At 39.0% G+C, this 58,329-nt stretch overlaps 2 protein-coding genes across 2 annotated transcripts in view; one reads left to right on the forward strand and one right to left on the reverse strand.

Moving 5' to 3' along the window:
• The window catches only part of LOC121388204 (cyclic nucleotide-gated cation channel beta-1-like), a 198,998-nt gene extending 182,799 nt beyond the window's left edge, over positions 1-16,199 (reverse strand). Inside the window, exon 1 of the mRNA XM_041519472.1 lies at positions 16,051-16,199. The gene's annotated coding sequence lies outside the window, so the exon portion shown is untranslated. The remainder of the gene's footprint in view (positions 1-16,050) is intronic.
• Positions 16,200-25,760: 9,561 nt separating this feature from the next.
• Positions 25,761-57,975, forward strand: LOC121389242 (cyclic nucleotide-binding domain-containing protein 1-like). Its single transcript, XM_041520841.1, has 14 exons — positions 25,761-25,906; positions 29,679-29,757; positions 30,574-30,687; positions 32,256-32,299; positions 32,514-32,688; positions 37,107-37,255; positions 37,702-37,859; positions 40,785-40,846; positions 41,946-42,024; positions 46,028-46,160; positions 50,135-50,244; positions 52,933-53,083; positions 53,606-53,673; positions 57,107-57,975. The coding sequence occupies exons 1-14, from the start codon at positions 25,837-25,839 to the stop codon at positions 57,233-57,235; spliced, it is 1,521 nt and encodes a 506-aa protein (XP_041376775.1). The 5' UTR covers positions 25,761-25,836; the 3' UTR covers positions 57,236-57,975.
• Positions 57,976-58,329: the final 354 nt, after the last annotated feature.

Consider the following 58,329-nt stretch of genomic DNA (forward strand, 5'->3'; position numbering starts at 1 on the left):
ACGAGTTCACCACGACTGGGGTCTCACTACACAGATGTCACCTGCCAAACTAAAACCCTCCCCATCTCGACGAGTTCACCATGACTGGGGTCTCACTACACAGATGTCATCTGCCATTGAAACCCTCCCCATCTCAACGAGTTCACCACGACTGGGGTCTCACTACACAGATGTCACCTGCCATTGAAACCCTCCCCATCTCAACGAGTTCACCACGACTGGGGTCTCACTACACAGATGTCATCTGCCATTGAAACCCTCCCCATGTCAACGAGTTCACCACGACTGGGGTCTCACTACACAGATGTCATCTGCCATTGAAACCCTCCCCATGTCAACGAGTTCACCACGACTAGGGTCTCACTACACAGATGTCATCTGCCATTGAAACCCTCCCCATCTCAACGAGTTCACCACGACTGGGGTCTCACTACACAGATGTCATCTGCCATTGAAACCCTCCCCATCTCAATGAGTTCACCACGACTAGGGTCTCACTACACAGATGTCACCTGCCATTAAAACCCTCCCCATCTCAACGAGTTCACCACGACTGGGATCTCACTACACAGATGTCATCTGCCATTGAAACCCTACCCATCACAACGAGTTCATCACGACTGGGGTCTCACTACATATATGTCACCTGCCAAACTAAAACCCTCCCCATCTCGACGAGTTCACCACGACTGGGGTCTCACTACACAGATGTCATCTGCCATTGAAACCCTCCCCATCTCAACGAGTTCACCACGACTGGGGTCTCACTACACAGATGTCACCTGCCATTGAAACCCTCCCCATGTCAACGAGTTCACCACGACTAGGGTCTCACTACACAGATGTCATCTGCCATTGAAACCCTCCCCATCTCAACGAGTTCACCACGACTGGGGTCTCACTACACAGATGTCACCTGCCATTAAAACCCTCCCCATCTCAACGAGTTCACCACGACTGGGGTCTCACTACACAGATGTCATCTGCCATTGAAACCCTCCCCATGTCAACAAGTTCACCACGACTGGGGTCTCACTACACAGATGTCATCTGCCATTGAAACCCTCCCCATCTCAACGAGTTCACCACGACTAGGGTCTCACTACACAGATGTCATCTGCCATTGAAACCCTCCCCATCTCAACGAGTTCACCACGACTGGGGTCTCACTACACAGATGTCATCTGCCATTGAAACCCTCCCCATCTCAACGAGTTCACCACGACTAGGGTCTCACTACACAGATGTCACCTGCCATTAAAACCCTCCCCATCTCAACGAGTTCACCACGACTGGGGTCTCACTACACAGATGTCACCTGCCAAACTAAAACCCTCCCCATCTCGACGAGTTCACCATGACTGGGGTCTCACTACACAGATGTCACCTGCCAAATTGAAACCCTCCCCATCTCAATGAGTACACCACGACTGGGGTCTCACTACACAGATGTCACCTGCCATTGAAACCCTCCCCATCTCAACGAGTTCACCACGACTGGGGTCTCACTACACAGATGTCACCTGCCAAACTAAAACCCTCCCCATCTCGACGAGTTCACCATGACTGGGGTCTCACTACACAGATGTCACCTGCCAAATTGAAACCCTCCCCATCTCAATGAGTACACCACGACTGGGGTCTCACTACACAGATGTCACCTGCCATTGAAACCCTCCCCATCTCAACGAGTTCACCACGACTGGGGTCTCACTACACAGATGTTACCTGCCATTGAAACCCTCCCCATCTCAACGAGTTCACCACGACTGGGGTCTCACTACACAGATGTCACCTGCCATTGAAACCCTCCCCAACTCAACGAGTTCACCACGACTGGGGTCTCACTACACAGATGTCACCTGCCATTGAAACCTTCCCCATCTCAATGAGTTCACCACGACTGGGGTCTCACTATGCAGATGTCACCTGCCATTGAAACCCATGTTAAATTGCCCAACTTCAAATGAAGATTGCCAATAGAACGGGTTCTCGTTGGCACTAACAACATACACCATTGAGAACATAAGCATTTATTTTCACTCCAAAATAGAGAACATTTCTCTCTCAGTTTTTGGCTATATGACCGCATCTGGCTGTATTACCAGTCTGAACAGGTGGTTCATTAACCAATTCACTCTGGCTGTCTCTTCCACTATACACCCATGTCCCAAAAAGCCAATGCACAGTATTACATGGGCAAAATACAGCCATAAGGCTTACCATTAAACATACAAATTGTTTTAAATCTTTCCCAATTCCTAGAAGTGAACATGTGAAGCACAACATGTGTCACAATTAGGAACTATAGTGGACCGTGATGAAAGAACTCTCACCCGGAAGTGAACTGTGTAGTGAGACCTGGTATATCAAAGGCTGTAGAATGTGCTGTCCTCATTGTGGGATGGTGCATATAAAAGATTCCTAGCTGCTATAGTGGACCGTGATGAATGAACTCTCACCCGGAAGTGAACTGTGTAGTGAGACCTGGTATATCAAAGGCTGTAGAATGTGCTGTCCTCATTGTGGGATAGTGCATATAAAAGATCCCTAGCTGCTAAAGAAAAAATGTAGCAGGTTTTCTCCAAGACTACTGGTCAAAAGTTTGAAAACCAGTAGCTGATGATTAAAACAGCAGTGTGCTCTAGTGGTGTTGTAAAACAAAGTTTAACTTTAGATAAGAGTCGTAGGAAGAAAGATAATGTGCTAAATACTCCCAATATTAAATGATATATACTCCCAGAAAAAGTTTGTTTTGTTTAACGACACCACTAGAGCACATTGATTTATTAATCATCGGCTATTGTATGTCAAACATTTGGTAATTGTGACATATAGTCTTAGAGAGGAAACCCACTACATATCTTCATTAATAGCAAGGGATATTTTATATGCACCATCACACAGATACTCACAGAACAAAATGTGTGCACTAAATAAAATGGTCTCAAACAAACTGCAGTTTGTAAATGGTTGAAATTTGAAAAAGATGATGAAATCAACATAAAATTATTTCAAATATTTTTGTTTACAAATGACCAAAATAAATGTTTGAAAACAGTTTGATTTCCATTTATTACAACAGGGGCAGGACGTAGTCCAGTGGTAAAGTGCTTGCTTGATGCGTGGTCAGTCTGGGATCGATCCCTGTTGGTGGGCCCATTGGGCTATATTATTACTCCATCCAGTGCACCACGACTGTTATATCAAAGGCCGTGGTATGTGCTATCATGTCTGTAGGATGGTGCATATAAAAGATCCCTTGCTACTAATGAAAAAATGTAGCGGGTTTCTTCTCTAAGAGTATATGTCAAAATTACTGAATTTTTGACATCCAATAACAAATCAATGTGCTCTAGTGGTGTTGTTAAACAAAACAAACATTCATTATCGATAAACATTGTGCAATACATGCCCAGTACACTGGCAGTAGTTATTTTTCCATGGCCATACACATGTAACAGAAGGATAGGCGATGAGCGACAGGATAAAAGCTCTTTAAATGGTGACAGATGGATACAGGTCGGTGATAACAAAATAAATTAATCATGGATGTACCGACATGTGGGTGTGAAGTGGGCAGCAGACACAATGCACATAAATGATACGGAAACAGACATGTGACATATGAGTTACAATTAAAAAAGAAAGGAAGGAAATATTTGTTCAATGACAGTGCAGTGCATTTTAAACTAGATCTATTTACAAAGGTTGACACCATATAATCGTAACCGAATGCGTCGTTAAATAAAACATTTCCTTCCTTCTGTTTACAAAGGTGGATTAAAGTGGTGACAAGGGGACCCACCCCACCTTAAATATATTCAAATGCCTCTATGTTTCTATCTTCTTTTTTGTTAAATTTTCATTAGATTGTCCTTTTCACAAGTTGGTCCATGTGCCATTTCACTTTAGTCGCTCCCCTCCTAATATTTCCCGGATCCTGCCCTGATTTCCATTTTATCTTTTTTTTCTGCCTTCTACATGTATATCCAATTAAGGTCCTACATACTATTTGTAGTGGGACTGGTTAGGTAGGAAATACCATAAAATCGTGCACTTTATAGTAGAGACATGTCATTTTGTAGGTGGGTACTTGGACCCTATCTGAATAATATGAGCAACAGAAACACCTTTAGCATGACCTCTGGTGGGAGTGGCCACACATTTAATTAGGTCAGTGAGGTCATTATTTTATTTATGCATAACACTACAACATTAAAAATTAAAAAGTACATGGTACTGAAAAATAATCTCAAGCAACCTTCCTTGCTGTGTCTATAGTCACCCACATTCTGAATCACACTGGTGCGTTCATACATGAGAACAACAAATCTTGCTATTGTTTCCATTGTTTACGAGAAGTATATCTCTATCTGTGGTTCGGGTCGGAATCTTCTTCAAGCCTTCATGTGCACAGGTGAAGCAAGATCCTAGTGTCGGCCTCCTCGTGTGAGCAGACTTCCAGGCTGCTTGTAGTTTTGCTATGAGGGATGCTAAGCACCTTGTCGCCACATGTCATAACCAGTGTCTTCTCCTACACATCAACTTTTTCAAATGCTGCCTGTGCAATGTACTGAAATAATTCAGTTTTGTGGTCATCCACTCTGAAGAAGATATGTCAGTTACCAAGTAACATCACAGACTGCAACACCCTTCTCTGCACTCCACACACTCGACTCTCTCTGGCATGTGCCTTCAGACTGTCAGGGTGGTATACATCAAAAACAATGTTTACTCCAGAAGCACATTCAACATTTTTCAAGATGTATGGCAGAACTATACTGTCCACATATTCTTTAAATGCATTTCTAAGTTTTGGTGACAACATCTGCACAATTGCTGCCCCATCAAGAATGGTTGGTCCATGATAAACACATGTGCCTGTCCAGGATTGAGATGTATGATTGCTTGTCTTACCAAACTCATAGTATGTTTCATTAATGCTATACTGTGTGCATTTTCCATGAGGAGAGGCAACAGTCCAATAATGGATGTTGGAACATCAGTGCATTGATGAAGAGATACATGGTTTTGAACGTCTGGTCCTGGTGATGTAGGCACTCACTGATCTGTTTTTTCGCTCAGGTACAGGACGAACATTTGTGTAATCAGATGGCAAGAAAAGAATATAGCGACTTTCAATATTTGATTTGCCCCCAATGAGGGGCCTCTGTTGCTCTTCTCCCTTATCTTCAATTACTCTGTGTTGAATAAGAGAAATGCTGCTTCCATGGAAACAATCAGATGTGGTAGTCGACGAAGGATTATAGTCTATATTATTAACTATTCCAGCTTTGAACAGATATTTCCTCATTTTTGTAGGCACATCTACTTTCTCTTCTTCAAATATTTTGCAGACAAGGTGTGCTACATGAGATTATATTGGCATTACCCTATCATATGAAATAATAGTCCAAGGGTGGAAAGTGCATCTATAAGCCTTTTCTTTTTTCTGCGTGCACTTTTAAGCCGAGATAAATGGAAAGAGGGGTATCCCTCTCTTTCTTGTGTCTTTAAAAATAGTATCTTTTGCAATCTTCCAGCAGTTGAAAACAATCATCTGTGAAAGAGTAAGTACAGCTGTCTTTGTGGCTTGACTTCCGAGTCAAACTGTTCTATACTTGTTGGACCATCCTGGATAAAACTCATGGCACTGATTCTTCTTGACAGTTGTCATTGAATGTGACTTTGAATCACCCCCCCCCCCCCCCCCCCCCCCCCCCCACCCACACACACACACTTTTCCTTATGAACTGGGCTGCTTAAGTAGCTCAAAGGCAGGTAGAGTACATGCTTGTTTTAAAGTATTTCCAATGCCTTTATCAAACAGAAGTATGACATCTCTTTCCTGTTTTGCATGTACCAAGTCTGGTATGGTTGCCTCAATCTTTTGTCGCAAGTGAGTAGTATGCACATTATCCTTCAAAGCAAGATGACTGAGACAGGAGGAACAGATTCGAGACAGATAACCTATTGTAAAAACAGGGGCAGTGTGAGGCTCATCACGTAAGTTTTCAATGTATGCCACAACTTCTGCAACAACAATCGTGATTCACTGGTACATGCCTGTTCAAAACAGATAAACATTTGTTCTGACAGTAAGAAAGCTTCCTGAGTAGCTCTCGGTCTTTCAGTCACTGATCATGAGTGCGAATTTTATAGTCCAGTGACAGAGTAGGTGCTCGATAAAATCCTACAATGTCAGGTGAACCATTGCAGATAAAAACAGACAATGTTTGTTTTTACTTTGTCACTAAATGAGTCATCTGTAAACTTTCTTGTTTTCAGACGGCTAGGATGATCATCTGTTACCTTTCGTGTCCTGTTCAAAACAGTCTTGTTTACTTTTGTGCCACATGAATTGCTAGGATGCCTCATGAGTTCTGAAAGTTTCTTGAAAACCAAACCCTTCATTCATTTTCGATAAGAGGAACAGCTATTGGTGACTCGTCTAGTTCTTGAAACAATATCAAATTATGATAAACGTAGATGTATCCTGCTCCCCCTAGCTGGACATATTAGGGGTGCTTTATTTGACGGATCCTGGCACAATGCACACAGATCCCAGTCGATAGTTAATTCATAATCATTTCTACATTGAAATGGTACATCTGGGTTGTCGTATCGCCTGTATTTCCAAGACATGGCCAACTACAATTCACAGAAACTATGAAAGAGATAAAATTCAAATAAATGTTTTTGGCCCAGACGAGTTTCCATACATTTTGCAAAGCAGTCTATTCCATTACTAGTAATTACAATTTAAAAGGAAAGAACCGTTCATAGCCTAAATAAATGTATTACAATCAACTAGTTTTCAATGATTCAACTGAATTAAAACAATATTTAAAACAATAAGAACAGTAAACCAATTAAAACCTGCAAAATTCACTGAGTAATGTGTGTTTTGCTACAGTGTCTGATGATGTCATATCAGGTGTGATCTCATGAAATTGATCTCTGCCATGTATAAACTACGGTATTCCGATTTTGTCATAAAAACATTGATTGGATATTTATAATTATCACTGAATCTATTAGAGGTTATTATCATCATGTTTCTGTTGCCTAATTGCCACAGTCGGTAGTATCTCCGTGGAAGAGGAAACCTTTCTACTAAGAAACGCAACATTACTCGGCTTACCAGTCTCACTACCGGTAGGGCCACCACAAGTCCAAAATATTCCACTCAAGTACACTTACACTAGATGATAATGAGACTAAGGAATAAAGTAAAATAGCATTATGCATCTTAATTCCAGTGCTGAACATGGATGACAAATCATGCCACTGTATTGCATTTAGAAACCGGTTGATACATTAAGTATTGTGACGTACAGACGGCAGATTAAAAAGATCATCTAGCACCTGATCATATAGTGAGAGCCAGTTTAAAGACCCGCAGGCCATGTAGCACAAATAACCGTGGTCCCCCTTCCCAGGATATATATTTTGCAACCCCCTCGGGGAGAGGGGAAAATGACCTGGGGAAAATAAATGTACACATCACTGCGGGGCCTCCTGAAGCCCGGGGCCCATGAAATGTGCTATATATCCTACTAAGATAAACCGGCTCTGCATTTAATTATTGTGTAACTTGTATTGCTGATTAGTCACTGCTCAAAGTAATGCTCTACATTGTCTCACTTTTACTGGTACTCGCCTCCTGTGAACGGATTCCAGTCTTGCTAGACTCGGCCCGTGCCCGAGTACTTGAGTACTAGTGAGACACTACTCTTCTGGAGACATAACATCTCAACTATGTGAGTTATCTGTTCAGGACACTGGGTTAGTGGTATCGTTGTTAAGCCATCGGACATAAAGCTGGTAGGTACTGGGTTCACAGCCAGGTACCGGCTCCCACCCAGAGCAAGCTTTAACAACTCAGTGGGTAGGTGTAAGACCACTGCATCCTCTTATCTTTCACTAACCACTAACAATTAACAACAGACAGCCCAGATAGCTGAGGTCTGTGACCAGGACAGCATGCATGAACCTTAATTGGATATAAGCATGAAACTAAGTTGAAAGAAAGCCAGTTGTTAGTGGTTAGTGAGGGAGATGTCAGTGTACTGTCTTACACCTCCTACCCACTAAACGGTTTATAGGTTTCACCCATAAGCATGAAACTAAGTTGAAAGAAAGCCAGTTGTTAGTGGTTAGTGAGGGAGATGTCAGTGTACTGTCTTACACCTACCCACTAAACAGTTTATAGGTTTCACCCATAAGCATGAAACTAAGTTGAAAGAAAGCCAGTGTTAGTGGTTAGTGAGGGAGATGTCAGTGTACTGTCTTACACCACTAAACAGTTTATAGGTTTCACCCATAAGCATGAAACTAAGTTGAAAGAAAGCCAGTTGTTAGAGGTTAGTGAGAGAGATGTCAGTGTACTGTCTTACACCTACCCACCAAACAGTTTATAGGTTTCACCCATAAGCATGAAACTAAGTTGAAAGAAAGCCAGTGGTTAGTGGTTAGTGAGGGAGATGTCAGTGTACTGTCTTACACCACTAAACAGTTTATAGGTTTCACCCATAAGCATGAAACTAAGTTGAAAGAAAGCCAGTTGTTAGAGGTTAGTGAGGGAGATGTCAGTGTACTGTCTTACACCTACCCACCAAACAGTTTATAGGTTTCACCCATAAGCATGAAACTAAGTTGAAAGAAAGCCAGTTGTTGGTGGTTAGTGAGGGAGATGTCAGTGTACTGTCTTACACCTACCCACTAAACAGTTTATAGGTTTCACCCATAAGCATGAAACTAAGTTGAAAGAAAGCCAGTTGTTGGTGGTTAGTGAGGGAGATGTCAGTGTACTGTCTTACACCTACCCACTAAACAGTTTATAGGTTTCACCCATAAGCATGAAACTAAGTTGAAAGAAAGCCAGTTGTTAGTGGTTAGTGAGGGAGATGTCAGTGTACTGTCTTACACCACTAAACAGTTTATAGGTTTCACCCATAAGCATGAAACTAAGTTGAAAGAAAGCCAGTTGTTAGTGGTTAGTGAGGGAGATGTCAGTGTACTGTCTTACACCACTAAACAGTTTATAGGTTTCACCCATAAGCATGAAACTAAGTTGAAAGAAAGCCAGTTGTTAGTGGTTAGTGAGGGAGATGTCAGTGTACTGTCTTACACCTACCCACCAAACAGTTTATAAGTTTCACCCATAAGCATGAAACTAAGTTGAAAGAAAGCAAGTTGTTAGTGGTTAGTGAGGGAGATGTCAGTGTACTGTCTTACATCACTAAACAGTTTATAGGTTTCACCCATAAGCATGAAACTAAGTTGAAAGAAAGCCAGTTGTTAGTGGTTAGTGAGGGAGATGTCAGTGTACTGTCTTACACCTACCCACTAAACAGTTTATAGGTGAAACTAAGTTGAAAGAAAGCAAGTTGTTAGTGGTTAGTGAGGGAGATGTCAGTGTACTGTCTTACATCACTAAACAGTTTATAGGTTTCACCCATAAGCATGAAACTAAGTTGAAAGAAAGCCAGTTGTTAGTGGTTAGTGAGGGAGATGTCAGTGTACTGTCTTACACCTACCCACTAAACAGTTTATAGGTTTCACCCATAAGCATGAAACTAAGTTGAAAGAAAGCCAGTTGTTAGTGGTTAGTGAGGGAGATGTCAGTGTACTGTCTTACACCTACCCACTAAACAGTTTATAGGTTTCACCCATAAGCATGAAACTAAGTTGAAAGAAAGCCAGTTGTTAGTGGTTAGTGAGGGAGATGTCAGTGTACTGTCTTACACCACTAAACAGTTTATAGGTTTCACCCATAAGCATGAAACTAAGTTGAAAGAAAGCCAGTTGTTAGTGGTTAGTGAGGGAGATGTCAGTGTACTGTCTTACACCTACCCACCAAACAGTTTATAGGTTTCACCCATAAGCATGAAACTAAGTTGAAAGAAAGCCAGTTGTTACTGGTTAGTGAGGGAGATGTCAGTGTACTGTCTTACACCTACCCACTAAACAGTTTATAGGTTTCACCCATAAGCATGAAACTAAGTTGAAAGAAAGCCAGTTGTTAGTGGTTAGTGAGAGAGATGTCAGTGTACTGTCTTACACCACTAAACAGTTTATAGGTTTCACCCATAAGCATGAAACTAAGTTGAAAGAAAGCCAGTTGTTAGTGGTTAGTGAGGGAGATGTCAGTGTACTGTCTTACACCACTAAACAGTTTATAGGTTTCACCCATAAGCATGAAACTAAGTTGAAAGAAATCCAGTTGTTAGTGGTTAGTGAGGGAGATGTCAGTGTACTGTCTTACACCTACCCACCAAACAGTTTATAGGTTTCACCCATAAGCATGAAACTAAGTTGAAAGAAAGCCAGTGGTTAGTGAGGGAGATGTCAGTGTACTGTCTTACACCTACCTACTAAACAGTTTATAGGTTTCACCCATAAGCATGAAACTAAGTTGAAAGAAAGCCAGTTGTTAGAGGTTAGTGAGGGAGATGTCAGTGTACTGTCTTAGACCTACCCACTAAACAGTTTATAGGTTTCACCCATAAGCATGAAACTAAGTTGAAAGAAAGCCAGTTGTTAGAGGTTAGTGAGGGAGATGTCAGTGTACTGTCTTACACCACTAAACAGTTTATAGGTTTCACCCATAAGCATGAAACTAAGTTGAAAGAAAGCCAGTTGTTAGTCGTTAGTGAGAGAGATGTCAGTGTACCGTCTTACACCACTAAACAGTTTATAGGTTTCACCCATAAGCATGAAACTAAGTTGAAAGAAAGCCAGTTGTTAGTGGTTAGTGAGGGAGATGTCAGTGTACCGACTTACACCACTAAACAGTTTATAGGTTTCACCCATAAGCATGAAACTAAGTTGAAAGAAAGCCAGTTGTTAGTGGTTAGTGAGGGAGATGTCAGTGTACTGTCTTACACCACTAAACAGTTTATAGGTTTCACCCATAAGCATGAAACTAAGTTGAAAGAAAGCCAGTTGTTAGTGGTTAGTGAGGGAGATGTCAGTGTACTGTCTTATACCTACCCACTAAACAGTTTATAGGTTTCACCCATAAGCATGAAACTAAGTTGAAAGAAAGCCAGTTGTTAGTGGTTAGTGAGGGAGATGTCAGTGTACTGTCTTACACCTACCCACCAAACAGTTTATAGGTTTCACCCATAAGCATGAAACTAAGTTGAAAGAAAGCCAGTTGTTAGTGGTTAGTGAGGGAGATGTCAGTGTACTGTCTTACACCACTAAACAGTTTATAGGTTTCACCCATAAGCATGAAATTAAGTTGAAAGAAAGCCAGTTGTTAGAGGTTAGTGAGAGAGATGTCAGTGTACTGTCTTACACCACTAAACAGTTTATAGGTTTCACCCATAAGCATGAAACTAAGTTGAAAGAAAGCCAGTTGTTAGTGGTTAATGAGGGAGATGTCAGTGTACTGTCTTACACCTACCCACTAAACAGTTTATAGGTTTCACCCATAAGCATGAAACTAAGTTGAAAGAAAGCCAGTTGTTAGTGGTTAGTGAGGGAGATGTCAGTGTACTGTCTTACACCACTAAACAGTTTATAGGTTTCACCCATAAGCATGAAACTAAGTTGAAAGAAAGCCAGTTGTTAGTGGTTAGTGAGGGAGATGTCAGTGTACTGTCTTACACCTACCCACCAAACAGTTTATAGGTTTCACCCATAAGCATGAAACTAAGTTGAAAGAAAGCCAGTTGTTAGTGGTTAGTGAGGGAGATGTCAGTGTACTGTCTTACACCACTAAACAGTTTATAGGTTTCACCCATAAGCATGAAACTAAGTTGAAAGAAAGCCAGTTGTTAGAGGTTAGTGAGAGAGATGTCAGTGTACTGTCTTATACCACTAAACAGTTTATAGGTTTCACCCATAAGCATGAAACTAAGTTGAAAGAAAGCCAGTTGTTAGTGGTTAGTGAGAGAGATGTCAGTGTACTGTCTTATACCACTAAACAGTTTATAGGTTTCACCCATAAGCATGAAACTAAGTTGAAAGAAAGCCAGTTGTTAGTGGTTAGTGAGGGAGATGTCAGTGTACCGTCTTACACCACTAAACAGTTTATAGGTTTCACCCATAAGCATGAAACTAAGTTGAAAGAAAGCCAGTTGTTAGTGGTTAGTGAGGGAGATGTCAGTGTACTGTCTTACACCTACCCACCAAACAGTTTATAGGTTTCACCCATAAGCATGAAACTAAGTTGAAAGAAAGCCAGTTGTTAGAGGTTAGTGAGGGAGATGTCAGTGTACTGTCTTACACCACTAAACAGTTTATAGGTTTCACCCATAAGCATGAAACTAAGTTGAAAGAAAGCCAGTTGTTAGTCGTTAGTGAGAGAGATGTCAGTGTACTGTCTTATACCACTAAACAGTTTATAGGTTTATATTATTTGTTTATAGATTTCTTTTGTTTAATGACACCACTATTTATTAACCATCGGCTATTCCATGTCAAACATTTTACACATAATCTTAAAGGAAACCCACTACATTTTGTTTTTATTATCAGCAAGGAATCTTTTATATGCCATTTCCCACAGATAGAACAGCCATGAACTTTGATTTACCAGTCATGGTGACCTGGTTGGGAAGGAAGGAAATGTTTAACGACGCACTCAACACAGATTAAGAAAGGAAACCCGCTGTCGCCACTTCATGGACTACTCTTTTTGATTAGCAGCAATGGATCTTTTATATGCACCATCCCACAGACAGGGTAGTACATACCATGGCCTTTGATATGCCAGTCGTGATGCATTACTGGAACGAGAAATAACCCAATGGACCCACCGATGGGGATCGATCCCAGACTGACTGCGCATCGAGCGGGTGCTTTACCACTGGGCTACGTCCCACTCCTGTCCTGGTTGGGACGTCACAGGGAAACACCCAATAAGAGAATGGGTCCACTGATGGGGATCGATCCCAGACTGACTGCGCATCGAGCGGGTGCTTTACCACTGGGCTACGTCCCACTCCTGTCCTGGTTGGGACGTCACAGGGAAACACCCAATAAGAGAATGGGTCCACTGATGGGGATCGATCACAGACTGACTGCGCATGGAGCAGGTGCTTTACCACTGGGCTACGTCCCACTCCTGTCCTGGTTGGGACGTCACAGGGAAACACCCAATAAGAGAATGGGTCCACTGATGGGGATCGATCCCAGACTGACTGTGCATCGAGCGGGTGCTTTACCACTGGGCTACGTCCCACTCCTGTCCTGGTTGGGACGTCACAGGGAAACACCCAATAAGAGAATGGGTCCACTGATGGGGATCGATCCCAGACTGACTGCGCATCGAGCGGGTGCTTTACCACTGGGCTACGTCCCACTCCTGTCCTGGTTGGGACGTCACAGGGAAACACCCAATAAGAGAATGGGTCCACTGATGGGGATCGATCACAGACTGACTGCGCATGGAGCGGGTGCTTTACCACTGGGCTACGTCCCACTCCTGTCCTGGTTGGGACGTCACAGGGAAACACCCAATAAGAGAATGGGTCCACTGATGGGGATCGATCCCAGACTGACTGTGCATCGAGCGGGTGCTTTACCACTGGGCTACGTCCCACTCCTGTCCTGGCTGGGACGTCACAGGGAAACACCCAATAAGAGAATGGGTCCACTGCGGTGATTAGATCCCCCGGTGGCGAGTGCTCTACTGACTGATCCAGGTCCTCAAATCGATAGCTGAGCATGCAAACATTAGCCTATGTAGCAATTAAAGTTTGTTTTGTTTAACAACACCACTAGAGCATATTGATTTATTGATCATTGGCTATTGGATGTCAAACATTTTGTAATTTAGACATATAGTCTTAGAAAGGAAACCTGCTAAATATTTACATTAGTAGCTAGGGATCTTTTATATGCACTTTCCCACAAACAAGATAGCACATACCACGGTTTCTGACAAGTTGTGGTGCACTGGTTGGAACAGAAAATGTAGCAATTAAACAAGAAAAACAATGTTTCCCTTTCTACCTTAATGGCAACAAGGAATTAAGATATTTTTAAAAATTTAGGAATCTATATTGTAAAAGCATTAAAGTGTAGAGAAGAGGAAATTGCATTACTTTAAACTGAACCATCATGTGTTTATGTAGATACTTGATGTATAATGACGTGTATCACGTAGGCATGATCCACTGTATGCTACTACACTTGATGTATAATGACGTGTATCACGTAGGCATGATCCACTGTATGCTACTACACTGGATGTATAACGATGTGTATCACGTAGGCATGATCCACTGTACGCTACTACACTTGATGTATAACGACGTGTATCACGTAGGCATGATCCACTGTACGCTACTACACTGGATGTATAGCGACGTGTATCACGTAGGTATGATCCACTGTACGCTACTACACTTGATGTATAGCGACGTGTATCACGTAGGCATGATCCACTGTAAGCTACTACACTTGATGTATAGCGACGTGTATCACGTAGGCATGATCCACTGTACGCTACTACACTTGATGTATAGCGACGTGTATCACGTAGGCATGATCCACTGTACGCTACTACACTTGATGTATAGCGACGTGTATCACGTAGGCATGATCCACTGTACGCTACTACACTTGATGTATAGCGACGTGTATCACGTAGGCATGATCCACTGTACGCTACTACACTTGATGTATAGCGACGTGTATCACGTAGGCATGATCCACTGTACGCTACTACACTTGATGTATAACGACGTGTATCACGTAGGCATGATCCACTGTACGCTACTACACTTGATGTATAACGACGTGTATCATGTAGGCATGATCCACTGTACGCTACTACACTTGATGTATAACGACGTGTATCATGTATGTATGATCCACTGTATGCTACTACACTTGATGTATGCTACTACACTTGATGTATAACGACGTGTATCACGTATGCATAATCCACTGTATGCTACATAAAACATATGTATAAAAATAAATGTTTTCATTTGGTATTTCTAAAACAGCTGGCAAATCATTTGAACAACTGGTCCCAAAATACATCAATATATGAGATAATGTATATATGGCCTTATGGCCTTGCATACAATAAAAGAATTGAATTGAACTGAATTGAATATTGCTAATAATAACATTCAACTTTCAAACAATAATTATATTTGTAATATAAATCACAAAACTAATCATATATTATTTGTATTATAAACCATAAAACTGGTGATATTTCAACAATATAACCATACAATCAGTTATTATTCACAACAAATATTCACAAAACCAGTATGGAAACACCTAATTGATGATATTTACAAAACCTATGTTCATAACAACCAAATCACAAAACGAGGTATTTGTTTCAAATGAAGTCACAACACAAGTAACATTAACAAAAAAACTAAAACATTTGTAATAAATCACAAACCTGGTGTAGTTTGTAACACACAAAAACTAAAACATTTGTAATAAATCACAAACCTGGTGTAGTTTGTAACACATAAAAACTAAAACATTTGTAATAAATCACAAACCTGGTGTAGTTTGTAACACACAAAAACCAACCCCCTCTGAATTGTGATATTTGTAAAACCAGTGACATTTGTAAAAAGAAAAAGAAAGCATCATCATGACAAGGCGTAGAAATAATTATAACAAACCCGTCTACCTTTTATTCTTGTGACAATATGACCATATATTTTCACAATAAATATTCACAAAACCAGTATGGAAACACCTATTTGATGATATTTACAAAACCTATATTCATAATAACCAAAATCACAAAACCAGGTATTTATGAGAAACGACAAAGCGTAGATAATTATAACAATCCCATCTATGGGTTGTTCTTGTGACAATGAAATAACCTCACAATATTAAACTCTACATGTTATTCTAGTGACAATAAAACAACGTACCGTAATAATACTAAACTCTGCACACAACCAACCATGTCTTATTGATCTCCTCCAAATGAAATGATTGGAAATTGAGAGGAAGAATCCTTCCTTTAATCACGACCTGAACTCCAGCACAGTGTGACTAACACAGAACAAGGCTTAACAAAGAAGACTTTCTACTAACCTCTCCCTCCTATTCTTTCACAAACGTGTTAACGAAGGCACCCACATCGACACCCATCTGACAACTGGCAAAAAAAGAAAGAAAAGAGACACGATCATTATCTTGATGATGTAATTGTTTTCGAAAGCCACAACAAGAGGAAAATTCACTGATGCCCGTCACACAGATATATATATACAAGCAAAGCTATTGTCATTTTATGATGTCATGGTTACGGAAAAATCAATTGGATATATGTTCTCTCCGATGATGCGACACAACATCCAGTTGGAAAACAAACCTTTCGTTTCCATGGCAACATGAATGCCTGCAGTGAGGACCTGGAGACAATATAATAAATACAGATGATACATCAATAAGAGACAGTTTGGCTGAACAGTGGGGATCAATTGTCCCTAGCATTGCCATCATTGTCACTTACTGCATGTGTGTCTACAGCAATCTCCACCGGATTGGTACCAGCAAGCTTTCTATAGTCCAGTGGTTAGAGAGGCTGGGGGAAGGATGGTGGCTCATGATAATCCAGTACTTATTGATTCATTTCAACTTATTTTCATGCTTATATCCAATTAAGGTTTAAGCACACTGTCCTGGGCACACACCTCAGCTATCTGGGCTGTCTGTCCAGGACAGTTGGTTAGTTGTTAGTGAAGAACAAATAGCACTAGTACAAATATTTGACAGACGTGAGGAATTTAAAACCCAACTTGAGTACAGTAGTTTTCATTTATCTAAAACATTATTAATCATTCACTTTTATTTATAACAAAGTCATAATAATTGATAAATATAAAAAAACAATTTTTTACATAATTTTATACAAAATCATCTATATATTATACAAAATCATACAGATGTTATACAAAATCATACATATTTTATACAATATCATACGTATTTTATACAATGTCATAAATATTATACATTAAAACAAAAATACATATTATTATTTTATCCTTAATTTTGCCATTAACAACCAGCAATTTCATTTAAATACAGCCATATTACTTTATTTTATTTAGCTAATGATGGACTACTGAAAAACAAAATGCTTCCCCAACTTTTGCCATTGATTATTACAGTAAAGCCATTAGTAATTAAATGCTAGATTGTTTTTATCCAACTTAAAATTCAACATGGGGTAGGGGTGATATTGATTTATTTTATATTTTTCACAACATTAAGCAAAAAATAAATGTAAAAAAATTGGTCAATAAATAAACTGGGGATAGGCCTTTATTCTGAGAGCGGGTAGAGATAAAACCAATCTATGATTTATTTTATAAAGGTCTAAATGTACTTGTAATTAATCGATAAAGGATTCATCAAAACCCTTGCCTAGCACACAACACAAATTAGAATCAATCAAAGAGACAAGCCATGAAATGTACATATATCTACACTACTGTTCATATATAGTCAGCTACCTTGAACCTAAAATCATACACTGATTCCGATCTATTGATCCTCTGTGCTGATGATCAGTGAAGTCCAGACCTGCTGAAAGAGTCAGTGAGAGGTTAATCAACATGACCACACTGTACATAAGAGGTTAATCAGCATGGCCACACTGTACATGAGAGGTTAATCATCATGGCCACATTGTACATGAGAGGTTAATCAGCATGGCCACACTGTACATGAGAGGTTAATCAACATGGCCACACTGTACATGAGAGGTTAATCAACATGGCCACACTGTACATGAGAGGTTAATCAACATGGCCACAATGTACATGAGAGGTTAATCATCATGGCCACACTGTACATGAGAGGTTAATCAACATGGCCACACTGTACATGAGAGGTTAATCAACATGGCCACACTGTACATGAGAGGTTAATCAACATGGCCACACTGTACATGAGAGGTTAATCAACATGGCCACACTGTACATGAGAGGTTAATCAACATGGCCACACTGTACATGAGAGGTTAATCAACATGGCCACACTGTACATGAGAGGTTAATCAACATGGCCACACTGTACATGAGAGGTTAATCAACATGGCCACAATGTACACATGCAATGAGCTTGTCTAAATGATGACAGCTCTTGAATCAGGCAGTGTGCTTTATGTCACTTAGGCAACGGGATGTAGCCCAGTGGTAAAGCGTTTATTTGGTGCACGGTTGGTGTAGGATCAATCCCTGTCGGTGGACCCATTGAGCTATTTCTCGTTCCAGCCAGTGAACCACAACTGGTATATCAAAGGCCGTGGTATGTGCTGATGTTTTTCTGACACTTGTCTAAAAATAACTCAGTCCTTGTACCTTGCTAAAGCCTGTTTCAAGGATTGATTTTTTTATAGACTTATGTCAGAAAAAATGACACCACTAGAGCACATTGATTAATTAATCATCATTATAGGACATCAAACAATTATTATTTCTGACACATATTGTTTTCAGAGAAAATATGCTACATTTTTCCATTTGTAGCAAGAGATTTTTTATATGCACTTCCCACAGACAGGACAGCACATACCACATCATTTGAAATACTACTCATGGGCCACTGGACACGGTGTAAAAACAAACCAATGGGTCTGCTGACAGAGTTAGATCCTATTATCCAAGTACCTCAGGCATGTGCTTAACCAACTGAACTGTATCGTATCATCATGGTAAAGTGTGCCACATCTAGTAATTTGTATCATAAGTAGTCAATCTGTCATTGGTGTGAAGTCTTAAGGTACTAAGTTGTTGGGGAAAATGTACGGCCACATACACCGAGCTTCACCCACTCCATGGTTGCAATTAGATGTTTCTCTGGAGTGTTTGACACTACATTAGAAAACAACCTAATTTAGCGTGACATCTTGAAAGAGTAAAAGGGCAGTGTCAATATCTGAGGGTATTTAAAGTTTCAGTGCTAAACATGCACAGGCACTTTTAATAACGAGGCCTGGTGTATGGACATATGAGAAGGGAGTACTAAAACAATAATTGTAGGACAACAGTACTGTTTTTGAGAGAAAAATATAAAACTGTGAAATGAGAAAATAGTGATGAATAGAGATGGGGAAGGGGGGACCACTGGATGCAAAGATGTATGACAAGAGATTGTTTATGTAGAAAATAATATTTTTTTTTAGTTTAATGACACCACTAGAGCACATTGATTTATTAATCATCAGCTATTGGATGTCAAACATTTGGTAATTCTGACATATAATCTTAGAGAGGAAACCTGCTACATTTTTCCATTAGTAGCAAGGGATCTTTTATATGCACCATCCCACAGGGAGGAAAGTACATACCACAGTCTTTGTCTAGTTATGGTGTATTGGTTGGAACAAGAAAAAACCCAATCACTTCAATGGATCCACGGAGATGGTTCAATCCTGCGATGTAAGCACCTCAAGCGAGCACTCAATCGACTGAGCTAAATCCCGCCCCTGGATTGCTAAAATAATATTGAAGCACAATAATATTGTTTTTGGAGAAAAATATAAAATTGTAAAGTGAAAAAAATACAGTGATGAATAGAGATGGGGATGGAAGGACCCCTGGATCCAAGGATGTATAGTGGGACAAGGGATTGTTTATGTAGAATAATGACATTATATGTAGAAAAATATAAAATTGTGAATTCAAAATCTATAGTGATGAATAGAGATGGGGAAGGGAAGACCCCTGGATGCATGGACGTATGACAAGGGATTGTTTATAGAATAATGACATTGATTTTCAAGTTTTGACAGAAAAATATAAAATTGTGAATTAAAAATCTATAGTGATGAGTAGAGATGGGGAAGGGAAGACCCCTGGATGCATGGACGTATAGTATGACAAGGGATTGTTTATAGAATAATGACATTGATTTTCAAGTTTTGACAGAAAAATATAAAATTGTGAATTAAAAATCTATAGTGATGAGTAGAGATGGGGAAGGGAGGACCCCTGGATGCATGGACGTATGAAAAGGGATTTTTTATAGAATAATGACATTGATTTTCAAGTTTTGACAGAAAAATATAAAATTGTGAATTAAAAATCTATAGTGATGAGTAGAGATGGGGAAGGGAGGACCCCTGGATGCATGGACGTATGACAAGGGATTGTTTATAGAATAATGACATTGATTTTCAAGTTTTGACAGAAAAATATAAAATTGTGAATTAAAAATCTATAGTGATGAGTAGAGATGGGGAAGGGAGGACCTCTGGATGCATGGACGTATAGTATGACAAGGGATTGTTTATAGAATAATGACATTGATTTTCAAGTTTTGACAGAAAAATATAAAATTGTGAATTAAAAATCCATAGTGATGAGTAGAGATGGGGAAGGGAGGACCCCTGGATGCATGGACGTATAGTATGACAAGAGATTGTTTATAGAATAATGACATTGATTTTCAAGTTTTGACAGAAAAATATAAAATTGTGAATTAAAAATCTATAGTGATGAGTAGAGATGGGGAAGGGAGGACCTCTGGATGCATGGACGTATAGTATGACAAGTGATTGTTAAATAGAGGGGCGGGATGTAGCCCAGTGGTAAAGCACACACCTGATGCACAGTCGGTCTAGGATCAATCTCCGTTGGTGGGCCCATTGGGCTATTTCTTGTTCCAGCTAGTACACCACAACTGGTATATCAAAGGCTGTGGTATGTGCTATCCTGTCTGTGGGATGGTGCATATAAAAGATCCCTTGTTATTAATGGAAAAATGTAGCAGGTTTCCTCTCTATGACTGTGTCAAAAATAACCATATGTTTGACATCAAACAACCAATAATTAATAAATCAAAGTGCTCTAGTGGTGTCGTTAAACAAAACAAACTTTTGTTGTATAGAATAATGGCTCTTTTTTGTTGAACTTTTGCCAGAAAAATATAAAATTCTGATGTAAAAAATCCCACAGTGATGAATAGAGTAGGAAGAGAGGACCGAAGCCCTAGATGCCTCTGGATGTCTGTGTGGAATCGGTGCCCCGATGCAGATTTAATCTGCAATCATCACACCTCATGCGGACACTCTGTAACACTAAACTACATCCTGGTCAAAATTTGAAGAAGCCTATTGATTGTACTTGTCATGTTCATGTGATTCTGGGTTAATGCCACATCTAATTATCTCTAGCACCAGTCAGTCTTCCAAATAACCCTGTCCAAAGTTTTTCAAATCAGCTATCATATTTGGGCAGATAACGACAAATCTGGCTGTAAGGCACACATGATTATGTGGATTTTTACACAGAATTCACTGCTGCTGAAGGGAGATACATTGTGTGAAAATCCTATTTTCTGCACCACTAATTACAACAAGCAATTTACCATACACCAGCTTTGAGAGAAAAAAAATGAAGAAAAAAAAGTAAGCTTTCTGAAAATTATTATTTTTGTATATTTTTTGTTACCAAGGTTATGAATATATAATGGCTTGATCTATTACATGCAATACTGATATTAATAAATAAACTGACATTAATAAACACAAATTCAACAGAATTATATATTTTACTTTCTTTCTGGGTTTTTTAATTCTAGTTAATTCAGCAGAATTCAATTATCATTTTCCATAAATTGGTGTCTGGTTATATTATCAATGAGCATTCTACTTTCATTATGGTTATATTATCAATGAGCATTCTACTTTCATTATGGTTATATTATCAATGAGCATTCTACTTTCATTATGGTTATATTATCAATGAGCATTCTACTTTCATTATGGTTATATTATCAATGAGCATTCTACTTTCATTATGGTTATATTATCAATGAGCATTCTACTTTCATTATGGTTATATTATCAATGAGCATTCTACTTTCCTTTCTAAAAAAGAAATAATAAAAAAATAACCTCAAATGTTTTTAAAAAGGTTAAACTACTAAACAAAAATCAATTAAGTTTTTTTTTTAATTCTGAAAAACCCTCCTTGATCAAGGTAATTCTATCTCTATAAACAATTATATATATTTTTTTTTTAATCTAAAATTAAAAAATTAAGGTGTGTTAATTGTTTACTAGAGTGTGTGACATTTTGTCTTATTTTATGCTACATTTAGTGAGCACAAGGAAATCAGAGCGCTGTAAAACAATGCTAGGCCTACATTTAGTGAGCACAAGGAAGTCAGAGCGCTGTAAAACAATGCTAGGCCTACATTTAGTGAGCACAAGGAAATCAGAGCGCTGTAAAACAATGCTACATTTAGTGAGCACAAGGAAATCAGAGCGCTGTAAAACAATGCTAGGCCTACATTTAGTGAGCACAAGGAAATCAGAGCGCTGTAAAACAATGCTACATTTAGTGAGCACAAGGAAATCAGAGCGCTGTAAAACAATGCTAGGCCTACATTTAGTGAGCACAAGGAAATCAGAGCGCTGTAAAACAATGCTACATTTAGTGAGCACAAGGAAATCAGAGCGCTGTAAAACAATGCTAGGCCTACATTTAGTGAGCACAAGGAAATCAGAGCGCTGTAAAACAATGCTACATTTAGTGAGCACAAGGAAATCAGAGCGCTGTAAAACAATGCTAGGCCTACATTTAGTGAGCACAAGGAAATCAGAGCGCTGTAAAACAATGCTACATTTAGTGAGCACAAGGAAATCAGAGCGCTGTAAAACAATGCTAGGCCTACATTTAGTGAGCACAAGGAAATCAGAGCGCTGTAAAACAATGCTACATTTAGTGAGCACAAGGAAATCAGAGCGCTGTAAAACAATGCTACATTTAGTGAGCACAAGGAAATCAGAGCGCTGTAAAACAATGCTAGGCCTACATTTAGTGAGCACAAGGAAATCAGAGCGCTGTAAAACAATGCTAGGCCTACATTTAGTGAGCACAAGGAAATCAGAGCGCTGTAAAACAATGCTAGGCCTACATTTAGTGAGCACAAGGAAATCAGAGCGCTGTAAAACAATGCTACATTTAGTGAGCACAAGGAAGTCAGAGCGCTGTAAAACAATGCTAGGCCTACATTTAGTGAGCACAAGGAAATCAGAGCGCTGTAAAACAATGCTAGGCCTACATTTAGTGAGCACAAGGAAATCAGAGCGCTGTAAAACAATGCTAGGCCTACATTTAGTGAGCACAAGGAAATCAGAGCGCTGTAAAACAATGCTAGGCCTACATTTAGTGAGCACAAGGAAATCAGAGCGCTGTAAAACAATGCTAGGCCTACATTTAGTGAGCACAAGGAAATCAGAGTGCTGTAAAACAATGCTACATTTAGTGAGCACAAGGAAATCAGAGCGCTGTAAAACAATGCTACATTTAGTGAGCACAAGGAAATCAGAGCGCTGTAAAACAATGCTACATTTAGTGAGCACAAGGAAATCAGAGCGCTGTAAAACAATGCTACATTTAGTGAGCACAAGGAAATCAGAGCGCTGTAAAACAATGCTAGGCCTACATTTAGTGAGCACAAGGAAATCAGAGCGCTGTAAAACAATGCTAGGCCTACATTTAGTGAGCACAAGGAAATCAGAGCGCTGTAAAACAATGCTACATTTAGTGAGCACAAGGAAGTCAGAGCGCTGTAAAACAATGCTAGGCCTACATTTAGTGAGCACAAGGAAATCAGAGCGCTGTAAAACAATGCTACATTTAGTGAGCACAAGGAAGTCAGAGCGCTGTAAAACAATGCTAGGCCTACATTTAGTGAGCACAAGGAAATCAGAGCGCTGTAAAACAATGCTAGGCCTACATTTAGTGAGCACAAGGAAATCAGAGCGCTGTAAAACAATGCTACATTTAGTGAGCACAAGGAAATCAGAGCGCTGTAAAACAATGCTACATTTAGTGAGCACAAGGAAATCAGAGCGCTGTAAAACAATGCTACATTTAGTGAGCACAAGGAAATCAGAGCGCTGTAAAACAATGCTAGGCCTACATTTAGTGAGCACAAGGAAATCAGAGCGCTGTAAAACAATGCTACATTTAGTGAGCACAAGGAAATCAGAGCGCTGTAAAAACAATGCTACATTTAGTGAGCACAAGGAAATCAGAGCGCTGTAAAACAATGCTACATTTAGTGAGCACAAGGAAATCAGAGCGCTGTAAAACAAAACAAGTGCAAGGAAATAGCGCTGTAAAACAATGCTACATTTAGTGAGCACAAGGAAATCAGAGCGCTGTAAAACAATGCTACATTTAGTGAGCACAAGGAAATCAGAGCGCTGTAAAACAATGCTACATTTAGTGAGCACTAGCGCTGTAAAACAATGCTACATTTAGTGAGCACAAGGAAATCAGAGCGCTGTAAAACAATGCTACATTTAGTGAGCACAAGGAAATGCTCAGAGCGAAATCAGAGCGCTGTAAAACAATGCTAGGCCTACATTTAGTGAGCACAAGGAAATCAGAGCGCTGTAAAACAATGCTACATTTAGTGAGCACAAGGAAATCAGAGCGCTGTAAAACAATGCTAGGCCTACATTTAGTGAGCACAAGGAAATCAGAGCGCTGTAAAACAATGCTACATTTAGTGAGCACAAGGAAGTCAGAGCGCTGTAAAACAATGCTAGGCTACATTTAGTGAGCACAAGGAAATCAGAGCGCTGTAAAACAATGCTACATTTAGTGAGCACAAGGAAATCAGAGCGCTGTAAAACAATGCTACATTTAGTGAGCACAAGGAAATCAGAGCGCTGTAAAACAATGCTAGGCCTACATTTAGTGAGCACAAGGAAATCAGAGCGCTGTAAAACAATGCTACATTTAGTGAGCACAAGGAAATCAGAGCGCTGTAAAACAATGCTACATTTAGTGAGCACAAGGAAATCAGAGCGCTGTAAAACAATGCTACATTTAGTGAGCACAAGGAAATCAGAGCGCTGTAAAACAATGCTAGGCCTACATTTAGTGAGCACAAGGAAATCAGAGCGCTGTAAAACAATGCTACATTTAGTGAGCACAAGGAAATCAGAGCGCTGTAAAACAATGCTACATTTAGTGAGCACAAGGAAATCAGAGCGCTGTAAAACAATGCTACATTTAGTGAGCACAAGGAAATCAGAGCGCTGTAAAACAATGCTACATTTAGTGAGCACAAGGAAATCAGAGCGCTGTAAAACAATGCTACATTTAGTGAGCACAAGGAAATCAGAGCGCTGTAAAACAATGCTACATTTAGTGAGCACAAGGAAATCAGAGCGCTGTAAAACAATGCTACATTTAGTGAGTACAAGGAAATCAGAGCGCTGTAAAACAATTTTAAGGCAACCTCCTTCCAACCCCAAAACCCTAGTAGCCTCCAATAGGCTTTTGTTTAGGACTCAACACCATATATTATATAACTATAAGTATTTTGGTATAATAAAATATATATTATGCAATACAAATATATCCAAAGTGCATTATTTAAAGAAATAATCATTCTTATCAGATACTAAAACTGTCTACTTCTGAAAAATTATGTTTGCATAATTATCACAATGGCTATTGTAAAACAGCAGAAATATTTTTCAGACATATCTTTAAATTGTCTTGGCCCCAAATATATTTGATGATAAAAAATACATTACAATCCAATTAAAAGTAGTTTTTTTCTTAAATTATAAATTAAAGTTGATTTTAAACTATAATAATATATTTAGGATTTGTGGTTTTACAGCATTATTCATAATAAAGTTATAAACTCACTCAAATCCTGGCTTCTCAGACTACTTTCGTTTTTACCTCTGGAAGGTCAAGGTCACACATGACACGAGACTGTCTGCTTGGTCACCAGTGTAAACAATATGGCCGTCAAGTAGCAGGGTGTTTGTGTTTGTGTGAATTGTTGCGGGATTCTTTGATTATTCAGCCACTACTTTAATTATTTGGCATGGCGCTTGTTAAAAGAGAGAAAACATACTCATGGGATGTTACCAGTTCTAAAAATACTCGTTTCAAGCGTACGTAACTTATATAAATCACATTTTTATCTCAAACAATCGAACGAAAACTAATCTATTTTCCTTTGAATGGTGTCCCATTCAGTATTTTAATGTGGAGTTGCAGGCCAGTAGGAACGACTTTGGAACTGATGGGGGGGGGGGGGGGCACTGACGGATTGGGTACAAACTCATATCAGATTTTGGTTACAATGGCAAACATTAATGTGAAAAAAAAGGCACCTACCCATTGAGCCTTGCGGAGCACTCACTCTGGGTTTGGAGTCGGTATCTGGATTAAAAATCCCATGCCTCGACTGGGATACGAACCCAGTACCTACCAGCCTGTAGACGGATGGCCTAACCACGACGCCACCGAGGCCGGTTAAAGTGAAAAGAAGTCTAATTTTAAATCTTGCAAGTGAAATAAACATTCACCTGCTAAAATTAACTAAAAATTGCGTCATTTTTCAAAAAAACAGATGTACATACGATCATTTCATCTTCTATTTAGCTGAGGCCGAGCTCATAATTATGTTACATTATAATTTTATAATGCTCTAAACTACATATCAGAGGTCCTAATTTTCCACACATTGTCCCAAACCCTACATTCACGTTGTGCTGTCTTATTTCCAGCAGGCCATTTTTGTTTCACAGCAGGCCATATTTCTTTTGGCCTGCTATTTAAAAAATAAATAATGGCAGGCCATATTTTACTTCATATTTCGAGCCCCGATATAATTCTAGTAGGTTTCCATTATAACTTGAATTTTGTCATGGGTTGCAGAAGTTTAGTCATCATAATGAAGCTTTTAAGTAGTACTGTTTGGTTAAAGTGTATCAGATTTCCTTAATTTCTATATTGTTAATGGATGACATTTATATTTGCTATGGGTGTTCCGCAAATGCATTTGGAGCCACTACTAGTACTATTACCATATGGATTTTTAAAAAAGATTTTGTATATCTTCCTGTTGTTACATCACTTGATGTATTGGTGTATATGGATAAGAGTGTAGCATTTTAGTACTATGTAGGTTTATATTAAAGTGTTTCTTGACACTATATACCAAAGACGGTAACGGAATTACAAACCTATGGTAATGGAATTACATATGTTTACAGCTATATAATTTTACTAATAATGTATGAATTTGAAAGTAAATGTGTCTGATTATGTCCATTAACATATACTCAGAGAATATGAGTTGATTCCTTGATTACATATATATGAATAATACAATCTAACTTTTTGTTTGTTTTCGGTAACGGAATTACAAACTGATTCTATGTTTTCTAATTTCCCCTAAATCTAAAAAAAAAATTTTTTTCATTAAAGTGGATTATGAAGTGTAGTACTTTGTTAGTGGTAAAGCAAAAACACTAATAGAAAGAATATTACCTTCAATTACATGGCTGCTGTATATAAATTCATAGTGTCTATTACGGAAATGTCATATTTTTAGTGTGACGGTATCCTCATAAAATAGCTAAAGTCAAACACATCCATTTATTTTACAATATTTTACTTATCAGATTTGGATTCTCCAGACAATTTTGCATTAAAAACAATCTTAATATATAAGGAATAACATGATTTGATTTTTTCACTCCATGTCCACTTTAGCGTGGAATTTCATGATCTGTCAAATGGAATATTTATATAAAACACTATTCTGTTAATCTGAAAATAGTAGCCCAGAGTTTGACCTGTGTTTGAGAAAGTCACTACCTCACAGAAGCTTTGACTAGTGTCCTAAGTATTATAGTGATACAGTTGATCATTTCTACTAGCCCTCACAGAAGCTTTGACTAGTGTCCTAAGTATTATAGTGATACAGTTGATCATTTCTACTAGCCCTCACAGAAGCTTTGACTAGTGTACTAAGTATTATAGTGATACAGTTGATCATTTCTACTAGCCCTCACAGAAGCTTTGACTAGTGTCCTAAGTATTATAGTGATACAGTTGATCATTTCTACTAGCCCAGACCAAATTATCACCAGCCGGGACTGACGGCTAGTGGATTTCTCGAATACTGATACTGTAGCCTATGTGGCAGATATTTTATTTATTTTCTTCTCTAGACCAAACACCGCAGTTATGTTGTTTTCTAGACCAAACACCACAGTTATGTTGTTCTCTAGACCAAACACTGCAGTTATGTTGTTCTCTAGACCAAACACCCCAGTTATGTTGTTCTCTAGACCAAACACCACAGTTATGTTGTTCTCTAGACCAAACACCGCAGTTATGTTGGACAGCAGGCAGGGTTCTACATTAATGAGTGTTCGCTTGCCCAAGACAAAATACAGTTTTGAGTGTAGGCTAGGACAAGTAAATTGTTTTAACAACTTGTTCGAGTGGTCAAGTCAACTGAAATGATAATACATTGACAAAGTGATTATGTATTCATAAATTTAACATTGTAATATGTTTGACAGTCTTGTTTTAGTGTCTGATGTTTAGCGAGAAACATAAATATGTATATTGCTTGTTTCTTTTAACATATTGGGGAGTAGGGTGGTGGTGGGTGGAGCTCAGTTGGTAAAGTTCTGACCTGAGATGTTTTCATATTAGGATTGAACTCTCTCAGTGGACCCATTCCAAGACTGGGTTTTTAACATATTGGGGAGTAGGGTGGTGGGTGGGGGGGGGTGGGGGGTGGAGCTCAGTTGGTAAAGTTCTGACCTGAGATGTTTTGATATTAGGATTGAACTCTCTCAGTGGACCCATTCTGTGACTGGGTTTTTAACATATTGGGGAGTAGGGGGGTGGGGGGTGGGGAGTAGGGTGGTGGTGGGTGGAGCTCAGTTGGTAAAGTTCTGACCTGAGATGTTTTTATATTAGGATTGAACTCTCTCAGTGGACCCATTCCAAGACTGGGTTTTTAACGATCCAAACCAGCATCCCACATATCAGAGGCATAGGGCAAGTAAAAGATCCACTGCTGCTAATGGTAACACAGGGAACATTTTGTACAGTATCTTGTAGCGATTCACTATGCAAGTTTCAGAGATCACTACACAATTTTAAAACATTAAACAGTAGTTGCTACACAATTTTCAATTGACTAGAACTATCGCTAATCAAGATTTTAAAAACAAAATGTTCCCTGAAAAAAAGTAATGGGTTTTGTTTGAAAAAACTGGCCTCGATGGCACCGTGGTTAGGCCATCGGTCTACAGGCTGGTAGGTACTGGGTTCGGATCCCAGTCGAGGCATGGGATTTTTAATCCAGATACGGACTCCAAACCCTGAGTGAGTGCTCCGCAAGGCTCAATGGGTAGGTGTAAACCACTGCACCGACCAGTGATCCATAACTGGTTCAACAAAGGCCATGGTTTGTGCTATCCTGCCTGTGGGAAGCGCAAATAAAAGATCCCTTGCTGCCTGTCGTAAAAGAGTAGCCTATGTGGTGACAGCGGGTTTCCTCTAAAAAACAGTGTCAGAATGACCATATGTTTGATGTCCAATAGCTGTTGATAAGATAAAAAATCAATGTGCTCTAGTGGTGTCGTTAAATAAAACAAACTTTCTCTGAAAACTGCGTGTCTGCCAGAATTCCCAAATGTTTGTGTTGAACAAGCAAATTTTGGAACTGTAAGAAAAATGTAGACATTTGTCCTTTGGAACAAGTTGATATTTTGAATTGTAAACTGTGTGCTGGTATGTCATTAAATAAACATTAATTTTTTTAATGCATTTCTTAATTGCTATTTGATAAAAAAACAAATGCATGTGTTTTATATGTATTTTGTCAATGTAATCTTTTTTAAATTCTTGTAGTTCCTGAAATCAAAGATACCCCAACAATCAATTATGAAAAGTTGGCATGGCTTTGCAGTATCGAAGGATTGAAAAACAAGTTAGTTTGGATTTTTGTTTACCACTTTTTAATATATTTTGTACTGTTAATGTTTTACTTTCTACACATCATTAACCAAGGCTGTACCTAACTTAAACGTGTGTGTGTGTGTGTGTGTGTGTGTGTGTGTGTTATAAAATGAAACATGGCACAGTAATGTATCTATATCTAAAGTAAAAAGGACACTATTTCATATATTTCTGTGCCTTCTCCAGACAAGGAACACCTACACAAAACACAAGGTATATCCAGATAAAATAAAATTTATAGAGATATAAACATGTTGTGACATATAGATGGAGGTGTTCCAAGTGTTTTTTATTTACAACTTGAAATGTGTTAATTTATACTATATCTATTTTGAGATGAGTTAATTTTATATATACATGTTTTTCTTGTAACTAAAGAGTTATTCCGGAAATGATCTGATTGAAAAGTTAGGCAGTTTTGTTTTGTGTGCGTATCACCACCACTAAAGAGTTATTCCGGAAATGATCTGATTGAAAAGTTAGGCAGTTTTGTTCTGTCTGCGTATCACACCACTCTTAAAGTGGACCAGTAAGGTGAGACTATCAGGCCATTATTTGTGTTCAGTAATATGGTATGTACTTTAAATTGTTTTCAAACAGAAATTAATCTTTTACATTGTTTAATCAGTGAAAACACAATTATCAATACATCAATAATCCAGATTCCTTGCATCCTCCCAGTTTTATCATTTTTGGAAAAGCTCTAATATGTATATTTTTTGTTACATATTTGTTCAAAATTCAAAAAAGCATATTTAAATTTGTAATTATTTTGTTTATTGAACAGTGAAAATCCTATGACTTCACCTGAAGCTCACGAAGTATTTATGAAGAATTATAAGAACATATTTGTGAAGCCTCAGAAACGAATTGGATTACCTGTGCATTCAGAGAAAAGAGAGTAAGTTCTTATAATAGTAAATATATTATTTATTATTATTTCTTTAAATTTATTTTTGTGTCTATATCTACTGATGGTTCAAGTACATTTGTCTTGCATACCAGGCACGGATCCACAATCTACATGCAACTACTTAAATCAAAGTTATATACTAGCTGTGAATGCATTTTAAAATAAGTGGAGAAAGAAGGTTCATCATTAGCAGGGATGGGAGTTGTGATCTCCTCAATATCCCCTAGATCTGCACCTGAATACATGCCTCAGCTATCTTTGTGATCTCCTCAATACCCCCTAGATCTGCACCTGAATACATGTCTCAGCTATCATCATGATCCCCTCAATACCCCCTAGATCTGCACCTGAATACATGCCTCAGCTATCGTCGTGATCCCCTCAATACCCCCAGATCTGCACCTGAATACATGCCTCAGCTATCGTCGTGATCCCCTCAGTACCCCCTAGATCTGCACCTGAATACATGCCTCAGCTATCGTCATGATCCCCTCAATACCCCCTAGATCTGCACCTGAATACATGCCTCAGCTATCATCGTGATCCCCTCAATACCCCCTAGATCTGCACCTGAATACATGCCTCAGCTATCATCGTGATCCCCTCAATACCCCCTAGATCTGCACCTGAATACATGCCTCAGCTATTGTCGTGATCCCCTCAGTACTCCTAGATCTGCACCTGAATACATGCCTCAGCTATCGTCGTGATCCCCTCAATACACCCTAGATCTGCACCTGAATACATGCCTCAGCTATCGTCGTGATCCCCTCAGAACCCCTAGATCTGCACCTGAATACATGCCTCAGCTATCGTTGTGATCCCCTCAGTACCCCCTAGATCTGCACCTGAATACATGCTCAGCTATCGTCGTGATCCCCTCAATACCCTCTAGATCTGCACCTGAATACATACCTCAGCTATCGTCACCTGAATACATGCCTTAGCTATCGTCATGATCCCCTCAATACCCCCTAGATCGTCACCTGAATACATGCCTCAGCTATCGTCATGATCCCCTCAATACCCCCTAGATCTGCACCTGAATACATGCCTCAGCTATCATCATGATCCCCTCAATACCCCCTAGATCTGCACCTGAATACATGCCTCAGCTATCGTCATGATCCCCTCAATACCCCCTAGATCTGCACCTGAATACATGCCTCAGCTGTCGTCGTGATCCCGTCAATACCCCCTAGATCTGCACCTGAATAAATGCCTCAGCTATCATCGTGATCCCCTCAATACCCCCTAGATCTGCACCTGAATAGATGCCTCAGCTATCGGGGTTGTGAATCTAGGGCAGTGATAACAAATTCCCCACTGCCTCATTTGAATTCCATCTCATTTCTTCTGGCAATTCCTCCTAACTTCTTTCGCTGTCCACCTCCACATCCCAGTCCTTGTAGGACAGTGATTAATAGTTGTTAGTGAGAAGCATGCTTACACCTCGTATCTGAACTCATTAATGCAGGTGTTGATATCAAAATATTTTTTAAGATTAATATATTTAAAAACAAATTATTTTGTATTATTAACTTTTATATTTTCAGAGAACTAAAACATTCTTTGGCAACTTTGAGTACCAAAGCTGTAGGTAAGTTATAAACAAGGTAAAAGTTAACAAATTTTAAGAATTTTTTTTTTAACTTTTAAAATTTCTTTGTTATTATGATTATAAAGGCAATATGTTTTTCTAAACACAAATGGCAAACTATTCCTAATATTGACGATAAATATGACTTTTATTATATTATTAATGGGGATTTAAATATGGAATTTTTATTTCTATTTTTAATTTATCTTTTCAGGCCCAAGTCAAAAGGCTGAAACGCATGTTGCATCATCTAAAGGTGGATCTGCTAAAAATAGATCGCATAATATTGGTGATTATCTCACACAATATCACACGGCAAGAACAAGCGAAGATCCATCTGTGATACGAGCCAACAACATCAAAACTCTGCGCCGACTGCTGCGAAAACTGTAAACATACATTAGTATTACTTTTTTTTTTATCATGTTTCAAACATAAGTTCAGTAATTGCTGTAGCTGTGATATGGTTTGTCACAGGTTGAGTCTCTACCGATGGCAGGTTTTTGCTGTAGCTGTGATATGGTTTGTCACACGTTGAGTCTCTACTGATGGCAGGTTTTTGCTGTAGTTGTGATATGGTTTGCCACACGTTGAGTCTCTACCGATGGCAGGTTTTTGCTGTAGCTGTGATATGGTTTGTCACACATTGAGTCTCTACCGATGGCAGGTTTTTGCTGTAGTTGTGATATGGTTCGTCACACGTTGAGTCTGCCGATGGCAGGTTTTTGCTGTAGTTGCGATATGGTTTGTCACACGTTGAGTCTCTACTGATGGCAGGTTTTTGCTGTAGTTGTGATATGGTTTGCCACACATTGAGTCTCTACCGATGGCAGGTTTTTGCTGTAGCTGTGATATGGTTTGTCACACGTTGAGTCTCTACCGATGGCAGGTTTTTGCTGTAGTTGTGATATGGTTTGCCACACGTTGAGTCTCTACCGATGGCAGGTTTTTGCTGTAGCTGTGATATGGTTTGTCACACATTGAGTCTCTACCGATGGCAGGTTTTTGCTGTAGTTGTGATATGGTTTGTCACACGTTGAGTCTCTACCGGTGGCAGGTTTTTGCTGTAGCTGCGATATGGTTTGTCACACGTTGAGTCTCTACCGGTGGCAGGTTTTTGCTGTAGCTGCGATATGGTTTGTCACACGTTGAGTCTCTACCGATGGCAGGTTTTTGCTGTAGTTGTGATATGGTTTGTCACACGTTGAGTCTGCCGATGGCAGGTTTTTGCTGTAGTTGCGATATGGTTTGTCACACGTTGAGTCTCTACTGATGGCAGGTTTTTGCTGTAGTTGTGATATGGTTTGCCACACGTTGAGTCTCTACCGATGGCAGGTTTTTGCTGTAGCTGTGATATGGTTTGTCACACGTTGAGTCTCTACCGATGGCAGGTTTTTGCTGTAGTTGTGATATGGTTTGTCACACGTTGAGTCTCTACTGATGGCAGGTTTTTGCTGTAGTTGTGATATGGTTTGCCACACGTTGAGTCTCTACTGATGGCAGGTTTTTGCTGTAGTTGTGATATGGTTTGTCACACGTTGAGTCTCTACTGATGGCAGGTTTTTGCTGTAGTTGTGATATGGTTTGTCACATGTTGAGTCTCTACTGATGGCAGGTTTTTGCTGTAGTTGTGATATGGTTTGTCACACGTTGAGTCTCTACTGATGGCAGGTTTTTGCTGTAGCTGTGATATGGTTTGTCACACGTTGAGTCTCTACCGATGGCAGGTTTTTGCTGTAGTTGTGATATGGTTTGCCACACGTTGAGTCTCTACCGGTGGCAGGTTTTTGCTGTAGCTGCGATATGGTTTGCCACACGCTGAGTCTCTACCGATGGCAGGTTTTTGCTGTAGCTGCGATATGGTTTGCCACACGTTGAGTCTCTACCGATGGCAGGTTTTTGCTGTAGTTGTGATATGGTTTGTCACACGTTGAGTCTCTACCGATGGCAGGTTTTTGCTGTAGTTGTGATATGGTTTGTCACACGTTGAGTCTCTACCGGTGGCAGGTTTTTGCTGTAGCTGCGATATGGTTTGTCACACGTTGAGTCTCTACCGGTGGCAGGTTTTTGCTGTAGCTGCGATATGGTTTGTCACACGTTGAGTCTCTACCGGTGGCAGGTTTTTGCTGTAGCTGCGATATGGTTTGTCACACGTTGAGTCTCTACTGATGGCAGGTTTTTGCTGTAGCTGCGATATGGTTTGTCACACGTTGAGTCTCTACTGATGGCAGGTTTTTGCTGTAGCTGCGATATGGTTTGTCACACGTTGAGTCTCTACCGATGGCAGGTTTTTGCTGTAGTTGTGATATGGTTTGTCACACGTTGAGTCTCTACCGATGGCAGGTTTTTGCTGTAGTTGTGATATGGTTTGTCACAGGTTGAGTCTCTACCGATGGCAGGTTTTTGCTGTAGCTGTGATATGGTTTGCCACACGTTGAGTCTCTACGGATGGCAGGTTTTTGCTGTAGTTGTGATATGGTTTGTCACACGTTGAGTCTCTACTGATGGCAGGTTTTTGCTGTAGTTGTGATATGGTTTGTCACACGACGAGTCTCTACTGATGGCAGGTTTTTGCTGTAGTTGTGATATGGTTTGTCACAGGTTGAGTCTACCGATGGCAGGTTTTTGCTGTAGTTGTGATATGGTTTGTCACAGGTTGAGTCTACCGATGGCAGGTTTTTGCTGTAGTTGTGATATGGTTTGTCACACGATGAGTCTCTACTGATGGCAGGTTTTTGCTGTAGTTGTGATATGGTTTGTCACAGGTTGAGTCTACCGATGGCAGGTTTTTGCTGTAGTTGTGATATGGTTTGTCACAGGTTGAGTCTACCGATGGCAGGTTTTTTCTGTAGCTGTGATATGGTTTGTCACACATTGAGTCTCTACTGATGGCAGGTTTTTGCTGTAGTTGTGATATGGTTTGTCACACGTTGAGTCTCTACTGATGGCAGGTTTTTGCTGTAGCTGTGATATGGTTTGTCACAGGTTGAGTCTACCGATGGCAGGTTTTTTCTGTAGCTGTGATATGGTTTGTCACAGGTTGAGTCTCTACCGATGGCAGGTTTTTGCTGTAGCTGTGATATGGTTTGCCACATGTTGAGTCTCTACTGATGGCAGGTTTTTGCTGCTGGATAAAAGTTGTTGTCATTGGTTGAGTGGATAATTTTAGCTTTTTAGTTTTGTGTTTATTTGTTGCAAACGTTACTGGTTTAAAATTGCTGTAGGCAGTCTCAGGAGTTGCTGTAGAGGAGGATTTTTTGTATGGCGAAAATATTTTTAAATTGCCGTAGGTAACTAATTCGTAAGTTTGGGCCGCATTTTATTGTTAGATATTTTGTGTTTATTTATTTGGTTGATTATCAATTTTAAAAAGTATAACCTATCATTATGACACAGATGAGGATTTAAAAAACCCACAATTGTGTTTTCTCACCTTGCATGTGGTGCATCCCATCAGAATTGGAACACTAAAACAACCTGTTATATATTTGTTTTAAATTTAAAAAATAAATTACAGTCAAACTGCGTTCTTTTGAAAACTTCGATCTCTCAAACTGAAGTGATGGTCTCAGCTGAATTGCTATATAAATTAGTAATAACAGACTCCAACAACTTGAAACAAACTCAATCTCTCAAACTAATTGTTTGGTCCCACCATAGATATTTAATAGATATTGCACTTTGAAAACTCGAAGTGTGATGACTGATCAAGCCTTCATTGCCGGTAGTATTTTAAAGAAGAATGAATTGTCAGCCTGAGTACGAGTGTCTCGACTGGTCTCTGCGGTCTAGAGTTCACATGTTAATTACAGAAAGGCCTAATAGACTGACGACTAAGCGGAATGAAGGCTGTGTTTGGTTGTCGGTGCCTGTACACCATACATGGTGGAGGGACTTGTTACTTGATACCAAATTACAAATATACATGTAGTCTGGTTACCGCAGAAGAACAGTAGTCATACTGTAATCATTAATGTTTGTTTTTGCTCTCAAACAAGTGATTCTTGTTAAATTAATTTGAACATTTCTATAGTGAATTTTTCATATATTTAAAGATATAATTATATACTTAGTGCTATTCGGCTTTAGTATTTTAATTTGTTACTTATGTTCAGCCAACTTTCAAGTGAACCTTTTTCTTTTGTTACTTACTTACATTTAAAGTATACACAAAAGGAATGTGCCATAGACACAGAAAGATGCCAGCAGCTAGGGGTGGGCTGAATTGCCAATTATATATCAATTTGCCCTTGAACAGGAAGTGCAAAATTTTCAGAGATTTCGTTCATGGCAGTACACAACACGTTTCTTACAATAACAAATGGTTTCATCCATCTGTAATGCATTTTTAGTTCTGAGGTGTGCTTCACGAATTTCTTACAATAACAAATGGTTTCATCCATCTGTGATGCATTTTTAGTTCTGAGGTGTGCTTCACGAATTTCTTACAATAACAAATGGTTTCATCCATCTGTGATGCATTTTTAGTTCTGAGGTGTGCTTCACGAATTTCGAAAAATCAAACCCCTGAAACTCTAACTATTTTGTTGTCCCCTTCAAGTTCTAGTTACCAAAGTTTAATTATATAAAACTTAGGAAACTGCCTTTAATAGGTTATATGCTTGCATGAGATAACAAAATTATTTTACTTTATGATCTTTTTTACGTTAAATTATTGCTACAGTAGAAAGTTAAAAAAAAATTCAACATATTTGTGTAACTGGAAATAAATAATTTTACTTATCCATATATTTTTTAAATTTATTATGTTAACGACTAATGTATTATATATTTTTTTTAATTTCAGTCCATTTGAGAGAAGTCTTTTCGATAACGACAGGATATTTTCCATTCTAAAGAACTTTCCCTTCTTTGCTCAGTGTGTTCCTGCAAATGTGCTCAAAGAACTCTGTGTTATAGCTCAGATAGAAATCTGGAATGAGGTGGATTTTACAGGTACGCTTAACTTAATATGTTAAAGGTCAAGATTAAAACTGTGTTATACCTGATAGAAATCTGGAATGAGGTGGATTTTACAGGTACGCTTAACTTAATATGTTAAAGGTCAAGATTAAAACTGTGTTATACCTGATAGAAATCTGGAATGAGGTGGATTTTACAGGTACGCTTAACTTAATATGTTAAAGGTCAAGATTAAAACTGTGTTATACCTGATAGAAATCTCAGAAGGAAATCTTGCATGAGGTTGATTTTCACAGGTTTTTGTAAAGTGATTTTCAGAACATTTTGTCATCTACTGTGTAACTAGTTATAGTGGTTCTTGTTAATTTAAAGTTGCATAACGATCATGTTATATTCAATATGCAAGACAGTGTGTTTAAATAAAGATTTGTTTCTTGGTCTCAGTCCACCTTCTGATATGTCTGATGTGTTTGATTCAGTGTTTGGAATCAACGGCCTGTTCATGGTGTTGAAAGGAGCAGTTTGTCCCCAGTCATCTCCGTACCTCAACTACTCCAACATGGCGAACGTAGACCAGGTGTCACCAACATCACTGTACCGGTCGCCAACACCAGAGGGAGACGAATCTGCTGAAAACGTACGTTTTATCGTGTGCTCATTTGTTTCTCGGTGTACGGTTTATCGTGTGCTCATTTGTTTCTCGGTGTAGAGTTCCAGTGTTAAAGGCACAGACCCAGTTTTAGCCCGTGAAAGTAGACACTAAGGGCTGATTTCTCGTTGACCGCTCAAATATGCAAGGTTTAAACCCACGCTCACGATCACTCAAACCTAGTTCAATATAAACCACCGATCATTAAAGATCCCATTTCACGTGCGAATTCATTATCTCGCTCAGCAAAACCTGGCTGTTCCATGTTGCGTACATTTCGTGTACCCCTTTATTGTTTCTTCTTTTTATCAGGTTATGGCGAAACATTGTAACAATTACAGTTCTTATGAACAGGAAATACTGATTGCTTTAATTAATGAACATCGGGATATAGTCGAGGATAAACAGAAAACAGATGGCAGAAGCAAAAGGGATTAAGAAAATGTCTGGTCGTCAATAATCAATAAATATAACGCTGACAAAAAACACCCACAACCGAACAACTAAACAATGAAAGTTAAAGTGTGTTTTGTTAATGACATCACTAGATCACTAGAGCTTTTGGAATGGATGAATGATATGGCACAAAAAAACATCGGCTATTGAGTGTCAAACAATTGTAAAAAAAAAGTATGAATTGATGATCAACAACAATATAAAATTTAAAACAGTGCAAAGTATAAATATTACAAGTATGTTAAAATGTGGTGTATATGAATATGACAGATAAATATATGAAATTTTAAATAAAAGTCAATATGTAAAAAGTTCAAAATAAGTTGTGGGTGAAATAGAAATGATTCCATCACACTGTGTCTCCCAAATACATCTTTTCGCATCTGTTAAACATGATTACACTCCACCAAAAAATGGTCAGTGAATGTGTCACAAGATTATTTCATTCTTTCTCCACCCTCCACAGGACAGCCACTCTCTCAGGACTGGGTTGACAGAATTAAGCTTATTTGCAACCGCAACATTCCAATCATCTTGCCAAGTTGAAAAAAATATGTTGGTTAATATCATGTTTAAGATCAGTGTAATAAATTAAAAAAACGCACCTTCGTATCAACATCTCAATTAAGGAATATTCCAGCTTCATATTTTGTATAGCTTAGAGACATGAAAGTGAGTCTGTAAAAATACTGGTAATATATTATAAGGCAAATATTTGGTAATTTTAACATGTAGTCTTAGAGAGGAAACCCGCTACATTTTCCATTAGTAGTTATATTTTATATGCACCACCCCACAGACAGGATAGCCCGTACCACGGCCTTTGATATACCAGTTGTGGTGCACTGGCTAGAACAATAAATAGCCCAAATGGCCCACCGATGGGGATCTATCCTAGAACGACCGAACACCATGAGGACATTTTTCCAAAGGGATGAGTTCCGCCATCCCAAACAATTAAAGGCCTGCTGGGAAAATGTATATATCCTCTACCCAATAACTTTGATGATGATGTCACACCGAATGAAAATGGTACGTGTGTATTGTATTGCAGCTACAACCCCTGTGAATTCACTATATGTGAAAATATCTTGTTTGGTACGATCTACCTCATCACCAGATGGAAATTATACGTATTATCTACATGTATGTGATGCTGCAATAGTCAAACTGTACAGACTATTTGAAATGAACCTGTTGCAAGAAACCTCAATGTCAATAGTATTTGCTGCATGACTGTAATGTTATGGCCACTGTTTATAAGTTATAATTTATTGCGGAACATAATTTGATAAATGGAATCGTTGCAGGAATTCATATTCACTGTATGCGTAAAATGGGCCAGACTGTACATTAACAACACACGGTACGTTTCACGATATGGCGATTTTATTACAATATTTCAAGATCGTCGATATCTAAGTCAGCCATATTTCCATGGATCAAGACCTTAAACGCCCGATTTGGAGGTTTACTTTGAACATGGTTTAAGAAGATTTTGATCCAAGATTCAAATTTGATTTGCAACGAGAAATGAGAATTTTAGATGAGCCGAGTTTGAACCGAGTTTAAACAGCAAATGAGGTTTAAACCGGCGACGAGAAATTGGGCCTAAGTTTAGGTCAACCTCCAAATTTCTATTTGTGGATTTTTAAATTTAGTTTTTAGAATTCCAGTGAAATTGTAAAAAGTATATAATTGAGATATTTTGGAATTTTATCTCATAATTTTATGCTTCCAACCAAAAAATATAGAATTCACAGAAGTACAGAATTTCTCTTAATTTGTAGCCTGTACTGTACAAACAAAGTGAAGCTCACTGAAGTGTTAATGTACCTGTAAATCATTTTATAGTTTTAAATGTACTGGTTCATTCAACATAATACTACAGTATTTATTGATGTAATTACGGTACTAAATAATTATTATTTACTGTACTAGTAATGATTTATAAACACTGGCATAGGAAGTGGGGCAGGGGCAGCAGCAGTGTTTTGTTATATATTTATACATGTATCTATATATATATACAGTGAAACCTCTTAAAAAAGGACTCTGTAAACTGAAATTCCCTCAAAACCGGAAAAAAAATTATGGTCCTTTTTTTAATACCTGTGCAGAAGAGAACTTCTCTAAGCTGGATACCTCTTAAAACTGGACTTTTTATTTGTTCTCGAGGGTGTCCGGTTTAGAGGAGTTTCAATGTATACACAAATGTATGTGTGTGTGTGTGCCCCCCCCCCCCCCTCCCTTTTGGCACCTTCCTACGCCCGTGATAAATAAGTAATTTTCTAAAACACATTGTGAAGTTTTAATATGATTCATTTTGTTGAAGTTTCATGATATTAAAACATGTTTACAGTGTTTATGAAGCTCATTCTGACCATGTTTACGTTTCGCTAATCTTATTAATTTCTAATAGGATATACATTTATATGATATTTATTTTTTTGTTAGCTGGAGGTTGGAGAATGCTTTGGAACCTTGCAGAAGATAGAAGGCAGAGAGCCGACTAGCGGGTAAACTGTTATATTATCGTATAGGCTATCCGTGCCACACACCAGCTATTTTCCATGAGCTTTAGCTATGGGCTTAGTCAGACCACTTTAGAGAGTGTTCAGTAGTTACTTGTGGCATTGTTAAGAGACAGTTGTAACCATCTACTAGACTCCCCTACTACTGGCCGTCATTAGTTAGTGCCGTGGGTCAGACCAGCTTTATTAGTGGTAGCGGACGAGGATGTCAGGTGGGTGCTTGGAAGTACACAGAAACTGCACCCATGGAGGATGTTGAGACAGGTAGTCGAAAGATGAATGAATGAATGTATCAGCCAGCTTTGATGGAATTTGAACCATTGTCATTAGCTTGATTTTCCAGCAGCTTATCCACTAGACCATGGAGCTCACTACAAACTAATTATTTGGGATTTCTCGTTCTAGCCAGTGCACCACGACTGGTATATCAAAGGCCATGGTATGTGCTATTTTGTCTGTGTGTGTGGGGTTTGGGGGGGGGGGTGACGTAGCCCAGTGGTAAAGTGCCCGCCTGACATGCGGTTGGTCCAGGATTGATCCCCATCCATGGACCCATTGGGCTATTTCTCGTTCCAGCTAGTGCACCACAACTGGTATATCAAAGGTTGTGGTATGTGCAGTCCTGTCCATGGATTGGTGCATATAAAAGATCCCTTGCTACTAATGAAATAATATAGCAGGGTTTCTCTAAGACATGTCAGAATTACCAAATGTTTGACATCCAGTAGCGGATGATTAATAAATCAGTGTGCTCTAGTGGTGTCATTAAACAAAACAATTAACTAAATTATTTAGGTCTGTATAACATTTAGTGAAGTATTAGAAAATATCAACCTCAAGTAATGATAATAGATTTGTTTTCTCTACTTAAATGTTATGAACCTAGTACAGATCTCAGCATTAGAATTAGTAACCACATCATGGCAAAAAATTGCTTTTTTTGCTTTTTTTTAAATTTGTTGTTTACTAGTATTAACAAAGTTTAGCTTCATTTCTGTTTGTATCTGTTTCTCTACTTTCCATTTTCATAAACAATTTAATATTTTACTATCACACAGTGTTTATAACATGCTTCTCATTTCAGACTGTTCTGTGTAAAGACTGTAGAACCAGTCTGTGAATTTTTGAAGATATCTACCTCGGATTATAAGAAGGTTATTGAGGTAGGAAAATTTTGTATTTCTGGGAACAATTTTATAAAAAGGAAATAAATATCTTGACATATTCAGGGCTGTATATTTAGTAGAAGAAGGTGCACATTTGTTGAAACCTCTCAAAACCGGACCCTCTGTAAACTGGAATTCCCTCAAAACCGTTTTTTGCATCCCCTTTTTAAATATCTGTATAGAAGAGAACCTCTCTAAACCGGATACCTCTTATAACTGGACTTATTGCTTGGTACTGAGGGTGAGGTGTGATGAATCTCACCTGTAACACAATGGTAGAGAGTTTACCTGAACTGTGATGGATCTCACCTGTAACACAATGGTAGAGTTTACCTGAGGTGTGATGGATCTCACCTGTAACACAATGGTAGAGAGTTTACCTGAGGTGTGATGGATCTCACCTGTAACAATGGTAGAGAGTTTACCTGAGGTGTGATGGATCTCACCTGTAGCACAATGGTAGAGTTTACCCGAGGTGTGATGGATCTCACCTGTAACACAATGGTAGAGAGTTTACCCGAGGTGTGATGGATCTCACCTGTAACACAATGGTAGAGAGTTTACCTGAGGTGTGATGGATCTCACCTGTAACACAATGGTAGAGTTTACCCGAGGTGTGATGGATCTCACCTGTAACACAATGGTAGAGAGTTTACCTGAGGTGTGATGGATCTCACCTGTAACACAATGGTAGAGTTTACCCGAGGTGTGATGGATCTCACCTGTAACACAATGGTAGAGAGTTTACCCGAGGTGTGATGGATCTCACCTGTAACACAATGGTAGAGAGTTTACCCGAGGTGTGATGGATCTCACCTGTAACACAATGGTAGAGTTTACCTGAGCTGTGATGGATCTCACCTGTAACACAATGGTAGAGTTTACCTGAGCTGTGATGGATCTCACCTGTAACACAATGGTAGAGAGTTTACCTGAGCTGTGATGGATCTCACCTGTAACACAATGGTAGAGAGTTTACCTGAGGTGTGATGGATCTCACCTCTAACACAATGGTAGAGTTTACCCGAGGTGTGATGGATCTCACCTGTAACACAATGGTAGAGTTTACCCGAGGTGTGATGGATCTCACCTGTAACACAATGGTAGAGAGTTTACCTGAGCTGTGATGGATCTCACCTGTAACACAATGGTAGAGAGTTTACCTGAGGTGTGATGGATCTCACCTGTAACACAATGGTAGAGTTTACCCGAGGTGTGATGGATCTCACCTGTAACACAATGGTAGAGTTTACCCGAGGTGTGATGGATCTCACCTGTAACACAATGGTATAGAGTTTACCTGAGCTGTGATGGATCTCACCTGTAACACAATGGTAGAGAGTTTACCTGAGGTGTGATGGATCTCACCTGTAACACAATGGTAGAGTTTACCCGAGGTGTGATGGATCTCACCTGTAACACAATGGTAGAGAGTTTACCCGAGGTGTGATGGATCTCACCTGTAACACAATGGTAGAGAGTTTACCCGAGGTGTGATGGATCTCACCTGTAACACAATGGTAGAGTTTACCCAAGGTGTGATGGATCTCACCTGTAACACAATGGTAGAGAGTTTACCCGAGGTGTGATGGATCTCACCTGTAACACAATGGTAGAGAGTTTACCTGAGGTGTGATGGATGGCCTGATCAGCCAATCTTGATGAACTGTGGGTGTTCACATCTCACCTGTAACACAATGGTAGAGAGTTTACCTGAGGTGTGATGGATGGCCTGATCAGCCAATCTTGATGAACTGTGGGTGTTCACATCTCACCTGTAACACAATGGTAGAGAGTTTACCTGAGGTGTGATGGATGGCCTGATCAGCCAATCTTGATGAACTGTGGGTGTTCACATCTCACCTGTAACACAATGGTAGAGAGTTTACCTGAGGTGTGATGGATGGCCTGATCAGCCAATCTTGATGAACTGTGGGTGTTCACATCTCACCTGTAACACAATGGTAGAGAGTTTACCTGAGGTGTGATGGATGGCCTGATCAGCCAATCTTGATGAACTGTGGGTGTTCACATCTCACCTGTAACACAATGGTAGAGAGTTTACCTGAGGTGTGATGGATGGCCTGATCAGCCAATCTTGATGAACTGTGGGTGTTCACATCTCACCTGTAACATAATGGTATAGAGTTTACCTGAGGTGTGATGGATGGCCTGATCAGCCAATCTTGATGAACTTTGGGTGTTCACATCTCACCTGTAACACAATGGTAGAGAGTTTACCTGAGGTGTGATGGATGGCCTGATCAGCCAATCTTGATGAACTTTGGGTGTTCACATCTCACCTGTAACACAATGGTAGAGAGTTACCTGAGGTGTGATGGATGGCCTGATCAACCAATTGCTGAACTTTGGGTGTTCACATCTCACCTGTAACACAATGGTAGAGAGTTTACCTGAGGTGTGATGGATGGCCTGATCAACCAATTGATGAACTTTGGGTGTTCACATCTCACCTGTAACACAATGGTAGAGAGTTTACCTGAGGTGTGATGGATGGCCTGATCAGCCAATCTTGATAAACTTTGGGTGTTCACATCTCACCTGTAACACAATGGCCTGATCAGCCAATCTTGATGATACCACAGGACTTGTACTGTCTTGTCTATGGGAAACTTTATATATAAAAGATCACTTGTTCTTTTTCAGTAGTAACCTATGTGAGGGCAGCATCCGCCCACCCATTTAATTTGATAAGTGTTGGAATAACCATGTGTTAGACATCAAATAACCATGTGTTAGACATCAAATAACTATGTGTTAGACATCAAATAACCACGTGTTAGACATTAAATAACCACATGTTAGACATTAAATAACCACGTGTTAGACATCAACCATGTGTTAGACATCAAATAACCATGTGTTAGACATCAAATAACTGTGTTAGACATCAAATAACCATGTGTTAGACATCAAATAACCATGTGTTAGACATCAAATAACCATGTGTTAGACATCAAATAACTGTTAGACATCAAATAACCATGTGTTAGACATCAAATAACTGTGTTAGACCATGTGTTAGACATCAAATAACCATGTGTTAGACATCAAATAACTGTGTTAGACATCAAATAACCATGTGTTAGACATCAAATAACTATGTGTTAGACATCAAATAGCCATGTGTTAGACATTAAATAGCCACGTGTTAGACATCAAATAGCCATGTGTTCGACATCAAATAACCACGTGTTAGACATTAAATAACTATGTGTTAGACATCAAATAACTGTGTTAGACATCAAATAACCACGTGTTAGACATCAAATAACTGTGTTAGACATCAAATAACCACGTGTTAGACATCAAATAACTGTGTTAGACATCAAATAACCACGTGCTAGACATCAAATAACTGTGTTAGACATCAAATAACCATGTGTTAGACATCAAATAACTCAGTTAGACATCAAATAGCCACATGTTAGACATCAAATAGCCACGTGTTAGACATCAAATAGCCACGTGTTAGACATCAAATAACCATGTGTTAGACATCAAATAGCCACGTGTTAGACATCAAATAGCCACGTGTTAGACATCAAATAACCATGTGTTAGACATCAAATAACCATACAGTAAAATATGCTGAGGTAGAGTTAAACAAATACAGGTGTTGGATCTAACTTAGTTGGTAGAGCGCTTGCTTGAGGTGCCTGGCTTGAAGAATTACACCCCCCACACGCCATTGCCACCTTGGTGGACCCATTATCTACTTAGGTTTTTCTGATCCCAACCAGTACCTCACGACTGGTTTATCAAAGACTGTGGTATGTGCTGTCTTGTCTGTTGGAAAGTGCATGTAAAATATCTCTTGCTGCTAATAAAAACATGTAGCGGGTTTCATCTAAAGACTGTGTGTCACAATTACCATATGTTTGATAGCTGATGATTAATTAATCAATGTACTCTACTAATGTCTTTAAAACCTAAATATACTATAACTATGATAACATGATATTGTTTTTCTCACCAGCAAATAGAACAGAATGAGCATACAGAGAAACTGAATCTGGTTCTGTCAGGAGAGCAGTACGCCAGGTGGCCGAGACAGCCAATCATGCAGGTCGCTAACGTCATAGAGTGGATAGAATACCCTCCCAACACAGGTGAGTCATAGAGTGGATAGAATACCCTCCCAACACAGGTGAGTCATAGAGTGGATAGAATACCCTCCCAACACAGGTGAGTCGCAGAGTGGATAGAATACCCTCCCAACACAGGCGAGTCATAGAGTGGGTAGAATACCCTCCCAACACAGGTGAGTCGTAGAGTGGATAGAATACCCTCCCAACACAGGCGAGTCAAAGAGTGGATAGAATACCCTCCCAACACAGGCGAGTCAAAGAGTGGATAGAATACCCTCCCAACACAGGTGAGTTGTAGAGTGGATATAATACCCACCCAACACAGGTGAGTCAAAGAGTGGATAGAATACCCTCCCAACACAGGCGAGTCGTAGAGTGGATGAGTCGTAGAGTGGATAGAATACCCTCCCAACACAGGCGAGTCATAGAGTGGATAGAATACCCTCCCAACACAGGTGAGTCGTAGAGTGGATAGAATACCCTCCCAACACAGGTGAGTCGTAGAGTGGATAGAATACCCTCCCAACACAGTCGTAGAGGCAAAGGTGAGTCATAGAGTGGATAGAATACCCTCCCAACACAGATGAGTCGTAGAGTGGATAGAATACCCTCCCAACACAGGCGAGTCGTAGAGTGGATAGAATACCCTCCCAACACAGGTAAGCTACTACTACAGTGAATCCCCTCTAAACCGGACACCCATGGAACCAAGTACAAATTCTGGTTTTAAGGGGTATCTGGTTTAGAGAGGTTCTGTGAGATACTATTACAGTGAATCCCCTCTAAACCGGACACCCATGGAACCAAGTACAAATTCTGGTTTTAAGGGGTATCTGGTTTAAAGAGGTTCTGTGATACTATTACAGTGAATCCCCTCTAAACCGGACACCCATGGACCAAGTACAAATTCTGGTTTTAAGGGGTATCTGGTTTAGAGAGGTTCTGTGAGATACTATTACAGTGAATCCCCTCTAAACCGGACACCCATGGAACCAAGTACAAATTCTGGTTTTAAGGGGTATCTGGTTTAGAGAGGTTCTGTGAGATACTATTACAGTGAATCCCCTCTAAACCGGACACCCATGGAACCAAGTACAAATTCTGGTTTTAAGGGGTATCTGGTTTAGAGAGGTTCTGTGAGATACTATTACAGTGAATCCCCTCTAAACCGGACACCCATGGAACCAAGTACAAATTCTGGTTTTAAGGGGTATCTGGTTTAGAGAGGTTCTGTGAGATACTATTACAGTGAATCCCCTCTAAACCGGACACCCATGGAACCAAGTACAAATTCTGGTTTTAAGGGGTATCTGGTTTAAAGAGGTTCTGTGAGATACTATTACAGTGAATCCCCTCTAAACCGGACACCCATGGAACCAAGTACAAATTCTGGTTTTAAGGGGTATCTGGTTTAGAGAGGTTCTGTTCTCTACTATTTAAAAAGGGACCATGAGAACAGTCTGACTTTGAAGGAATTCCGGTTTAATGAGTGTCCGGTTTAGAGGAGTATCATAGTAGATACTATTGTTTTTAAATGTTAAAAGTATTACAAAACATCTTGTTATATAATTTGTCACAAAATCAACAGATCATTTTTATATGCCCGTCTATGATTGGTTATATTATGGTATGGTGCTGTCTGTCCGTAAGTCTGTCCATCTGTTAACTTTTTCTTGTCTGGACCATATCTTGCATACAGATGCATACAGGACCATCAAACCTCACATGTAGGAACAACTTGGGATGGCAGTGTTTTGCATGCTATTACTAGGTCACTGTGACCTGCTTTTCATGGTCTACTGCACATAACAGTAAATCCTTGTCTGGACTATATTTTGCATACAGATGCATATAGGACCATCAAAGCACACATGTAGGAACAACTTAGGATGGTGGTGTGTCACATGCTATTACTAGGTCACTGTGACCTACTTTTCATGGTCTACTGCACATAACAGTAAATCCTTGTCTGGACTATATTTTGCATACAGATGCATATAGGACCATCAAACCACACATGTAGGAACAACTTGGGATGGTGGTGTGTCACATGCTATTACTAGGTCACTGTGACCTACTTTTCATGGTCTACTGCACATAACAGTAAATCCTTGTCTGGACTATATTTTGCATACAGATGCATATAGGACCATCAAAGCACACATGTAGGAACAACTTGGGATGGTGGTGTGTCACATGCTATTACTAGGTCACTGTGACCTACTTTTCATGGTCTACTGCACATAACAGTAAATCCTTGTCTGGACTATATTTTGCATACAGATGCATATAGGACCATCAAAGCACACATGTAGGAACAACTTGGGATGGTGGTGTGTCACATGCTATTACTAGGTCACTGTGACCTACTTTTCATGGTCTACTGCACATAACAGTAAATCCTTGTCTGGACTATATTTTGCATACAGATGCATATAGGACCATCAAAGCACACATGTAGGAACAACTTGGGATGGTGGTGTGTCACATGCTATTACTAGGTCACTGTGACCTGCTTTTCATGGTCTACTGCACATAACAGTAAATCCTTGTCTGGACTATATTTTGCATACAGATGCATATAGGACCATCAAACCACACATGTAGGAACAACTTGGGATGGTGGTGTGTCACATGCTATTACTAGGTCACTGTGACCTGCTTTTCATGGTCTACTGCACATAACAGTAAATCCTTGTCTGGACTATATTTTGCATACAGATGCATATAGGACCATCACACCACACATGTAGGAACAACTTGGGATGGTGGTGTGTCACATGCTATTACTAGGTCACTGTGACCTGCTTTTCATGGTCTACTGCACATAACAGTAAATCCTTGTCTGGACTATATTTTGCATACAGATGCATATAGGACCATCAAACCACACATGTAGGAACAACTTGGGATGGTGGTGTGTCACATGCTATTACTAGGTCACTGTGACCTGCTTTTCATGGTCTACTGCACATAACAGTAAATCCTTGTCTGGACTATATTTTGCATACAGATGCATATAGGACCATCAAACCACACATGTAGGAACAACTTGGGATGGTGGTGTGTCACATGCTATTACTAGGTCACTGTGACCTACTTTTCACGGTCTACTGCACATAACAGTAAATCCTTGTCTGGACCATATCTTGCATACAGATGCATATAGGACCATCAAACCTCACATGTAGGAACGACTTGGGATGGTAGTGTGTCACATACAATTACTAGGTCACTGTAATACAAATAAATCAAATAATTTGTTTATATTCTATACCTGTAACATATTCATTAATATCTATGGTTTTCCATCAAACTCCTGACGGGCATATCATGTACCTCACTGGTACTCTTGTTTTTTTTAATGATATGCAGAAACCAGTTCCAAATATTATATGACTTTATTAGCTGTAAAACTTTCTAGTTCTACAGTAACTATATAAAAAAGAAACAAAAATGATAAAAATAAATTTTGGCTGAAACCGCAGTACATGTAGGTGGTCATGTTACACTAAACAGTGGCCTGTTAACAATGCCCTCCTGACAAAATTAATTAACATTTGCTTTGTAAATTTATAAAGTAAAGGTGTAAAGTTATACCTTCAACTATCATTAGTGGATTCAGAGGGGAGGTCAATGGGTCCTGTGAACCCTCCCTATCCATTTGAATTGCCCCTTTTAGTGACTTCATCAACCACAATATAAAACCCTAAATTGCCCTGAAAATGCATTTCTAAACATCTTTATTTGAGGGAGCATGTCCTCAAACCTCTAACAGATCTTGGGAGAGTGGCTCATTTGCCTTTGACAAATTCAAAGTGTACTTTTTAGAAATGACAAAATATCACAATTTCAACATTCTTGATGCAAATATTATGTGTGATTATGTGGTAGTTATTTATCGCAAATAAATGTAAAAATATGGCACTTGTAATGATAATAATTATAGCACCTTTAAGGTTGATGTAAATGTTTTACCTGTATCTTTGTTTTAGTGGTGGCGTCAGAAGGTTATAAAGCTCCATTCATTGGCTTCATAAAGTCCGGAGAGTGTCACGTGTTGAGGCAGTTGGAAGTCATGCACACTCTACGCAATGGAAAAAGGGTAAACCTATGTTGATTCATACTACCGGGTATATATTGTCGGGTTTTTCCCTTCATGATAAAGAGGCCTTCAGATTTCATGGTAACAATTGTTTCCGGTACTGTGTCGGTAAAATCACGGAACTGAAATTTTGTTTCCCATGAATATTATTAATATTATATCGAGTACGACTATATATATATATATACTTCTCAGTGTTCCAGTAGTTCAGGTAAACCCGAATCATTTCCAACACGCGCTCAAATCAAACATGTTACACATTTATCTAAAATCACTGGCACTAATTATTTGTATTGTATCTCTTAAAAATAGGGGTCAAGACATAGTATGTTTTGTAGAAAATATTTAACCTTCTGACTACTGTCTGAAGTGGTAAAAGTCGACGTTATGCGCAAAATCACAATAGAATGCATATAATGGAGAAAGCGTGTCGAAAATCAACTTTGAGTAAGAAGCTGTGCAATAATTTAAATCAAAGGTATTAAAAATGGGTTCCTATGGCTTGTTTTCATGGAACCTAAAAAGTGTTTCCCATGGAATTTGAAATCCTATAGCCTGTAATAATGCAAAGCTTGAAATCCTATAGCCTGTAATAATGCAAAGCTTGAAATCCTATAGCCTGTAATAATGCAAAGCTTGAAATCCTATAGCCTGTAATAATGCAAAGCTTGAAATCCTATAGCCTGTAATAATGCAAAGCTTGAAATCCTATAGCCTGTAATAATGCAAAGCTTGAAATCCTATAGCCTGTAATAATGCAAAGCTTGAAATCCTATAGCCTGTAATAATGCAAAGCTTGAAATCCTATAGCCTGTAATAATGCAAAGCTTGAAATCCTATAGCCTGTAATAATGCAAAGCTTGAAATCCTATAGCCTGTAATAATGCAAAGCTTGAAATCCTATAGCCTGTAATAATGCAAAGCTTGAAATCCTATAGCCTGTAATAATGCAAAGCTTGAAATCCTATAGCCTGTAATAATGCAAAGCTTGAAATCCTATAGCCTGTAATAATGCAAAGCTTGAAATCCTATAGCCTGTAATAATGCAAAGCTTGAAATCCTATAGCCTGTAATAATGCAAAGCTTGAAATCCTATAGCCTGTAATAATGCAAAGCTTGAAATCCTATAGCCTGTAATAATGCAAAGCTTGAAATCCTATAGCCTGTAATAATGCAAAGCTTGAAATCCTATAGCCTGTAATAATGCAAAGCTTGAAATCCTATAGCCTGTAATAATGCAAAGCTTGAAATCCTATAGCCTGTAATAATGCAAAGCTTGAAATCCTATAGCCTGTAATAATGCAAAGCTTGAAATCCTATAGCCTGTAATAATGCAAAGCTTGAAATGGATAGGATTTCAAGGCAAGCAGCAAATATTGGACCAAACACACAATATGCTTTCTGATAATCAGTTTCATAAACAGGTTTTCTTTTCCATTTTATTTTTGACAGTATTCCACAAACCTTGAGAATTCTTGATTTTTCAGAAGTGATATGGTAATACATGTATAAATCTTATGCTTTTATCCACATTGTCTCAAGTCTTCTGCATTGCTGTTAAAACATTACAGGACAAGTTTAATTTAAGAGTCTAATTTTGAGGCTAATTTCTAATGTGTTTGTTTTAAAAAGCTAATATTGAATAATTTTATATGGTCAGTTTGGGAATACAGTATAGGGTGTATACTACCAAATCAAATCCCATAGACGACAATAGTAACATATGTGGCTAAAACTCCTACCTGCAACGTATCAACCGACATAAACGCCACGGATATAAATACTACCACCCCTTACACTTAAAATGAATCAGAAAAAAATGGGGGTCAAGCTGCTCATTTCTGAGATAACGGGTAGCGTCTATGACTACCCTAGTTTCGCACAAAATTCGAGTACTTTTTTTTACATGTTTCAAGCACAAGGCTACTTGACACATTGGTACTAGATGAAATAAAATTGCAATTTTTTTTTACCCAGATGAAACTATTATTTTTTACAACCAACACACTCACATTTATAACCAATCACAGGACTTATGGTGTTCACTTCTCTATCAAAAGTTCGGTGCACCTCGCACTTTGACCCAGCCGGAAGTTATTTGGTTTAGTACTACCTGGAGATTTAAATATAGGCTACTCTCCAATTGTTTATAGAATACAAATGACCTTTTGGCTATGTTTTAACTAACATTTCAGGAGAAATCAGGGAATGAGAATGTCATCTTTACAGTCTCTTTTCTATTTTATTTGTAAAATTTAAAGAATAATATGGGTGAGATTTGGCCCAGTCGGTTGCATGATCACTTGAGGTGCTTGTGTTGTAGGATTGAATCACCTCAGTGGATCCGTTCAGCTGATTGGGTTTTTTCGTTCCGACCAGTGCACCACAACTGGTCAAAGGCTGTGGTATATGTGCTTTCCTGTCTGTTGGAAAATGCATATAAAAGATCCCTTGCTGCATTAGGAAAAATGTAGCATGTTTCCTCCAATGACTACGTGTCAGAATGATCAAATGTTTTACGTCCAACAGCTGATGATTAATTAATCAATGTACTCTAGTGATGTTGTTAAACAAAGCAAACTTTAACTTTAAAGAATAATATTAAGCACACCCAAAATGTATTTTGTTATGTATCTGCCAACATATAAATGTGTTTTGGTGTCACTAAATGGGGGTTTTTCTATACAGGTACGTAAGACCAAGCAGGTGGTCATGGGAAAACTGGGCATGTCAGATTCGTTTGCAGAAATTAGTGTTTTAATGGATGAACCGATCTCATGCTCCATCGTCACGGCAACCAGTCTACAACTGGGCATAATTAAACCAGAGAAAATTAAAGGTTTGTTTCTTTAAAACATTATGTTTTTACTTTTTTATATAATTAGTAAATAAGCTAGATTTATAATCATGAGAAAACATCTTGTAGACTTAATATAGATGAGAAAATACAGGAATGGAACCATCTTTTCAGACACATTTCATTTCAACTTATTTTCATGCTTATGGCCAATTAGGGTTCAAGCATGCTGTCCTGGGCACACACCTCAGCTATATGGGTTAGTGAGAGAGAAGAGGGTGTAGTGGTCTCACACCTACACATTGAGTCATTCTCGCTCTGGGTGGGAGCCTGTACTGGGCTGCGAACCCAGTAGCTACCAGCCTTATGTCCAAGGCCGTTCCAGATACATCTTGCTCCAGTCCTTAAGCAAACAACAAGTGTTATATTTTTTCCCATTTTAAATGTCAAAACTTCTGTGTTTTTTCAAATACTTGTATATGTATTAAAGGTACTTGGGCCACTTTTATTATAAATGATAATTAAAAAATAAAATTCTTACGACTACATGTTTTCTGTTCACAGAACTAGATGAAGTAACGATACAATTGTTCAAACAGTCAAACACAAAATCATGTGCAAATTCAACAAAGGTAAGTTAATCATTTGTAAATTAGAATTTGTATGAATCCGTCAGTTAACAAGATAAAGTTGTAATGTTAAATAAATTAGAATTTGTATGAATCCATCAGTTAACAAGATAAAGTTGTAATTTTAAATAAATTAGAATTTGTATGAATCCGTCAGTTAACAAGATAAAGTTGTAATGTTAAATAAATTAGAATTTGTATGAATCCGTCAGTTAACAAGATAAAGTTGTAATGTTAAATAAATCTTTTATGGCAAAGACTTTTAGGCTTATCGTAGCAGTAACCAAATGAGCCCACTGCTAATTTACATATAAACTCTATTTGGCTAATGACATTTTCAGTTATGGAGCAATGAAATGTGAGAAAAACGTTTTTGATCTACAAAGTATTAAACATTCAGAATCATGTTCTCTGAAATTTCTATTCATCTTTTACTGTGATTGAGTGCGAGTGTGAATAATTTTTACATGCTCATATACCACTAGAGTTTCGAGCATGTCCGTCCCGGGGCCTGTCTCTGGATAGCCAGTGACTTGCTCTGGGACAGAAAAAAAAAAATTAAGGGGACAATTTTGAAATTTACATCCAAAAGTGGGCCTTTAAAATTTTGATGCTCATCTCTAATTAATATAATTAATAAAGAAAATTCTACTCATTAAATTTGGTCGCTAGATTAAATCGGGCGGTCAAAAAGAAAATAGATAGATAGATAACTAGTTTAACATGTTCGTATACCACCAGGGCCCCGAACACGCCCATCCCGAGTTCGACCTCCGATAAGATCGGTGGCCTAACTTGGGATGGGGGGGGGGGGGGTTGAAAATGGACAGAATTTTGAAATTAGCAATTAGTAAAAGAAATTAGTAGGATTAAAAAAAAAAAAAAAAAAATTACAAGCCAAAAATAAAATGAATTGACTGCTCGGCCGAATATTTATCTAATTTTGAGCATTTTAGAAGGACAGTCCAAAAATAAATAAGAGAAAGAAGAGAGGATCGGACTATTTAATAATATTATAAAAAAAGAAGTAATTACGACAAAATTTTTTGAACGGAGGTCTAAAAGTTTAAAGTCCGATCTATATGGTCTGGGCCAGGGGGAAGGGTAAGTTGGAGGTAGGCGGAATTTGGAATACGAATTTAGTAGTTAGGTCAAAGACCGAAAACCAAAATGAGCTACAAACATTTAAGTCCAAACAATAAAATTAGAGTGCTCGACCAAAAAGGTTTTAAGGTGATTTGAGCAATTTAGACGGGCTGCCAAAATAAACTATGTTGGACGGTTTACAAAAAAATAAACATAAAAATTTTGAACTGCGGCCAAAAAGTTTTAAGTCCAACTAAGCCCAAAAAAGGAGGTTGCTGTCCTAGGTTAAGGTTGCGCAGCGCAGGTTGGGCTGTTCGAAGTTGAAGTTCGGGAGGTCTTTTTGTAGATTCCAGTAGCAGGACTTCATAACTTCCTGGTAATCTCCTTGTAAGACCATCTTGAGAACGCGGTGTAGTGATGCGTTGTCCATGATCGGATTAAGAAGTCCCTGTCGGAACAGCCCGTCCCGCTCCGCCGTCACATACAACTTGGCCGAGTGCTTGGCTCCTTGGTTCTGGTACTTCCCTTGGCGAGATGGAAGTTGGCGCCACGATGAATCGCTCCACGGTCCGTTGATCTGCGACTTCTCGGTAAAGTCGCCCTGGATAGCTCCACGGTATTTCGCCGGCAGCTTGTCAAACACGATCGTCCAAGGGGAGTGATCGGTGGCCGTAGACACTTTTCTCCTCTTGTGTTCACGTTGGACATCTGCTGTGGCAATAGCAAAAACTGGAGGTGCTGGTGGACTGGCTGGTGGATCAATAATGATCACATGGCCAGTCTCCATCTGCGTGGGTGCTGGAACAGAAGGGACTGCCACTGTCAGTGGAGCTGACAGCTTTGGTACCCCCTGGGCCGCTCCTGGCGTAGGCTCCTGTCGAGTCGCTGATGGGGGGCGACGACGCAGAAGAGACCGGCCCCGGTGGTTTAGCCACCGGCTTTGGTCTCCCCTGAGTCGCCCTCGCCTTCTTCTTGGGAGCAGGTGGGACCGCCTCTGGCAGTTGAACCGCCGGCTTTAGTACCCCCTGAGTAGCCTTGGGTCGCCTCCTCCTTCCTCTACTTGGTGCGCGTTGAGGTTTGTCACTCCCATAAATGAGAGTGACAACTGCTGAGCTCCCATCGTGTTGAATGCGATACTTGGAGAGAACTCCAAGCTCACATAACACGGCCCCAAGCATGGGGGGAAGAGAAATCTGCACGAGTTGCGAACACAACTTCATAGTTCGGCTGCCTGTGATTGTGGCTTGTTTCTTACTAGTGGAATGCTCGCCTGAGGTGCAATGGGTGAAGCTTGTTTTATTACCCATATGGTTAAAAATATCTTGGTACATATCAGTGATACGTCCCACTAGAACGCCAAGTGGGACATAGCACTTCGACATCATCGATTGGCACACTACAACCTTACAGCAACCAAACGAGTTTGAGTGATATAAATTAAGATCGATTATGGATAATAAATAGGATATTAAACTTGCTACCATTTCATATCATGTTTATGTCCCTCATGAAATATAAACTTATACAAAATTGAAGCTCATTTAATATCTAATATCCTATAATTCCCTAACCCTCATACGAACCATATGCAATTGTCGGGGTGTGCATGTGTGTGTATGTGGGGGGGTCTAATTGAGTCGTAGAATCTGTTTCTTTAGAGGAATCATTGGGTTATTTTTCATTGCCAATTAGTCCCCATGCCTGTTATGTCAAAGGCTATTTATATCCTATAATGGAAAATGTTGCAGATTTCCTCTAAAAACTCCATGTCCAAATGACCAAACGTTTGACATCCAGTAGACTATAATCAATAAATCAGGGTGCTCCAGTGCTTATTATCAAAGAAAACAAACAGTAACTTTTTGTTGAATAGTTCGATGCATGGTCGGTTTGGGCGATTTTTTTTCCCCAGCCAGTGCACCACAACTGGTATATCAAAGGCTGTGGTATGTGCTATCCTGTCAGTTGGTGCATATAAAAGATCCCTTGTTACTAATGGACTCTCTTAGACTACATGTATATGTTAAAATTACCACGTCCGACATTCAATAGCCAATGATTAATAAATCAATGTGCTCCAGTGGTGTTGTTAAACGAAACTCGCCTCAGGTACTTAGGTCGTAGAGTCAGTTTCTTTACTTAGGTCGTAGAATCAGTTTCTTTACAGGACGTATAGGGGTTTTTCAATGCCAATTAGTCCCCATGCCTAGTATGTCAAAGGCCGTAGTATGTGCTGTCCTGTGTGACATCCAATAGCCTATGGTTATTTAATCAGTGTGTTCCAGTGGTTATTATTAAAGAAAACAACCATTAATGTATTGTTGAATGGCTCCTGTTTGGTTTTTTACAGGAAGATATCCAAGAAGAATACCTGCAGCAGGAACTGAAGAGAGAGTGGAACGAGTTCAAACACAACGTTGTCATCGACGTCATCAACCAGCGTGGAATTAGACCCGGCTACGGGAAGTGGTCGAAATAGACTGGTTCAGGCTAACATGCTGGACTCCACAAATTGTGTCAATGATCGTTTCATTTGTGCATTGGTTATACAATTTTATTTAGCACAACTACATGAATGATTGTTTCATTTGTGCATTGGTCATATAGTTTTATTGAGCATAACCGATTTACCATTTGTGTAAAATTTCCTGACATCATCAACCAGCGTGGAATTAGACGTGGTTACAGGAAGTGGTCTAAATAGACTGGTTCAGGGCAACATGCAGGCCTCCACAAATTGCATGGATGATCATTTCGTTTGTGCACTGGTTATACAGTTTTATTTAGCCTAACTGAATTACCGTTTGTGAAAAATTTGCTAATTGATCACTCATAGCAGTGCATGTTAATTTTGATTTGCAATTACAGTGTTTACAGTTTGAAAGTCGATGGTGATCTCACAGATCTGTGGGTGTGTATGCACATCCAGTGCACCGTCACTGGATATGGGCCTGACAGCATATAACATTTTAGATCTAGACGTAACAAGAACCTTGATATGGTAGAACAAAGATCTTAATATTTGTTTCAGTCTGTATTATCAATGAAAAACTTGTTAACTTTTTTAGTGAGGATTATAATATTGCAGGATTCAGAGCAAATCTGATCTATGAAATACAAGGCTATTGTTTGTTGTTTTTAACAAAATTGACTTGTTATGCTTTTCTCTAATCTTGGTATTTTCCCTTATCAATACAAATTGTAAATGATATTGTAAATTATATTGTGTGGCTGTGTTCAGTCAAGAATAAACTTCAAGTGAGATGCAAAGCTACTAGTAGTATGCAATTTGTATGGAATTATAATTGGAGCCAAAATTGGGTAACAACTTAAATATTTTCACAATCGTGTTCCAATTTAATAGTTTCTATAATTTTTAATGTTCATATTTTTTTGGTTTTAAAATATTTACATACACATTTTTTTTAAATCATGTTTACATATATATTTTGTGAGACAATAATGAAATAAGATTTTTTCCAAGTCTTTGAAATTTTTAGAAGATCGCATTTTTTTCTTCTTTGAAATAAATGTATGTTTAAAATTCTGTGATATAATGCAAAATGTGTTCCT

The sequence above is a fragment of the Gigantopelta aegis genome, chromosome 14 (assembly GCF_016097555.1).
Source record: "Gigantopelta aegis isolate Gae_Host chromosome 14, Gae_host_genome, whole genome shotgun sequence".
In the NCBI taxonomy this organism is placed as follows: Eukaryota; Metazoa; Mollusca; class Gastropoda; order Neomphalida; family Peltospiridae; genus Gigantopelta; species Gigantopelta aegis.

Bases quoted from the DNA above. Each gene is read 5' to 3' on its own strand.
- LOC121389242 (XM_041520841.1), top strand. From the start codon at position 25,837: ATGGCGCTTGTTAAAAGAGAGAAAACATACTCATGGGATGTTACCAGT. The intron at 42,025-46,027 runs GTAGGAAAATTT...TTTTCTCACCAG, and splicing joins ATTATAAGAAGGTTATTGAG to CAAATAGAACAGAATGAGCA. The intron at 46,161-50,134 runs GTGAGTCATAGA...TCTTTGTTTTAG, and splicing joins AGAATACCCTCCCAACACAG to TGGTGGCGTCAGAAGGTTAT.